A 70,269-nucleotide genomic window follows, 5' to 3' on the forward strand; every position below is an offset into this window, starting at 1 on the left:
ACCTAAGAATGACTGTACTTCCTTCAGGTTAGTTGGCATAGGTTTGAGCAAAACAGCTGCTACTTTATTCATGTCTATAGCTATACTGAGTCCTGATACTTGTCAGGATTTGGGCTTGACCCCAAATCAGAGGAAGCGCAAGAGCTCTAAACCTAACCCCAAAAAGGGCCAAGGTGAGTTGGCGCGACCTTCAGGCGCATGTATTATGCATGCTGCCCTCAGGCGTTTGGAATATGCAAAAGCTAATTCCTCCGCTCCTCTCCCCACAGCCACATCATCAATTGACAAAGAGCCCAAGCAAACCAAGCACGACAGGCAACCTATCAGGTAAGCATGCGTGCTGGGATAGCCATAGCTAGGACAAGAGTTGTTGCTGATCAGAGTGATTTTCCTCCTGCTTCAGCTCACTCGCATCCAACGCCTCACCAGACCTAATTGGTTCCAGCCTCCGCAATAGGATCACCAACCCCACAATTGGCGGTAAGTCCATTGTGGCAGAGCCCTTTCAGGAGTAGCAAGGAACTGACAGTTGTACTGTACTAAATGTTAGACAACCGCAGTTCCGGCACTCTCGTAGCTCGCATATCAGGGACCGCTGATACGCAGGCCTAACAAGTCTAACGTGAGATTTGTCTTACTCAGCTCACCGTTATGGGAGTCCAGCTACTGATTTCAACCACAGTTGCATCAGCTTCAGATCTTTGGGATTCCCAGCTGCCCTGCAGTCTAAGTTTTTATAAACCTTTTTCTCTTACTCAGTACCAGAGCGGATCTGCTCCTAGGTACATTTGTTATTTCTTATTTCTTCATCTCTGTGTCTGTCAGAGCTATCAATATGTAACACAAGTAATCTATCCTAGTCTTGTGAATTCTAACAATACTATATGTCCTCGAGCTTTCAGTTCTTGAAATCCAAATTGGCATTTACTCATTGATATTTTCATATTCATTTCACTTACTCTTTCTAAGACTATGGTCAAATTCTTGAGGTGTTCTTCCCAGTCTTGGCTGAATATGATAATGTCATCAATGTAAATTATAAGCCATCCTTCACGTAACTCTCTGTGGAATTCAGTATCCATCATTCTCTGGAAGTGAGATGGTGCATTTTTAATCCCAAAAGGCATTCTGAGATATTCATAAATACCCATATGTAATATAATGCGTAACAAATGTCTACTGTCTTCATGAATTACATTCTGATGGAATCCTTTTAGTACATCCATGCAGGTAATAAATTTTGCATTCTTGAGTTGCGTGATTGCTTCACTAATCTTGGGCATAGGATATCTGTCAGGAATAGTGTAGGTATTGAGGGCTCTAAAATCACCAACCATCCTGAACTTATCATTATGCCACACAATGATCACAGGTGTTGTAACTTCCACATTCTCATTTGCGCCAACCTTGCGCAGAACTTTCATTCTGACTAATTCATTGACATGTTGTTGTAAAGCTTCTCTGCTTCTAGGGGATGCTGGGTAAGAGGCTTTTCTTAAAGCTGGATCTGCCAAACAGTGAGACCTCACAAAATAGCATCCGCGCAAAGCACATGGATATACGACTGCATTTTGTTTGGGAACTCATTCTGTTCAACCTCATCAAGCTTTGCTACGTCAAGACCAACGCCAACGCAGCCGACTTCCTCACCAAAGCCCTTGGCCAATCAATCATTCGCCGCTCACTCAGTCAAATTGGAGTCATCCAAATCTCAGAAGTTACTTTGAATCTGGCGACTCAAAGCATGCAAGGCTGTAGGAATACAGGCCCAGACCCCAGCCCGCAGCAACCGTTAAGGAAGCTCGCGCGGTACAGTCAACAAGACCCAGCTGCTAAGAGAGGTAAGCCCCATAAGCCCCTCTCGCAGTCCAAAGCTAAACCTAAGCTGACAAAAGCATCGCCTCGGCGTTTTGCAGCAGCGGATAAGCAAGAGAGAACCTTAACGGTCAAAGCCCAGCCAAAGAGACAAACAAGATTCAAAACCTTGTATGTACCGTGGATGAAAGTCTCTTGTTCTCAAGACTAACTAGATTCCCGTTCCCTCGCAGAACGCTCATGGAACGTCTTGGTCCCCAGACACAAGAAGAACTGCTTGCAAGGACCTTGGAAGCTACAGCTACAAGTAAGTCAAGGGCAGTTCCTACCAGACAAAGAAAAGACAAACAGCTGACTTGAATCAAACAATATTCTTCAAGCAGCCCCAGACCCAGCGGAGTCGTTCTGCCAGAACAAGACAAAACTGCTTTGCTAACACACTAGCACTTAGTAAGTCCAAGAGAGAAGTGGAGAGGGCAGCCAGACTAGTAGCTGACGCTATCAATATCTTGGCAGGTTCATAGAACTACCCACAACGTGGAAACAGAGGAAATCCTCAAACAGACTCAGCCCATTTCCTTTATCATTCTCTCATAGCAGGCGCATCTCACTCTGCTTTCAGGTACAATACTCCCAGCTGTCAGCCGGGCTACCATTCTAGAATAGAGCCCCGCCTGCAGCTCCGGTAGCGCAGCCAAGAGCACAGTAAATTAGGTGCAGAGCAGACCGCAGCGCGGACCTCTGCACAGGTTAGATTAGTTTGAACAATTTTTTACAACAAATAGCTTCCTAGAGAAGCTATACACCAAAAAGACCGCCGCGCGGTCCAGAATCTCATTGTACAACAAATCATAAACAGGTACATGTAACAAAAAAGGAACTATTTAGAGAAAGACCTTCTTAGACGACCCACGTGATTCACAGCATCCAGCCACTGTTGGCATGGAGACAGGTTGCGCTGGGTAGCGGCTAAAATCAATCAGCCACGCGATACAGAGTACATACTACAGTACTTGATCGCGTAGAAGATACCGCCGCCTGTAGGCGGCTAAACAATAAATTCCGTACCTGATCGCGTGGAGCCGACAGCCGCCTGGAAGCTAGTGCCAAGGAAACGAGTTTCCAAGGGCCATAGCACCTCAGAGACGGTAACCTAAAAGTCCCAAAGGTTCCGGTGTTCTCCGCATGTATACCAACATTTATCCATCCTCTACACGAGAGCGGAGGATGGATAGAGCGTCAGGTTGAGTAGGAAGCTTCTGTAGAACCAGCAAAGAGGTCCCGTTGCCTATGACCCGTCTCCAAGAGATACGGGTCCTACGAGTATCATGAGCAGTAAAAATGCTATGCTCTCCGATGAGATGTATCGGGAGGATAGCTAGGAGTTTACCAAGCCGAAGAGCTCGCCAGAACCGCATAAAAAGACGGGCTCTGGAGGACTCTTGCTCCCCAGAATCGTCAACTGTCTTAAACCGCACATCAGCGCACACCCTCGCCAACCAATTGTTTGCCAACCTGTTCACTGTCCTGCTTGTGTTAGAACCGTTCTTGATTCACTGTTTTTCTCGCTGGACTCTCAGTAAGTCCAGCCTCTTTTCTCTTTATCACCTTGGGAATTATTCCCTATCTATCTATTTGGGAATCTGTCAAACTACCCCCGCTTGTTGGACCCCAGACAACACAGGATCCACTACCCCTGCTCGTCAGGCCCTGTAAGAACCGCCCCAGAGGGCACCATAACCATTCCGCTGCTCTTGCGGCCCCTCCGTTACATCCCATTAGGGATATAAAAACTTTAACACCATCATCCTACCGCGTCTACCGACGCGCTCACTCGCCGCAGTCACTCGTGTAGCTAGAGGACTTTGTGTCTTGGCATCACCAAGCCTGACACCAGCTCTATTGTCATGTTTATTACAATAGTGAAAGTTGTTTTCAGCATCTAACAAGAAATATAATTTCAGTTTCTCATATTCTTTTAAGTCCATCATGAGCTCAAGCACACTTAGAAAGAGTTCAAATTCACTTGGTGCTCAATTACCACTTGACATCAAACTCAATCCAGACATCACGGATGATAAAATTACAGCTTGGCACTCTCCAGAGAGTGCCACCAAATTCCCCCTGGTGAATCTGAGTTTCAGCCACAGAGTACATGTCACAGTACCTTACACTGCAAGAAAAAATCTAGAAACTGCTTGCAGTTGAGATGCAAGAGCTCAAGGCAAGCTGTGCCTCATGCAAGAATCAAGCACTGGTTGATTCCATGCACATTGTCTAATTTATGCAAGAGTGAGTCTAAGGTACAAAAAACTAAGTGCAGGAGTTGATACCTGTGTGAATTCCCCTTTAATGTGCACATACCCCTTTCATGTGCATATATCCCTTTTGTATGCATTCACCCCTTTCATAATGTGTACATAGCCCTTTATGTGCACATACCCCTTTCATGCGTGTATATCCCTTTCATGTGCATGTATCCCTTTCACAATGTGTACATACCACTTTAATCATGTGTTCATGGCCCTTTCATGCTTACATGTCCCCTTTGAGTTTTTTAGATCCCTTTTAATACCCCTTTTATCATTCAGGTTTACATACCCCTTTGATGTTTACATATCCCTTTCATGTGCAAATACCCCTTCTACACAAACCCCTTTCATGCATAAATACCCCTTTCATGCATAAATACCCCTTTCGTGCATAAATACCCCATTCATGCATAAATACCCCTTTCATGCATAAATACCCCTTTCATGCATAAATACCCCTTTCATGCATACATACCCCTTTCATCATGTGTACATATCCCTCTTATGTGTTAACACACCTCCTCACATTCCCCCTTCATGCATACATATTTTTTCATCTGTACATATCCCTTTCATGTGTACATACCCTTTTTATGTTATTCTGGCTGGATTCAATGGTGCATGGATTGTTTAATAAAAGAAAATGAAAGGGTGCTCAGGGGGATGCTCATTTTCCTCAGCCTACTGCATGAGCACTACAGCATGTTCAAAATTGAGATGCTCAACAAGGTACACACTCAAGTTGCACCAGCACGGAATTTGGGTGCTTGACCCCAGCTTGAGCTGAAGCTTGGTTGAAGCTTGCTGCATCTCAACTGCAAGCAGTTTCTAGAGTTTTTCTTGCATTGTTACACTTACCAATTACATGCAATTGTTCACATCATATATAGTACATTCCTTTTACACCTTTATTACATATGTATATCTTTAGATACAAGCTTAAGAATGTACTCTTGTTATACATTACTTTACAGATAACCACAGTTGAATACAGTTACCATAATGTAATGTTATTATAAGAGTTAATTTACGTGCAAACAGTAAGATTACAATATACTGTAACATTACTGTACACGTGAAATACCCCCAAGACAGGTATCACTCATTTATCCCCTGTTACACCTCATTCCCTACTTACATAACATATTGATTATGATATAAATTCACAAACAAATACATGATGTAATCTAATTCAAAAGAGCACTGAATGGAATCACTGATCAGCTAGTGTACACAGCTACTGATCTAGGATCAGTACTGATCATTACACTGCCCTGATCATTTCCAATGTTGATCCTCTTGAGGATCTGCTTCCTTTGAGCACTTCCAGTTCCCCCAGGTCCTGAAGCGCCTCCCAGTGCCTCAAATCCCCTCCTGCTCTTTTCCCTCTCCATAAACACACCCCCCAGGACTGTTTATCCTTCAGAATATTATTACAGCAAAGTTTAACCTATACTATAGTTAAACAGTGCTTTCATTCTCACCCATCTTTCAATTCAGGAATAACATCAACTCTTGATTAGCCTTACCTTTCTGTAGGTAAAACCACGAACCCAAGTTGAGTTATTCCTTGGATGCCTATTGACACCCTGTGTTGATCTGGATGCGCCTTCATTGAGCAAGCCTCTCAGTCAAGATTACTGATAGAGTGAAACCTTTTACAGGTCTTACCACAAACCCATTAGGGGGGTTCATGATTGAATTTCATTGAACTTTAGAGCCACATTTAAGGCCTTTGTGAACAGAATTTTGAAATTTTGGGAAAATGCACAGCAGCAGGTGATACTGATCAATTGGAGTAACTAATCAAATTTTTTTTAAAATGTTCATAAACACCTTAAAATGTGTCCCAAAGTTTTGTAAATTTCAATTGTGAACCCCCCTATTGGCCCATCCTTGGCACTTTACACCATCATCTTGCTAGTAACAACCCTCTCAGAAACAGTTAGTCACCTACAGGCTGACACTGAGAAAGGGACAGGGGAAGCCCATGATCCCAATTTCCATAAAAGTGTGGATTCAATATACTTAGATGAATTCAAGGTCCCCAAATCATAATGACTGTACTTGTTTTGTTCCACAATGAATTCTTTCAGCATACAAGCAAGCTTCAACAAACTCCCACAAAATTCACAGAGTACAATAAAAAGCCTGTATACTGATTTTTCAAAAAAAAAAAAAATTGAACAGGTTTCTTCCTTCACTTCATATATATATGTATTTGTTTTGAAAAAAGTAAAATGAGGAAGAAGCAAGTCTGGATGGTTTGTGTTGTAGGTAGACACATTTGATTTCAGCATTGGCCAAGATTCAAAAGCACTATTTAGGTCAAATTACAGCAATAAGTGTCTATTCAAAGATAAATATTACTTTTAATTTGTCCTTTATGTTCTTTTGATGAGAAGCCATGGAAAGTTTGAAATTTTGCGGAAGATGTCATGCTGAAACCGTTATGGTAATTCCATCAAGCGGTTTCTTCGGATTTGTGTCTGAGCGACTTGAATGAAAAGTGGAATTGTTTGGCTTTCTTTGTGGTTGATTTGGTGCTCTTTGAGAGCTCCCTGGAAGTCGACCAAGCTTGATACAAAATTCCCAGGTTGATAGAAACCCCATAAAACGCAAAAAGGACTCTAGTTACATGAGAGATTAGATTTCGGCTTGATTAGATCTCATGCGTTTTTCCTTTGAAATGTGTGGTGACTAACAGAAGGATACCAATGAACCGCATTCGGACCTTTCCATCCTTCAAAACGACGTCTGGAGAGATCACACCCCAAAGTGTCAAGCAAAGTGTCCCCAGAGTGACAATTGTGTAAGAAAGCGAACTGAAAATCAAGGCCCGATCTGCGGTGCATCAAATGTAACGTTTGGCGTTCAACTATTAAGATCATTTGAGGATGGCAATGAACACGTGACTTACATGAGTTATTCTTGCTAATACTTGTCTGTGATCGCTTCCTGGGCTGTTTCGAGCGTAGTTGGCCATGTTGAGCAGGGTTAGGAGAGTCGAGATGGACGACAGGATTACCACTGAGCTCTAGCGGCAGGCTGATTTGAAGGGGTGAGGGCTTATCGCTCGGCGGTTGCGGACTGAAGTAGTTTTCATCGTCCACCTGCTTTTTAAATATTTTGAGCTGAATGATAAAACATGGTACCCAGATCAAAAAATTGATGATTCCGCCTAGTGACCAGCATGCAAAGCTGATTTGCATACTGCTGGTCAGGTTTAGGGAATCGTGATGCAAGTCGAGCAAGAGTGGGAAGAGATCAGACACCGAAGAGAAGGTCGGTGTGCTTGTTGGAGGTGGGCTCTGGAAGCATTGCTGGGAGTCCGATGCGAGTATTTTCAAACTTTCCATCCGGACGAAAATTTCCCGTGCCCTAGCTTGCAATTTGTTCGCGATTGTATTCGCATAAACATCGGAGGTGATGAGAGCAGAGGAAACCAGAAAGGGCAGGCCGAGCACCAGACAGTTCCATATTCTGGATGACATCTGAATCGTTTTCACGTTTTCTAACCCGAGAGTGCTATTCCTAACCTCAGGTTGGTTGAACAAACTTAAGGCAGCAATAGCGGCCCCCTGAAGAAAATGGATAAATTTGTCAAACGGTGACTTCGAGTTTCTCTCGTCGATAAATTGATTGGTCTCGTTGCTCACCCAAACCATACTATATCGGGATTTATCGACCATCAGAATGTGATCACTCAACGCAGATGGAAGGAAAGATGCTCACCAGAAACTTCCTAGCCAGACAGGGTACCAAACCATAGTTTGTATGATTAAAGGGTTGGGTAGAACCTAATTGGCATTACGAATTAGCCCACCGAGGTCAGCACATTTTTCCAGTTGAACTGAGGAGTTTCCAAGAGGAATCCATCCCAACCTTGCCATCCCATAAGTTTATTTCATCTGCAATCCAGTGGATTTGGTTAGTTTCTGACTATGAGCTTGTTGTTTATGAAGCAGAAAGTTGGCATACAGAGGATGAGAAGTCCGATACCCAGAGCTGAAAAGATCGAAGTCAAAGCAAACATGGAGCCCACTGGAGACAAAAATTCAAGTGCTCTTGTCATCAGGATTGCTCCCGCATCCAAGAAAATCGGTGATCAAAGCTACTCACCATGTGGGGTGAAGTATGCACCGTCGCGTTTGTGAACACTTCGTACGAACCACAGCGTACCTTTGCGCCATCTGATAAGTATGCTAGCACAACAAATAAGAATTACCCTGAGGGGAAATAACCAGGCGATTAACGCGTGACTACTACCTCTTGGATCTCGAAGAATCGAACGGACAAGCTGAGCTTACTCACCAAATCATTACCACAGCGATAAAGCAAAACATCACCCGCACCGCGAAGCTGGGCGTGTGCCTTACGATGAACGCGGCAACTCGCGCTTCGATGGAAGGTGCCGTTTGATGTAGGATAATGAATCGACATATGGTATCAAACAATTCTTCCGGGCTGAAGGACGGGTCGGTAGTCATGGTGAGTTAGCTTGCGCTTGCGTACCATACGTGAACTAATTCACGGGAGAAAAAACTTGATCAGCTGACAGGCTGCGTTAAGCCTTGCGTCTTCGCATGCTGGTGAGTGAAACAATTAAAAAGTTTGAGGATATGTATCTTAATTCTTTACTGAATTGACTAATCCTAATAGAGCAGAGCTTCTGTCGTGCAGGCATCCGATGACCCGGTACAGACAGCACTCTTTGGGGTCCTGAACACCCACTAAGGGCCCCGACCACTTCATCCTTAGAGACGGTTGGGTATAGCCCCTGGTCATATTTTTCGCCTCAATTATCTCTTCAGGGAAAACGTCACGAGTGAACGGCAGTCGCTGGCATGGCATTTTTTTTTTTCTTTCAAGAGTCGATAAAATGTAAAACTGTACAAATCTCAATCCCCCCGCGACCGCACAATGAAAATCTTCAGCAAACCTTGGGCCTGTAAATGAATCCGTTGGCTGAAGGTGTATATATGCTGTATCCAGTTCTAGAAGGCTCGGGAGCATTGCTACTCGAAGTGTTCAATGTCGATCCTACATAGGCACCCTGAGTCCGGATACCGTTTCACTTTGGGAGATGACTTCCATCAGAGACAGGGTTTTAATCTGTAATTCGCGGCCCTGCCCCGCCCTGCTCAATCCTTCGACCTTTGGTTGCAAGAATTACTTTGGGGGCGCCGGACACGAGAGTAAAGAACGCGTCAAGTTGATTGAATCTTAAAAAAGCTGTCATAGAAACGCGCCTGCCGCCCAAGAGTGGGTTTCCCTCAAAGCATCTTATCCTACCTTCTAGAGTAGATGACTAGGTATTGCGGGAAACATGCAAGGTATCATTACTGCACGCAGAATCGATTTCCTTTGGGAGGCTGAAGTTTCCTTTTCGCGACACCAGGCCACGATTGGCTTCATTCAAAAGAGAAGTGCATCCAATCCATCACTAGAATTCATCGAGTTAATGAGCTTGAAAGCCTAAAACTGGGATTGCCATTAAGCATTCTGACTCCCTGGTCTATCATAATTGTGTAGCTTATGATGATTTGAATCCACTAGGGCTGTATCAAAAAGGGCCAAGTGATCATGATGCAAAAGTCTCACCCAAGTGTTGCGCCAAGCGAATTGCGATGCAGCGATGCTCAACTCGTAGCATTCTGTTCCAACAAACAGCAGTCACCGGGAAACCTCTTTTGATTACCGAGTATAAATAAATGTCTATATCGTTTTGGTCGCATATTTGTGTAGAAGCAGGAGGCATGCGTATACGTTTGGCTTAAATTTTGTGGATGTGGATTTATATTTGGTGTGGAGCTGAAAAGGAGAGCAGAAGAGGGTGATTGTCAATTTGGTGCTCTCCTGGGGTTGCTTGCTGATTACGTCATCCCACCCATCATCCTCCACTGCGACTCCGCCTCGCAGGAGAGAACAAAATTTCCTTCACCCTCAAGCACAACAGCTCTACTCACACTCAACCATGTCCATCTTCAAGGCAATCAACAACGTCCTGGGTGTGGGTCCGAAAGCCTCAAGTACCCCTCGAGTCTCATCCCCTTCGACCGATCGATCGCCCGACTCTGCCCAATCTCAACTATCCACCTTCCAAAACTCATGGCATATCATCAAGGTCAGGAAATACAGCGCCATTTTATCATTTGGATCCAGAAAACAAGAAGATGAAGATGAAGAAAATCAGCTGATATCTTCCGCAATTCCCGCTCGGGCCTTGCTTTCTACAGAACTCGCTGTCTTCGCCCAGGCAGCGCCACCAGCTCCTCGAATCAACCTCTATCAAGGAAAGACTTGAGCTCATGTGGGAGTGTTTGGCGGTCGAGAACAACATCCCGATCACGAACTTGAACCCATCACTCTCTCCTGTTGCTTCTCAAACTCCTGAATGTGTTGAATATTGTAAGTACATTTCCTGCTGTATCACTCAGACAAGCCGATACTGAACCTTGGTTCTCTCTATATTGTAAAGTTCTTGAAAATGACGTACCGGGGAACCTCGTCGCACTGTCTTTGCCCGATCAGCCGATCGGCGTCAAGGGCTTGGTCATCAAATTCTTCTTATCACTCGTCGTCTTCATGGACGAGAAATTCGTTGTTCACGCCAAAGTCCACAAGCCACTGGTCAGACTCTTGCGCAGCTGTGTCGAGCCAGAGCTGGGATCAGATGCAGGGGATGATGCCGGTTGGGGCACTGGAGGGTCGAATTATGAAGAGGCTGTCGTAGAGCTGATGTGCCGTGAGAATTATACTTATCCTCTTGTTTCGTTGAATCTCACTTGAATAGGATGTCTTCTTTTTATTGATTTTTCAGCTTCCGTTTTGGCCTTCCCCCATTTTTCTGAAAAACAGATTTATGTGCTCGAATTAAAACATATCCAGAACTTTTGCTTGTCTTTATCCACAATCGCTCTCGCTCCTCGCAGGTGCAACCCGCCGAAGCAGTTCCTGAACCGTCGACTGTTCAGCCTATGCCAATAACGACGTCCAGCTCCCAGTCTCCTGTTTCCTCCGGTCTTGCCATCCAACCAATCGCACGCAAATCAGTCCATTTCTCTCCTGTGCCCCGTCCGCCTTCGTCAATAACGTCAGAGCTCTCAGCCACCGGCAACACGGCCAACAGTCCTACTAGCCCTACTCACACCACCCTCAGCTCCTCATTCTCATCTTCAAGCCAGCATCTGTACAACGAAGCTAACAGGAAATCGGGCTCCAAGCTGGCTGCAATCGGCAATGCGCTCAAAGGAGACTCAGACATGCTGATATTCTCCTATCTCTTGCGCTTCCTTCATCGGGAGGGTCGGACCGGGGACCTTGCACGAGCTGGTTTACTGTTCCTGATGGAGTTAGCGATGGGCCGATGTTCCCACCTGCCAGGAGACGCCTTCCTCAACTCCCAGCCATCTCAAACAACTGACGATGACCAACCCACTCCCGCTGATACAATCTCCATGGCATTTGGTGAATGGGTACTCGACTCCGATTTTGCAGATGTCTTGGGCGCTAGCTTAGGAGCTGCGTATGGCTTGCTCCCAAGCAAACTGGTTATCACTCCTCGTGACCCAAGTAGTGAGGACTCGACTGGAAGAATGGTCCTGGGGGGTATGGGCATACATTTTTCGGAAGGCTCGGCGGAGAACGCCCAGGCAATTCAAGAGAAGGAGAGGGAAGAACGACGCCAGAGACTTCTGATAGGCCTGGGGGTCTCGGGATCGGCTGAGTTTAGGACACAGATTGATCTTTTCTTGAAGATGATCGAGTTTGCTCAGGACGTGATGAGGAATGTGAGTCCTAGTACGTTGGACCATTACGTATCACCAACCGAGCTACTCTTGGCCTCACAACCACCTAGGTCGGCTTCCCTTGGTTCCGCTCTTCCACCACGACTCAACCCCACTAGCCATTTACCGGAACCAGTGCGAGATGAATCTGGGCCGAGTCCGTCCGAAATCGTGGCTTCAGCTGTCTCCTCAACCGTCCTGCTCTCAATTCGGAAATCCTTCCTCTCCGGCATCATCTATCCCTCTCTTCTCGAATGCTCCGAAAATGATGGCAGCGCGGTGGCTGTGATGAGTTACCTTGAAGCAACCTTGTCACTGTTGGAAACTGACGGCGAACTGAGTGATAGCGTGCTCAGATTTTTAATGGCAGAGGCTGATGAAGATTTTGAATTAGATGCTGGCCACTGTGTTCGTCATTTTTCTTTTATTTTTGAAGACTTATTTTCAGTTTCTGATCTCTGCTCTCATTTCAGTCTGTAACCTCCAACCAGACCGAAGTCATGCAACTGGGACCTTCATCCCCGTTCATCAATCCGAACCGACGAAACTCCGGGGCGATCTCGATCATTAAGGCTGACTTCAACAAAGCCAAGCCCGGACGCCGGGTCCGCAATGAAGAGGATACGTTGATGTCTGACACGGGGATTACCTACTTCAATTCCCTGGGTCGATTCACGTTGAAAGACTTGCTAGTAAACAATATCCAATCCACCGACAGCCCAACAGCTACGGCAGCTCTGAAGTTATTACATGTGATCCTAGTCAGGCATGATCGATATGCCCTCACCTTATTAGACATTATTCCTGATCCGACTGCGACGGCATTCCCCTTTCCTCACAGCATGGATGTCAACCAGAAAGAGAACGGGGTTGATTCAGATTCACAGGAGTCCGACCAAGAAGAATTTGTCTATCCTACAGGTGGTGATAAAGTTGATTCAAATGATGAACTGGACGATGGTGATGAAGAGTTTGAATACCCCGGTAAGAGCGAACATGTCAAGTCGGCTTCCAATGAGGACGAAGAGTTCAAGTATCCAACGCCTACGAAACCCCTCTCAACAAATGCTCTATCTTCGTTTACCCCAGGTACCCAGACGCATGCCCAAAGCACGAGTACAGGCCGGTCTCATTGCTTAAAGCCCTCATTTGACTTAGTTAAAAGCATCCACTGTTCGCCATGTCCAACCTACCGAGCTCACCGAGATGAAATCGAGTTTCTATCAAACTTGGTCGAGCTGATTGACCCCTCTAGTATGGTAATGAAAGCCGACTCCGTCCCTGGATCTCTCAGTACCGCCTTTCAGCATTATCTGCTAGACGCCGAGGCTGAATTGACCGGAACAGCTACATTCCGTCGTGGATTGTTGTTCGACTATGTTTCAGCCTCAGTGATTCCAAGCTCCCAACCTGCCGCAGACAAGCGCCGAAGTATGCGCCCGAGTAACTTCACTCCTAATCAACCAACGTCGAGGTACGAATCAACACTGGACTTCATCGATCATCCAGTAATCCGGCACCGGCTTTCTGCCGAAAACCCTCTCATATCTAGCATCTTAGAATCACTAGCGAAGTTTTTTGTCCAACCACCGGCTCTGAACTTGATTCTCACGGGATGTGTTGCTACGCTGGCCTCCTGCCCAACAAGATCTTTAGAAGGATGGATGCTGCCCACTCCTAACCCAGATGATGATGAATCTTTTGACCAATCAATTCTAAGCTCATGCACTCCCCGCAATCCGATAGTTGATTATGACGAAGGAGACGACCGATCGATCGACTTTGCTGTGGACGAATACGTCAGCAGTCATCGAAAGTCGAGCTCAAGGAGGACCTTTGAATCCTCTTTTAGCCGGCCCCAGGGCGCAGGTGGGGCGGATTGTCTGTTGGAAGTCTACCGACAACTTGCTGAGCAAGTGGCGGGCTATCGGAACACGATTACCAACTTTAACAAGTACTTGAAAGAACGTCGTCAAGGTTTAATCTTTGTTGAGAACCTGGAAGACGCACTGGATACGTTGACAGGAACGATGCCCAAATCCGAAGCTGTTGTCGACAAAGAGCATCGGATGGTCAGTCCGGCCAGACCATCAGTCCAAAACTCTACTAAGGCGCCCGTCTCGCCGAATGAACCGCCCGCGAAGCCGAAAGATTCTTCGTTTTTTTCCTCCTTCTTCAAGAGCAGTAACCCTTCTAAGTCGCCCTCGCCGACGGCGTCCAGTCCACGAACACAGGCCGGCAAGCCAATGGATTCCGCTGGGGGACGAGCGCATCGGCCGGTGGCCGTGAAGCCGTTCTCGGACCATTATCAGCAAACCGGCTCGATCAAGCTGACCATCGTCCCCGTGAGCACGCCTGGCTCGACCAAGAAGCTGCAGCGGTCGCTGCTCAAGATCGACTTTTCGGACGAGGAAGAGAGCGACAGTGACTCTGAGAATCCCGGGCCGGACACCCCAACAAAAAAGACCCTCCATGGCTCCCATCTGCCCTCCATCAAACTCTCGCAACCCTCCAGAAAACTCAGAACTGAAGACGTTCAGGATCATCCTGCTCAGCGCGATCCCCCTCCTCCTGAGGATGAGAAAACTGTAATCAGCTTGTCCATGCTCCTGGATAATGTTGTCATCTTGGAGGAGTCCATTAAAGAATTGGGTGCAATCATCAGCGCTAGAAAGTCTCTGGGTATCGATCCCGTCCGGATTCTTTGACGCTCATAATCTCATCTTGTGCTTTGTTTTTTCTGGATCGTTCCTTCTCTCTCTTTTTCACTGTACCTTCGTCCCTCTCACGTCAACATTTTTGTTCGTTTGTTGGTTTGGTCGGTTGCTGCCGCTGAGGCTAATGGACTCTTATGACACGTGCGCATACTAGTTGGTTTCGACTCTTTTTTACTTTGCATACATTTCTTCACTCAATTATTTGTTGCATTTTGTTGTTTATTAAGAAAAGAAACGCTCAGATTCTACTAGCTCTTTCTCCATGTTCATGTCCAAACATCCTTCCTTTTCTTTTTCTTGCTGCCCCCCTATCTCCCTTATTTTCCTTGGAGTGACAACGTTCTTTTTGTTCTTGTTTTCCGGACATTAGAGACTGAAGGATTACATTCACACATAAATCAAAACTAAAATTTCCACTGGTCATTGCAGATTAAATCAATCAATTTTTTACAGGGCTGAAACAGATTTGTTGTACATGGTTTGGGACAAAGTAGCTATCAGAGCTATGTGCTGTACATATAACGTTTCCAGTTGCCAGTACCTGAAACAGATCCGTATCATCATGGCTCTCAATTGGTCACAGACAACACTTCAGAGCTGATTCACGGATCTTGGATCATCTTGAGACTTCATGTTGCAGATTCAACATCAGTATGAGAAGGTATGAGAGTCGTCGAGTTGACCATGCTGTATTTACCCCATGTTGAATTGAGGAAGCTCCCATTGCACAAATCCTGAGGCCCAGGGAAATTGCACACTTGCCCCCCACTTTAGACTTGAACACCCTCTGAAGTATCAACGCAAAGAATTCAGACCGGCTGCACCCAGGGAGCTCCCTACTGATTGTAAGCACTCCTTTGTTTCTACATCTCCACAGTCATCTCATTTTGCATCACCGCAAACTGGACCTGAGGAATTGGCCTTTTTGAGAAGATTTAATTCAACAGTCATAACTTACATCTCAAAGTTTATGGTTCTCTTCTGTTCTCTTATCCAGTTTTTTTTCTCTTGCCAAGAGCAGACTGAGTGAGACGCACATAATTTTCGACTCGGCCAGTAATTCTAATGACAAATCCCTCTGATAACACATCTGGCACGTGTACATTATTTACATGCAACACCTCAATTGTATTTGGCAGATTTTTCAACCTAGTGCTGTGATAGATCATGGTCTTCCTGTTGTAGCCTGTTACGTAATGTACCATTACGTTACATTCCACACTGTCATGGTAAGTCATACTGTCATGACTTACCATAGACATGGGACTTTCCCATGTTTTCCTCGACTTGACAGCGCTCATCCATTGCATACATACTACATATTAGCATGTATATATATAGCCTATGTTTCAGCTTTTGTTGTATTTTTCTCATTCATCCTGTTTGTTCTCTTCTCTTGAAATACATTCTCCCGCTGTCAGACTCTATTAGGTTATGAGCATTTTATCTCGCAATTTTTCATTTACACAGTTATAAAGAGTCTTTATCAGTCTATCCTCCGAGAAAACCTTATTGAAAGTTTACTTTAGAGTTTTTTGTGTTGTGTCGTGTTGACAAGTGTGCAGTGAAAGAGTGTAGTGTGAATATTCTTTAGTGTAATTTGTGCCCGTTGTTAGCCTTAGTATATAGTTGTTTCCGCCTTCCTACCTCGATACCCCAGAAATTTTTTAGCTCGTCATCCTTCATCTATTCTTTCCGCCATGGCTCCAGTAAACCGATCCCCTAGCTCTATTGCTACTAGATCCACCAACGCTGCGGCGGCCACTTCCAGCAGCAACGCGGCCGGCAAACGAGTCGCACGTAGTCCACCGCCAACGTCAGACGACGAAATCGACACTGTCAGAGCACCACGGGAAGAACCGCCGCATCAACCTGCTCCCAGAGTCAATTTACCGGACAACGATGCCCCCCTGCCTCCCGATTTCTCATATGCATTGGACTCCAAGAATAAGGACCAGATCATAAAGCACGCACATCATTTGTTCCCCGAGTCTAAGAAGCTTCTACCGTCCGGCTCGAACTTCCGAACCTGGCTGATGAAGATGGAGGAACTGGCTGATTTCCCCCTTGACTATCATAATTTTTACTTTGAGGATTTCTCTCGTCACCCGGTCGACCACATCGCCCGAGTGATCTTTTGCATTGCCCTATCTGACGAAATTAAGGAGGACATCAACCATTGGGATTCCTGCTACGCAATTATGATCTCCATTCGGCGGTGTTTCACCACATTTAGCCGTGCAGCCCAAATCAATCGATGGGCAGCTCTGAAGTCTATCAAATGTGACCAAGGGGTCCCTGCCACGACGATTTTGGCTACCTATTGACGTTGTTTGTTGGATCTCAAAGAATCGGGTGCTTCCTTGACCCAGGACTCGATTTTCGGGATGATGCTTCAAGATTCAATCGCTCAGGGTTCAGCCTTGCGGCAAGAATTTGACTATTGAGTCGACCAAGAGCTAGCAGCACGGCGGCAAATCCCGCTCCTATTTGTCGAAATGATTGACTTGTTAAACGATTGTCAAGAGAAGGTCCGCGGTCGGGAAGCAGCCCATTGCGGTTCGGTGCCACCTTCTATTTTTCAAGCCAAACCTCAGCCCACGCCGGTCCGGGGGAATTCCATTGAAAGTCACCCAGACAACGTGTACACATTGGCCGCTTGCCCTACAAAGTTCAAGAACTCTCCCTCTCAAACCAGACATTGTTTCCGTTGTGGATCCAGCGCGCATTTAATCAGTAACTGCCCTGTCCCCCCGGAAACTGCCCAAAAGAGCTCGCCGGCCAATCACCCAACTCAGAACCGTCTGCAAACCCCTCAATACCAGGCTTACTACCCGATCCTTGCTCCACCGGTCCCGGGTTATGGCTTCCAGCAATTCTATCAACCAATCGTACACACAGGTAACAGTCCAGCAAATACCGGTCGACCTGCCGATAATTATCAACCGGTCTACCCGCAAAGTCACCAACCACGACCCGCGGCGCGCGAAGCATTGGCTGAGGTTCCACCGGATGGCCCGCAAATGTTTGTTATGCAGCCGACACCCCAAATGTTTATGCCCCAGGAGGCTCCTCCAATGTTCGGCATACATCCCGCACCACAGATGATGTATACAATGCCTCAGGGCACACCTTCGACAACCAACTTGCAACCATCGGCTCAGATGTTTGAGATGGATTGAGATGTTGGTTTGACCAAACCTTCTTTCGGAGCTTTGTCCTTCTCCGCCGCATCTCCTGCTCCTTATGCAGATTTGCCGGCTATTTTCGATACCGGCGCTACTCATCACCTGACTGGTGACAGGTTAGCCCTGACCAACTTCACTCCGCTAAGTAAACCCATACCGCTTTGGGTAGCCACTAATGGCCCTCCCCGTTTCATTACAGCAAAGGGAACGCTGACTTTTCCGGGGTCAACTTCAACCCCTACACTGATCAATGATGTATTGTTCTGCCCTGAGGCGGCGCACACGCTCATCTCCCCGGCAGCATTGCGACTCGCTGGCTTTTCCCTTTCCTTCCAAGCTGATTCTTTCTTCATATCTCACGGACGACACTTCTGGACACGGTCGTCTCTCAATCCGGTTTCCAGGAAATGGGAGCTCCCCTCACCTATTCACTTGTTTACTTGTTCTTCTGGTCGTCCATTGATGTCTCATCCTGTTGTTACCCGGTCCTTTCCTGCTGCTCCTCTTGTTCCTCCTGTCTCAACATACAATGTTGGTGCTGTCCCACCCGTTTTGTCTCCATCATCCACTCCTCAGCCCACTGTTTCTCCACGTTGTTATCCTACCGTTTCACATGTACCGCCAGTTGATGTATCAACAGTGATTGTAAATAAGGAATACATTCCTTTTGAGTACTCTGTCCCCGTCGCAACCAATCGACCGTTTGAAATGCCTCACCTCACCGCCGATGAGGCATTGCTGCTCCATGTCCACAGACGTTTTGGACACGTTAGCCTTTGCACCATACGCCGTATAATGTCTCTAGGCGTGGCGTTAGGTCTACCCAAGACGCTACCTAGAGGGGAAATTCAATGCCCTTCTTGCGTGATTTCCAAGAGTGTGAACCGGAATACCCTGACGTCGGATCGTCGGGATTTCCAGCCTGTGGACGCCTGGAATGTTGATCTAGTTGGACCTTTTGAACTTGCCGCTCTCAGGGGTGGACTTTATGTGTTAACTATTCGGGATATCGGCTCCGGATACGCTGAGGCTAAGGTATTAGTAAAAAAAAGTGAGGCGTGTACGGTCCTCCAAGACACTATTTTAAAACTAGAACGCCGTACTGGCCGTTGTCTGAAGATCCTATGTTCCGATAATGGGGGTGAATTTAACAGCAAGATACTTGGTGACTTCCTTACAAAAAAGGGTATTACCACTGAGCGTTCTGTTGCTTATCACCATTATCAGAACAGCACTATCGAACGTTTTGATTGCACACTTCAAGACATGGGTCGTACCATCCTATTGGACAGCACCCTTCCGAAAGAATTCTGGGGCCTCACTTTTGTATGGGCCTGTTACACTCTTAATCACATTCCCAACGCGGCGAGTGGCGATGTAACCCCTTTTGAACGTTTATTTGGGATCAAGCCAAACGTGGACCGTCTTTGACCTTTTGGCTCGTTGGCTTTTGTACATGTACCCGCCAAGAAATGACGGAAACTAGATGAACGTGCTCTAAAAGGTTACGCGGTGTTTTATCTCCCCGACTCGAAAGGGTGGGGATTTTGGATTCCGGAGATTGGATCCTACTGCCATTCAGCTGTGGCCACCTTTCCGGATTTCCCCAGTTCTATTTCTACCTCACCGTCTTTCTCTTTCGCCTAATCTCTTGTTCTACAACTCGGTAGTTTCGAAGACGAAGTTTTGGTTCAATCTCAGGATAACATGGTTGATATTATTTGTAATACTATTCCGGAAATCTTGGACGCCTTGGTCCCTACAACTTACAAACAAGCGACGAGGGATGCTGATAGTGCCAAATGGCTTGAAGCCATTAAAGAAGAACTGTCAAATCTACGGCGTCTTGGCGTATGGTCAGTAAAACCAATACCGAAGGGAACGAAAATCCTCCAAGCTAAATGGGTATTCAACAGGAAACTATCTGCCTTAGGAGTGGTGGTCAGGTTCAAAGCTCGCTACGTGGCAAAGGGATTTGCTCAGATTGAAGGGGAACATTTCAACGGCACTTTTGCCCCTACGGCTACATTCGTGTCCATGCGGCTGGTGTTATCTATAGCGGCCATGAACGGCTGGCCTGTCCATACTTTCGATTTCGTCGCTGCATATCTGAACTCGCCTATCAATGAAGAGGTCTGGGTGGCCCCCCCTGAGGGTCTAGATGTACCGGCGGGACATGCCTGTCTGCTCCATAAAGCGCTTTATGGCACTTGGCAGGCAGCCCGATGCTGGTGGCAACACCTATTGGCGACTCTTGGACGGCTCGGGTATGAGAGCTCCCAATTCGATAGCAGCGTGTATGTACTCCGCAGACGTGACGGCCCCTCCGTTATCTGGATACACGTCGACGACGGTATCGTTACCGGGTCATCTACCCAAATCCTGCATGAGCTGGAATCAGCTTTATTGGACAGTTTGGAGATCAAGTGGTCATCTTCTCTGTCTGACATTGTTGGTCTTCAAGTGTCTTGGGACCAACAAGGCTTCAGTCTTGGGCAGCCAAAACTAGTATCAAAACTGCTTTTGTTGCACTGGGATGGGGCCAGCCATGCTAAAACCCCTCTACCAATCGGAAATCTGCCGCTTTCATGTGATATGGACAAAGTTTTGGAATTGTCTAAATACTTCTCCATTCTTGGGTTTCTCAGTTAACTCTCCGCCGGATCTCGGCCTGATATCACGTTCGGCGTGAATTTCTTGTCCCGGTTTTCAAAAAATCCCAGCACTGAACATTGGAAATGTCTTCGCCACCTTATCAACTACGTGGCGGCAACTAGGGACCAACAATCAGTCCTGAAACCGAACCCCGCCAGTCCTCGCCTTGTATGTTTTGCGGACGCTAACTGGGGGGGCGAATTTTTGCGGTCTAACTACGGCATCCTCGTCTTATTTCATGGTAGTCCCATACACTGGGTAGCCCGCCGACTGGCCACCATTGCGTCATCCACAGCACACGCCGAATATATGGCGCTAGGCCATGGCACGAAGCAGCTGCTATGGATTCGTCATCTGATTACAGATATGACTGGTTCCGAAACAACCGGTCATTTGTTCTGCAATAATCAAGCAGCAGTGAAGATCTGCTCCGATGAAGCATCCAACAAACGGACCCGTCACACCGACCAAGAATTCTGCATTACAAACCAAGCCCTCTTTCGAAAACAAATATCATTATCCTGGGTTGATACCAAGAACCAATTCGCGGACATATTTACAAAGAACCTCCCAACCCTCACTCATCAGTATCAGGTACGGGTAGCGTCGAGTGGGGGGGTGTTGTAGCCTGTTACGTAATGTACCATTACGTTACATTCCACACTGTCATGGTAAGTCATACTGTCATGACTTACCATAGACATGGGACTTTCCCATGTTTTCCTTGACTTGACAGCGCTCATCCATTACATACATACTACATATTAGCATGTATATATATAGCCTATGTTTCAGCTTTTGTTGTATTTTTCTCATTCATCCTGTTTGTTCTCTTCTCTCAAAATACATTCTCCCGCTGTCAGACTCTATTACTTCCGACTCTTGGCCGTTGCCTTGGCTTGCAGCATCACCCGCGCCTGGGGAACGTTTCCACACATGTCGCTCAAACCCTCAAGTGACAATAAATGCCTCGCTGTGTATTATTCGATGAATCCGCCAATTGGCAAAATGGACGTAAGATACAGAACTTTGGACCTGGAGCAAGTACGTCTCGCCTTGGAGAAGGAAACATGGGGCTGGGTCGCTATCTCACACCTCAAAAGCCTATCGCAACAGCCGGACGTTCATCAGCTCGTGGTGGATTGGCCTGTAAATGAGGACATATATTGGGCCAAGTGGCACAGATACAATGCAATCCACATGGCAGAGTCATCAATTGCGTTTATGCTCAACATGGTGTGTACTCAGCAACTCGAAGCCCAACAATCCATCATCCTCCAATTACCATACATGATGGTCAAACCTTCAAGGGACAATCAATCTCTCACCGTGTTTTATTCAATGACACCGCCATATCGCAACAATCTGGAGATAAGAGAGAGGCGTTTGAATCTGTGTGATGTACTTCTTGCCTTGATGGAAGAATCAGACAGAGAAGACGCTATTGCAAAAATTAACAGCCGCCCTGAAGACGTCCAGCTGGGTAATCATCAGTTGGTGGTAGATGAGAGTCAAAAGGAGCGCGGATCTTGGGATGTATGGAGCAACATCCGACGGTGCGACCATCAAGGAACCTACTGGGCAAATGCAAAAATAGCGGATGTGATCAATAAGGTCTGTACCCAGCAAATCGACGGCCAACCATCCATCATCCTCGTTCCCAACGCAAAAGATGTACACATCCAATATCCGGTGATCACCTTGGGTCAGAAAACAGAAAGCTACATAATAGGCCCAATCCAAAAGTCGCAGAGTTATCCTGTGCCTTGGGGCGCGTTCCAGGTACTGAGGAGGTTGTTCAAAAGTTTTTCAAGGCCGTCTGTTGGAACTCAAGACATCTTTTACGTTCAATTGCACATCTACCAGGCGACGAAATAATACAGATGACCGAAAGGTACTGGTCACATCAAGACACAAAAATGGAGTATTTTGAGATGGATAATCAATTGGCACAAGTAATCCGTGAGGTATGGTCTTTGCAAGTGGGAATTCTGCCTGATATCCCTGTGTACATAGGGACCACACCTGACCCAGAATCTTGATCTGAATGCCTATTAAACTTAAATCACCAAATTAAATGAATATTATCTCATTCTCTGCCTTACTCCATGTTACAACATTGAAGCCACTCTGTTTTGCTGCAGAAATGGCACTTTCTGCAGCAAGCCCCCCTTCATTTGAGTGGCTTAGTTAGGCAGCTAGATGCCAAAATGTGTGGGTCCCCAAGCTCTGGGGTACATTGTTGGGTAAGCTTAGCACACGAGGTGTGCCACAATGTGCAAGCCCTGTTGGGGGCCCCTTTAGGAGGTTTTCTTTAGACAAATGGTCCACACCACAAGTTTCCGCTTGGGGCAAGCTTCTCTGCAAGACAGAGACCCAGTGGGGCTCTTCTCCAGAGAAGCTAGCTTACCTCCTACTCCCCTTCCAGTAGGCCTCATTTGGCCAACTGGTTGTGCTGAACTGCACGGACCCCCGGCCCCAAGCTACGGGCTGCAGATTCCTGTGCACATTGTTGGATAGCCCCACATGAGGTGTGCCACAACAAGCAAGACCTGTTGGGGGTGTGCACCCCTTTGAAGCCCCTTTGGAAGATTTTCTTTAGACAAACTGCTGTGTTCATCTAACCAGCCTCTGAGGTAGCCTGGCATGAAGGTTGTGTTATGTTTCCTGAGAAAAGAGCTTGCAATGGTACTGCCCAGATTCTGTCAATTTTGAGCAAACTCTGAAAAACTAACAGAAGTGGACATTTTTTTTTCTTTCCGGGGGGGGGGGGGGGGGGGGGGGGGTTATTGTCCCAGCAAGGGTATCGGGGGGGGGGGGGGGGGGGTTATTGTCCCAGCAAGGGTATCCTGGGCCACCTTAAACTTAGACCCCAATGGAACCATCCAATTCTGTCTGATCAAGGATGGTGAGGCCAGATCACATATTGACTTTGCCCTGGTTATGTGAGCTTAAGCCAATACTGTACACAGTCCACCAATCTCTGAGATTGTTCAGGTTACAAATTTTTATGCTGATTGATCAAGAGAAACCTACCAAATACACCCAGATGGATCATTGGAGGAGATTGCTGAAGAAACCGTACACATACTGAAAAATTTTAGTTTATATTCAGAGGCATGGCAAGTGTTGCAATAATAGTATTATTAGTAATATGGCTACTGTATGATTTTTTTGTTGATCATAAGCTGCATTTCAGCCTGAAAGGTTTTTCTAGCGTATGTAGGACTGCTTCATGACCCAATTCCTTGTGGAAACATACACTTTTTTAAAATCCTTTGAATAATCTTAGCATTCTTATCAAGCCTTCTGGCGCCTTTTCCAATCATCATATACAATGTTTTTCACAGAATCCAAGAATCATAGGATCAACTTTGCCAAATGGCATCTGGGATTTTTCCTTCTTGCTTGGGTTTTTGTAGCTTCCCTCAAATCTTCTCCAGCGGGTTTATCTGGTGGTGGACCGGGTGTAGTCACAGATGGCAGGGGCTATGGACTTGGCGGAGGTTTTCAACTTCATCAACAAAATGAAATAAGTATGAGTCATCCAGTGACAAAATGTTGGTTTAATTAAGCTAGAAATTGATTATTGGGGTTAAGTTGACATATATAATCAATTTGAACCAAAGCTAGCAGCCACTCAAATCTAGGAAATGTGCAAACAAGCAGTGATACCAGCTCACATACAACAATGATTCCTCAGCCCCACCCTTGGGAGTTGGGATATGTGGGTACTGGTGGAGCTTGTGGAACAGCTTATTGCTTAGACTCATCTAGGACAACTAGAAGATCACGATTTACAACACGCTTTTCAACAATCCAAATCCGGGGAAGAAAGAATCAAATGAGACCAAAGAATGAAAATATTGCAAGCGAACCAAGTCCTTTATCAAAGAATTCCAGGCAGTTAGCTGACATGAAAACCCTTGGTGGTGAAGAAAAATTACCAACAAGACCTGAAGTGATTATGATCCAGAAACCACCTTTAGTCTGCGGTCTATCTGAAATTCCTGAAAAGTCAGAGCAGAAAGGTGCAAAGCAACAAAATCTGGAGGAGGAGTGTCAAATGAAAGATTCCAAGCAATGGATGGATTTTTTGGGAGAACTTGAAGGACTAGCTGATCAGGAGGAAGTCGTTCCTGTTCTAGGGGAAGATGCTGTTCAAGTGCCTGAATTCTGGAGCAAAAAGTGAACAATTTTGAAAATATCATCATCATCATCACTTGAGATACAATTGTGAATAAATACTAATATTTGGTTGGTGGAGATTTTTTGCATGTAGCATCATCAAAGAATCCAACTTGCGTCAGTGGTTTAGTCGTGGAAAACGGGCAGGAACGGCAGTGGTAACCACCAATTCATACCAATAATTCTCTCATTGGCCTCCAATAATGTTACTAGGTGGAGTATAATTCTGTGTTGATTCTGACTGAAGAATTTGTTCCTTGTGGTGAACTGTATATTCAGTTATATGATCTCCAGCTTTTTATAGCATCAGTCCCTGTATTGAGATCATTTATTCAGATTCACTCTCCTTTTTTATTGCTCAAAAATCTGACTCTCCTCTTATAATCTCATGATTAATGGCTCTATCTTCTACTAATTTTCAGAATTGAGATGGTATAGTTCAAGGTGTCTCTCCATCATATTTTATCACAATATTGGGACTTTTATCTATCAAATAATATACAATTGTCTATCAAAAGTACCCAGGGAGGAATAGATTCAAAATCTCATGAGTAAAGGGCAACCTGAAGTCAAGACAAGGTTAAACCTAAATTTTAAAAAAGATATAGGATAAATGAGTTGAAAATAAATGATAAAGGCAGGATTTTGGCAAGCTGCACTGGTTCTAAGGCTGATATTGGGCCATAAACATCTATTTTTGAAAGCACAGGAAGGACTGTCATCTTTGGTCAGGCTGTAGCTTCTATACTGGTTTCAGCCTGCCAAAAATGGTGTGTGCATATTGACTGCCTTTGAAACAGGCACATGATTGTTTTTTGGGTGGCACAACTGGTTTTGGTCCAGGCCCACTGTATCCTTCATCTCTGGTAACCCAGATCCACACATATGGTGTTGCAAGCCCGCCTGGGCATGCAACAACGTTTGGCCAAAAAAAGGCCAAGCCCACATGGCCAACCTTAAAGCCCGCTTGTGTGGCACAATACCAACTCCACTTGGCACAGCCCAAAGTTGGCAAGTTTGCGACAAATCCTGGGCCAAGTTCAAGTGAGGGAGCCACACCACCAGAAGCTGTGCTGGCCATCAAGGAGAGAAGTTTCCCTCCTTGATGGTTGTTCTACAAACCAGACATCAAGAAGGGAAGACTCCCTTCTTGATGATTGCTCAAAAGAGAAGATATTGGCCCTACGCTGGGAAAGTATAACTATGATGATGATACAAACAAAGAGAGAATCCCTATGCTGGGCAGTGAGAATTGATTGATAGAAGACTAGTATATTTTGAGAAAAGGGCTTATGACCTGAAGTGGATTGCATCATGACAAACTCACACACTCTAGTGTCTAGTGAGCCTCAGGGTGTAAATGGGTCAGGCAAACCCAAATTTTGGGTTGGGGCACATTCTTAAAGAAATGACATGACCCAAACCCAACCCAACCCAACTTGTAAAGTTGTTGGGTTGGGTTTGGGTAAGCCTGCAACCAAACTATGAGGCCTCAAACAGTCAATTTGGGGTATAAATACATAACCTGTAGTAAGATAGCACATGAAATATAATACAAAAGTGATGTGTCACAAGCTAAACTAGCCGCCCCGGTGGTGGTAAGGATGCTCTACTGGTCTATACTGATAAACCTGGATAGACAGCAGCATACCATTAAGCACACTCTTCTCATTTTTGCCAGGTGCTAAACAACAAATATAACATATGGAGGATTTGAGGATAAAACAAATAGCCAGCAACCCAAAAAAAAAAAAAACAGAAAGAGCTGGATGTGTGTGTGTGAGGGGAGGAGAGAAGAGACCGGAAGCGTAATTACGCCGATAGCCATATCAAGGTCTAATAAAGAGAAACTTGGAATAAATTTATACGTAATGAGGCAGATAGACAAAAATAATTACATAATGGCTTCTTAAACTTTTGAAGCCAATCTCTGTTTTGTTTTTAACAGAACCAAGAGCAAATGGAAGCAGGCCCGAGCAAGCCAATAAAAAAAGCAGACAAAAATGAGTAACAATGGTGATTGAAAGACAGTTAATTAGTATTCCTTGTTGCATTGAACTAAGAACAAGGTAATTGGGGGGAAGGGGGTAAAACAGAGCTGAGAGATAAGAAGGAGGCACTACTGACTTGAATTTCTTGAAGAGTTAAGTGCAAGATGACGCCCAAGACTTTCACCAAATGGGGCTACGATCGCCACCGCCGTCGAAAAAAAAGTCAGGATCCCTTTCCAAAAGACGGCATCTGTGGAGAGAGAGGGAGAGGATGTCCGCGCGTTTCTTTGTGTTCGAGGAACTGGAGGAGTGTGTTTCGGAGATACTCGAAGTTGAGTTGCGCTTCGTCGTCGAGCGCCGGGTTGTCCAGACTGACAGACGAGGAGGCGGGGTTAGGGATGTAAATGGGTCGGGTCGACCCGCAAAGACCCGAGACCCGATGGGTTTTGGGTCGGGTTTGGGCAGCCTTCAGGCCTCTGTTAGAAAATCCAACCCGACCCATTGAGACCCAATTAGATTTTTGGGTTGGGCTTGGGCAGGGTTTTTCCCATTCGGGTTGGCCCATGAACCCGATTGCGACCCGACTAACCACGCTTTGGGTGGGACTAAAGATCAGTCCCACCACCAAGTACCTTCTCAACCACCGATGGCGCGCTCGAAAAGAAACAGAATTGTTCAATCATCGGCATCCTCGGAAGCTGCCGATATCGAAGTGGCTGAATCTGCCCCCATCAGTCAGAAAGAAGTAGCTACTCCAGCAGAATCCCAGAAAACCCCAACGGAAAATCAAGTTCTTGATCTCACTACCAATTCCGATCAAGCCAAGAAGAAGCGCAAGGCCACCAGCGATATCTGGGCCCATTTCCAGAAGAAGGTGCAGGGTCTGTTAAATTTTTCTGTTTTTTTTTCGGCCTGGTCTCCTGGAATACTAATTTCATTGAATTATTATTACCCCAGCAAATGGCGTGAAGGCAGCCTGTGTTTATTGTCAAGCTCAGTTGGATGGGAAAAGCTCGAACGGAACCAAACACCTTTGGCGCCACCTAGAGCAATGTACCTCCTTTGCAACATCGAGCAAGCAATCTTTGCTGAAACTTGCGGACGGGTCGTTGTCGTCATCAACTTGGAACTTTTCCCCGGAGAAATCTCGAGAAATATTGATGCAAATGATTATCGCGCATGAACATCCTTTCACTCTAGTCGAGCAGCCCCTCTTCCAAGCATTTGTTAACTCGTTGCAACCAAGATTCAAACTCCTTAGCCGTGGTACCGCCAAAACCGAGATCATCAATCTCTATAATTCAATGAAAACCCAACTCATGATCAATATTCAAGACGTTGATCGTATGGCCTTGACGACTGATGTCTGGACATCATCCAACCAGACACCTTTCATGGTGATCACTTCTCATTTCATCGACTCCAACTGGAACCTCAACAAAAGAATACTTTCATTTAAGCATTTTCCGACTCCTCATACTGGTCTAGCCATTGCTGAGCAGTTGCTTACCACTATCGCCGAATGGAAGATATTCAATAAGGTTGGCTTTATAACCGTGGACAATGCGCTTGCAAATGATGTCAGCCTAGCTCGAGTCTGCTCTGTTCTGAAAGATCGAAGCAGTGATCCACCCGATATGAATGGACAATTTTTCCATGTCCGTTGTGCTGCTCATGTAATCAATCTGATTGTGAAGGACGGCCTCAAGCACGTCTCCTATTCCATCAACAAGATTCGGGATGCCGTTTGATATGCTAGAAGTACTCCTTCTCGCAAGCAGCTCTTCAGGGAGGCCATCGAGCTAGCTAGCATAGAAGGAGTACAAGCCCTCCCCTCGCTCAATGTTCCGACCCGCTGGAACTCGACTTATCTGATGTTGAAATCAGCTATTCCTTACAAAGATGCATTTGATACCTTGGCCTTGCAAGATGCCAACTTCACCGACTGCCCGACCCCCACCGAGTGGCAGGAAATATTGACTATGAAGGACTTTTTGGCCATATTTAATTCTGGTGAGGATTATTTTCCAGTTAGATTTTATTTCAATGACTTTCCGAATCATATTCTAAAAGGTCCTTCTGTTTTACTACCCACTTTGTAGCCACAAATAAACTCGCTATGACCAAATATCCAACGGCTCCTGCGGTTTATAAATACATGAAAAAGATCGATGCGCAGCTCAAATCAAGTTTGAACAACGGCCAAGCAGACCTTATCGACCTAATCAATCCAATGAGAGAGAAATTTGACAAGTACTGGGAAAAAATGAAGGATTTTGCCGCAATCAACCTTGTTTTCGATCCCCGCTGTAAACTGGCTATGATAGAATTCCTTCTCGCTGATGAGCTCGGTACCGATGAAGCAGAAAGTAGTATCAATTCTATCAAAAAGACCCTCTTGACCTGGTTTAGCAAAATCTTATCAAAGAAAACAAAGCCACATGGGGACGGACAATCCGCAGATACGAATCAAGCCCGAGTTGATAAGCTAACTTTGACTCAAGATGACGACGATGTTGACTTGCGTTTCAAAAAATATGTTTCTGCAATGCACTCTGCCCAAGTGGTATCAACAACCGCCGAGCTTGACCTCTACCTTCAAGAACCCCCGGTCGTGAACGATTCTCGGAATTTCTTGATTCTTGCCTGGTGGAGCACCCACTCTGGCAGATTTCCAAATCTTGCCAAGCTTGCTAGATTGTTATTAATGGTCCCAATGACATCAATCGCTTCCGAGTCTGCATTCTCAACCGGCGGGAGAGTACTCTGCGACTATCGAACCAGGTTGAAGCCAGAAACACTCGAGGCCCTCATTTGTGCGCAAGATTGGATCCGCTGCAAGGAGGGTCTATACCCTGACCCTGATACCGAGGTGGAGGAAATTGATTAATAACTAAATACTTCCTTGATTTCATCTCTTTAAATTCTACAAAAATAAACCCAGCTACTATACACAATACTAGTCTATTGTTTTTCTTTCTCTATGAAAATTTACAGTCTAATTCTCATTTGTGAGATCGGGTCAGCAAAAAAGTCGGGTCGGCCCGAGACCCGACCCGGACCCGACCCGGACCCGACTCTTCATTAATGGGTTCGGGTTTGGGCAGTACATTTGCAGTTTTGTCCCGACCCGACCCGACCCGGTGCTCACGTCGGGTCGGGTTTGGGCACCATTTTCCGACCCGAACCCGACCCGTTTACATCCCTAGGCGGGGTCGACAAGCGCCGAGGACTGGGGAAGAGGCGGCGTGATGGGAGGGATGTGGGAGGCGTGGGGGGAGGGAGAGCAGGATGGGGCGGGGGCGGGGTGTTGCTGATGGGTCGAGAGATCGGGCTGGGCAGCATCGAATCCAAGGGCCGGGTTCCTCGTCGTTGTGGGTGTGGCCGGTAGTTGAGACGAGTCGGTGGGCGGTTTCGGTGAGAAATTGGCAAAGTAGCCGACGCCTTCTTTGCGCACGTTCTACTCGATGTTCCCGCGCATGAACAGGCCCTTTACCTCGTCCACCTCCCGGATCTCGTTCTCCCGCAGCGATTTGTTCTCTGCTCTCGTTCTGAACTCTCTTCCATCTCCACTCTCGTTTGTGCGAGCTGTTCCGTTGCTGTTTTCAGCTCGGTTTGCACCTCTTCCTGTCGTCGATTAAGACATCGTCCGGGGGATTTTTTTTAGGTTTCAGAAATGTGTTAGGGGAAGAAAGAGTGGGAGAAAGACACGAACCAGTGGTTGTTTTAAGCTGGCGATGGAGTCCGTCTGCGAGTCCCGAGCCAGAAGGGCGGCTTTGAGCTGAGTTTTCAGGGGATCGATTTGGGCGTCACTCTGCAAGATTTCCTGATTTCGTTTGAGACTATCGTGATATTCGATGGATGTAAGCCGGGCCTGGTTGCGCAGATGTTCGATCTGTTCGGGCCGTTCTTTCGAGCTTTCGCTGAGCTTTTTCTCGACATCGATCCGCTCCTTTTCGAGCTGCGCGATCCGGATCTCAATGAATTGACTGGGTTGCTTGCATCACAGACCTTCAATCGGTCCAAATGATCATGTCGTTCTGAAATCGGACAATCGTCAACAACATTCGCTCTTTGTTGGAGAGCAGACAGGGTGCAAGCTGACCGACTGGGGAGTTGAGCAGTTGGCTGGTGGGGTCGGTCAGGGGGGTATCCGCTTTCTGCGCGAGTTCGCTGAGGGTCTGGTAGAGTGCCAGCAAGGTATTCTGGCCAGATATGTAGGATGGGTAGCAGGGCCTGGATGATCGCACCCAGCGTTGATGGTTCTGCTTCGATGTGCTGGTTGTTTTCGGCTGGGTTGTGTGCTGATGATGATGGTGGGATATTCCCGGCCATCGTGGTTGGTGGTCGCCTGCCAACCTCGGCCCACCCAGGCCCACCCCCAAGAATCCCTTCTTTCTCCAAACCGGACACGACGCTGCTCGACGGCCGATATGGAACACACCTCGAGCCTACCCAGTGGTATGTAGGTCTGCATTCTTGGCAGGGTTCCACGCATCAACTGGATGAACAGCTCATTTCTTTCTTTTTCCCACAGATTCGGCCCTACAGGCGCTGGAGGATCGGCTGCCAAAATACGACACCGGCCCCCCATCGGTCAAGCTAAAAGATGTGCTGACGCAGGATGAGCTGGACGAGAAAAACAAACTGTTGGATGAACTGGAGTCTCGCCTTCTACCTTCCATCCAAGAGCAACTCGGGCCTCTTGTGGCTTCATTGGGCCTACGATCCGATTCAAAACGAAACTTCGAATTGACTTATAACATCCTATCGACTCTTGAAGAAACTTGCTGGAACACTATACTGTGCATTGAGTCGATTTCAGGCGACATGAATATGACCAGCACCCACGACTATCACTTTAAACGATGCAAATTTTACAGATGTTGCGAGCTAATGCTTATCCCCTCGACTCTTTCAGACCATCTCCATCCGCTGTTCATGCGCTCTATTGAACTGATCAAAGCATCAAAAGTCTCAAGTAACTACGCAGTAACCCCTGAGTGTCAAAACCTGGAGAGGCGTCTTCTCCGGGATGCAGCTGAGTTCAGTGATTTCACCCGGCAAACCATCAAGTGGCTTCAAGGATCCGATCTTTATATTATTCAAGAAGAGTGGCGAGAGAAAGAGGACCAGCTCGATGTCCTACTCCAAGTTTTCACCGACTTGACTCATCCTACGTCGGTCAGGCAGCCCAACAAGACAAGCGCTCTCAGGAAACATGTTAATAAGCTAGCCGACCTCACCATTCCTCTGGTCAAATTGACAAGAATATTCTCCAAAAAAGTATCGAATACGGCAACCACCAAGCTGCCGTTCACGTTGGATACCAATCTCAACTCCCGGACACTTTCCACTCTGCACGAACTTCCTGAGTCCATAGAACGATATTTTTATCAAGTCGTGAAGGCGTTCAGGGAGGCTTATACCACCAGCGAACTGGTTGATCTTCGAATTGTGATAGGGCACCCGCTCCGCCATATCTCACATATTCTTGAAACCACTTTGGTTCTGCTAGCCCTGTATCTCATCCCTCTGCCGACGACCGACACCAGTCGTGATTCGCCTGAAAGTATCTACAAGGCTTGGTTTTCTGCGTGGCAAGAGGCGTGGCACGGCGCCTTTAACAATATCTCCTGTGCCCTTCAAACATTTGAAGGTTAACATCAACAACTACCTGGACCGCAGCAATAAGAAGAAACATGTGCGGTCAATCGCGAGGATCCTTGATATCAGAAACATGAGTCGCGATTCACATAGCGCATTGGTCACGAATCAATTATCCTTTTATCATCTTATGCTCACATTTCTATTACTTGTCTTTATTTCATATTTATACTATTTTCTTTTTCAGGTGTGTGAGAATCAGAGTTGCCGTCTATTTCTGTTGTGATAAGTTTTTTCATTAGAGTTGTTATTGACATTTCATCTTCAAATTTAAGGTTAGCTATTGCTAACAAAATTTATGCGTTTACATTTCAATTGTGAAGAAGAGACTAATGAAAATCTCTCTGTGCGCGTCCTTCACCCAGAATCTTCATCCTCACTTTCACTGCGTTTACGCAGGTGTGTGAGAATCAGAGTTCCTGTTTGTTGCTGTCTTCATAAAAGTTGTCACAAACATTTCATCCTCATCTTTAAGGTGTTGTTCTCATTTGGTTCCTGGTCAAATTATATCCAAAATTTACAAGGATGGCTTGTAAAACTCCCCATAGGTAATCACATTGTTACTTTTAAAATGCTATTTTCACATGGCCCCCCTTTGCAAGGGGACAATTCAGGCGGCATCAGTGTAAAACTACACATAGCCCCCTCAAATGTACACTTTTACCAAGTCCTGACTTTACGGGGCCTTGTACCCTGTAAAAAGGACTTGGTAAAAATCATCTGCCCCCTATTTCCGTGGCACAATGGTCAAAAAAAAATATATGCCTATTTGGTTGTTAATCAATTGTTAGCTTGGCAGGTATATGTAACCCCCAACCAATGTTGTAAATAAATGTGAATGGAGTGAACTGTTTGCAGAGCAAAAATTGGATAGGAAAAGGGAATGTGAAGGTTCCAGATTATGGGAAAATCAAAGCTGTTTGGAGACCCTAAGGCAGCATTTTGGTGATGTGAACAAAAGAAATAATGCATACCTGCGTAAAAGCAGTGAAAGTGAGGATGAATATTTTGGTTTTGGTTTTTTGGGTGAAGGCAAACTAAATCAGTCCCTTGAGACTTTGTAACCCCAGGAGGTAGGCTGGACTCACAAAGCAAGCCTCTGTCAGGAGGGACTTACACTGTACCTCCCCAAACTGTCACAGCAAGAATCTGACTTTAACTATTTTTTCAATGATCAATGCTCACATCTGGTGAGCAAGTGTTATCTTGTAGGGCTTGCGCCCTACTCTGAGGGAAGGCTACACAAAATGGGCACGCTAGTTAATCAGTGCCACTTTCAAATTACCCCCTTCATGGAAATACAGTGGTTTAGGGATTTTTGGTGAATTTCTGGGGGTGGCAGTATTCATATGAAACACCTCAAATTCTATAGGCTGGAAGAGAAAACTCATGCCTACAAACTAAGATATTTCATTTCAACCCATGATAAGAGGGAAAGTAATTGTATAGCTTCAAAAATTCCTCCCACCAAAACTGAGAATCTTGGCCCCGCAAAACGGGGTGATAGCACCCAAGTCCCTACTGCCAAGGGCTATTGGAGGCTTGGTTTGAAAGACACACACCCCCATCAGAGGGAATTTTTTAAGTTTGGGGTGAAGGAAGCGCACAGAGAGATTTTGATCTACAGAATTTTAATGTGGAAAAATAGGAAAAAGAATCTGATTGTTAGTTATTGGTCTTGATGTTGTTTGTGTTGTTGTTGGTGATGATGAGTGAGGAAGAATTATTACTAGTCTCTTCTTCATGATTGTAAAAACATGGAGATGAAACTAGTACATGGGGGTGAAACACATTGGAGTGAAGACAATCAAATGGAAGGCTTTGAGGTTATTGTGAGGCAATCCGTATGAACAAGGTTATGGAAGATAAGAAACAGAATTTGGGACACTGAGATAAAGAGAGATTTCAAGTGGTTTGATGATAAAGGTAAGGCTCAAGGGTTGTTTGCTTGATCAGTAGAAGTTTTCAGGGTATCTTGAGAATTTGGCTGCTGGATGAAAATGATGGAGCCAACAAGCCAGAATAACCCTTGGGCATGAATCTCAGCTTTTTATAGACTCTTGGAAGGGCCAGGACTCATTTCAGATTGTGAATGGCTAGGTCATGGCTCCAGCACAGTGTCTGTGGTTCTATACAGGGTTTAAATCAGGTTTAAAAGTCCAGGTTAGCTATGTAACCTTCTAACAACAAAGGGTACTGGCAAGGTTTTATATCCGGTTCACACTTCAGCAGGGACATGGAATTTGACAAGTTTGTGGTGAATGCTGGGTGTTGGATCTCTTTGAAATCCCAGACCAACTTCTCCCAATTTAGCCCTAGGTAGCCTGATTTGGCTGTACTTCAACCAGAACTTTCCATTGGTTATGCCCAGCCAGCCTTTCTTCTAATGTATAGCGCTCAGTCTTGGTGGCCCCAGGCACCCTTGCAAACATTCCAGAGTTTTTCACACAAGATTTACTGGAATGTTGTGATCAAGAAGTCACATCAGTCCTTATTCTTGACCGCGTGTTTTCTGTCCTGGAAATTTGTGCAAGAAGATTGTGGACATGTTTTTCCCAGAGGCTGTCAAATTGGATGTACACCCAAAGGCATTCATTGCAAGAATATATTTAGGCCAGCAATATATTCATGGAAGGTATGTTCCAGCTCATGTCCCTCTGCAGAATTCAGATTGAGGTGTAGGAGCAGACTGAATCTGACCTTCATGCTTTTTGTAGGACCACACCTCACAGATTCTTCAGTACTTACATTTTTGCCTCAACTGAAACAAAAGCACGGAGGCTTGACTTGCCAGTAGAACAGGACTCATGATGTCAAATTTTTACCCCAAAACATTCAATCAACCAGCCTCCTCAGCATGTACACTCACAAAATTGGCTAGAGGCGGGTCAACTAATCTGACTTCAGAGCCTGCAAATTTTACTTCATCTTGGTTGCTGTGGTGTTGAGAACCAAGTTTTCACATTAATTACCATATTTAAGGGACACAGATTCTTGGCCTAACGGTGCTCCTCTCGCCGGCCCGGGGCGTGCTGTGATCTGGCTTCTTTATGTGTGATGGCTTTTGGGGTTGGCAGTCAGGGGTTTAGTGTGATGGGCACCAAGGTTTGTTGTGTGTGTAATTAGCACCCTCTAATATCAGCCGGGTTGGGTGTTTTGTGTTATGTAACCTGTCCAGCAGAGAGGTAACAACCCCACATGGGCTGTATTTAGCGGGAGCGGTGGCCGGCGACCGCTGGTGAGGGTTCCCCGCCCGCCATGATGTAGTACGGCTTGAGTGAGAAGAGATAGAGCGGTTAGCTATGAGGGGAGGAAGTCGAGGGAGTATCGTCTGTTTTCTTATGCCAAGGTGTAGATAATCTGGAAACCTTCCTCAGGCACGCAGCTGATGTTCTCCAAACATCGTCTGTGGGCCCTACGATCTATAAGAGGCACGGAAACTGCACGGTACAGTCCGGCGGCGGTCAGCTCTCCACGTGTCAATCCCGGGTGTCCAATCTTGGTCTACATTGCTGAATAAAGTTTACTAACCTGCACGGTACAGTCCAGCGGCGGTCAGCTCTCCACGTGTTGATCCCGGGTGTCCAATCTTGGTGAGGAAAGAGAAAGGATCCCGGGCACGGGAGAACCAGAACTGTAGGTGCGCGTCGGTGACAGTTAAGGTTGGTACCTGTCACCGACTAGGTTAGATACTATGTACATATGAGGTAAGTACATAGATAAATACACTAAAGATTGCATAAGTGTATATCAGCTCTAAGGCCCCAATTATAAATGGAATTTTGAGATTATTTTGAGATTATTTTGAAATCGTTTTGAAATCAAAACCAACTTTGTTTTGAGTTCTTTTCATTTCAAAATAATCCCAAATCTCTTCAAACACACCCGGGAGGGGTGTTCAAGATTCCAGAATCTCAAAATCCAAGGAATCAAAATTTTGAACAGGCAGTATGCCTGTATGGTTTCCAGGCCACTGGTGCCTCAGACCCCCCCCCATTTAATGGCTGTATTGGGTCGGCGGAGTTCACCAGGCGGGGGTCGGCTGGCACATGAAAAAAAACTGCTGCTGCAATTGTGCAATATACCAGATTGCATGATTGCACTCACTGAGAAAAAAACAGATGGCCTACCCTTACAAACACCTCCAGGCAGCCCGGGACCACCAGGGGCAATATGATCCTGCCCTTGGCGGCGGGACCACGGGACAAAACGTACGTCAATACGGCTACGATCTCGCCGCAGATGATCCGAACGCGTTATTCTGCTTGTTCCAAAGCCAAGTGGCGAGGAGCTGATTTGTTGAGTCGATCATTGGGAGGGGGATCATTGTGTGCGTGTTGGCCTGGCGAGGTGTGGCGAGGTGTGCGGGTCCTTTTTTGGTTCAGACAGCCAAGGCTGAACAGGCAAGCTGTATTCTATCCAGCTTGCCCGTGTCACAGACATATCGCCCCTGCCTGCCCACTCCGGCAGGCTACTTGCTCAGGGATGCACAATTGTTTATATGTGCACCCTATTGTTTGAAGTTTTTCCGAGAGGATTTTGAAATCAAAAATCTTTCATTTTGATTTCATTTCCGTTTCAAAATTCTCTTCGAATACTTTCAAAATATAACTCAAAATTTTGTTTATAATTGGGGCCTAACACGATCCGCTGGGAGCCAAGATCAGGAACCGCCACTACACGCGCGAAATCGTCCTCCAGAGAGCACATTTCGGCGTAGCCTGAGTCGTCCATGGATTACAAAATCAGGCCAAACTTACCTCCTGGTCACTCTCATCATCATCCATCCAGCAGTACTTCCTTGTATCCAATCAAATCCCTCTAACTCGACATTGCCCACTCCACAACACCATCAACACCAAGCCATCACCATGCACTTTGTGCTCGCCAGCTTGCTTGCTCTCGCCCTCTTCCAGGGCAGCCTTGCCGTTCCAGCCACCACTAGTAGTCCGGCGACGCTGCCCTCACTGGAAAAAACCGAGCAACCGAATATGTTCCTGCACAAACGCCAGGTTCTCAATAACGCGCTCAGCGGCTACGGCGGCTACGGCGGCTATGGCTTCCCCCGTGGCGTCGCTTCCGGAAGCTCGACCGGATACAATGCGCAAAACTACCGCAACACCGCCACCAGCTACTCGCCCTTCGGCGTGTCTAACAGCTTCAATGCTGGGAGTAGCGCTGCTGGCTATTCTAACAGTTATATTGGCTATTACGCTAAAGACGCCGACGCCAAAAAACCTACCAATGTCATGTCTTTTCTCTTCGCCAAAATCCTTCTCATTCGCAATGCTACCCCTATTGACTGATCGACCCTTGATGCTTCACAGGATTCATAACCGCGATTCTTGTCTCAAGTGTCCTCCTGCTCTGATCTGTATCTCCCTTCTGTTATCCCTCACATCTCAATCAGTTTTTAATGCCTTGGTTCGCGTGTATATATTGTCCAGAAAGCCTAGCCACCTTCCTCCTCCTTCAACACAACCTATGCGACAACTTATGTATCACGCCTCTTATCTCCTATAGATCTCAAGCTGTATCCTATCAATACTTAATTTATGACCAAAAGTTTCAACCTCGTCAATCTAAACATAAAATGATACTTCGCGCGTGTAATTTGGTCATCCGGACATTGCGAGCCTCGTGTACGTATCTCTCAAAACACCTGAGAATGGCCTGCCACACGGTGATTTCCAGGCCAGTTTTTTGTATTGCTTCTTCTCGAAATGCAAACAGGGCTCACAAAAGCCCACGAGAATTACGGAACTCAGGGAGGGTCACCACGGCAGGTTGCTTAAAACAAGGCGTGTTGCTTTATCAATTGTATCAATTTTCCCCCCACCGTGAAAAGGAAGGGACAAAGGGGGAGCACGAATGCCTACCGGTGTTCATGATTATGTTGTTTACGAACTATTCTAGGTTCAAGTCTCAGTCATGCTCAGGCTGATGCTCAAATGTAGCACATGCAAGTAATGAGATTCAAAGGATTGAATTATGAAAAGTGGCTGCATTCTTTGTGCCCTATACACAACAAGAAAAACCTTTCACATGTGTATTTATCTTGATCAAAAAAAAAACAGCCGGGCGGCGGTCTTGCTAGGAAGGATCTAGGCAGTAGCTGGCTACCCAACGATTGGCTTTTCCACAGTCGGGCTGAGCGAGAGATAAACGCAGGGATCCATAAATAAAAGCGACGACGGGGAGTTACTAGAGAATGTGTGCTACTGACATCAGTGGTGGGCATCCCAGTTCCTCGGACGTGACAGCAATGTGGGCTGGCCTTGGAATTGCAGGTACCCGGAGTGTCGGGGTCGTAGACTTTAGGATATGAGCGGGAGAGGAATTGGGAATTTTGTTGATGTCAACTGACGCCTGTTCACTTCCGCAAACACAAAACTCCCCCGGCAGACTCACTGTAGCATCTGTTGACTCTGGTATCGAGCCAGAGACATTTTTCAGTAGGATGGCTTCCCCCTCCATTGCATTGAAACGATGCGATGGGGGCGATCAGCCAGCTGCACGATAGCATAGCCACCACCGCAATCGCGTGGATGAAGCGGTGCATTTCGGACAGAGACACGCCTAAGCTCTGTGAAGCCGCCGGCTTACACTTCCTCTTAAGGTAATACTCCCTCTCCTCTCTTGACCGCTCTCGGTCATTCTTCTTCCCTTATATGCCGGCTTCGGCACTATCCCTTTCTTGCTTATGTGTTGAACTATAACTCTCTTACTGCCGCTCTCGGCTAAGACTCTGTATGTAGCCGTTCGCGGCATGCTCACATTATCATCTCCACATAGTTATATCCTAAACCGTGTATATCAGTTGTCTATCGCGACCGGACTTCTCCAAGTCCGGCCACTCCTTTTGTATCCTCTTAAGACCTTATATAGCTCATCCGATGAGCCTCTCTTGTATTCTCTTTTGTCTCCTCTCGTCGAGCCGTTCCATCCCTCGGTCTATAAATAGACCCTTCCTCCCTGCAATGGAACACCAACTAAGTTCGCTCGCATATTTCCCGCTCTTGAAACCGGCGAGCATCACAGCTCGGCGGTTTTCAATAGCTTCAAGGGTGTGGTGTAGGCTTGGGCAGCACTGAGAAGAGCCAGAAAGATAGCAGGACGAGATGCATCAGTATAGCCTCGATGAGGAAGTGAATATGTGCTGGTGTGGGCGCCTTGCAGGGAATCCGAGAAAGCAGACTATGTAAGCTTACAGAGTTGAGGCCTATTCGAGATGTATTCCAACCAAGTGCTGAGGAAATGCGGCACACTATGCAGAAGATGTGGGGAGCAGGAGAAGCAGGGAACAAAGAATGGATACTGATGGATGCCGATGTTCCTATTTAACGTTGTATTTATGTATCCGGACTCCAGTTGATTGATCAGCACATTATCTCCAAGAGAGATCTTCCAGATGAGCGGACGTGCGACAAGCACCCCTGAATAAAACTTCTTTATTTGCTAAAAAAATGGCCTGAGAACCTACACATTGCTGATCTTGCAATGATTGTCCCACCCAGCCTCACTCTTTCAAAGAAGCTTGCAAAAGGTGTTCAAAGTCCACATTTTGCCTGCCCGGCACAAGAATGCCTCTTCGGGTTTCAGGAACCCCTCTTGATGGCCGCCGATGTAAGCGGTCATGAAGTGGAGAAGGGAGTATGTACTCCATTTGATGGCCAGTTTCCTTGGCAGGCATGTACAAGCGTCGAGAATTCTGTCCGGTGGGAAGGAATCATCCTCGGCAAGCGTGCATGTGCAGGTGGTTGCTGGGGAGCAACCTCCCCCGGGCCCGGCGAGCCAAGACACCTTCTGTTGTCCGGCCAGCCAATACACTTCCCTGCCGTCCGCCAAAAGCAGCCTTTCTCGGCTAGCTGGTACGGACTTCTCCATAGTGAAATCCCTCCTGGTGGGCAGGTGCTCACCGAAGAACACACATCCCAGTGTTGATGAGGTGTACCCGCTGGCCAAGCCGCGAATTCAGAAGGTGCAAGAACCCAATATGCTCTACAACGTAGTTAAGTTTTTTTACGCTGTTGTGGTCCTGGTGGATGATCAACCGTTGCTGATTGTATCATCGTGTTAGGAGTTGAGGGTGCCACGATTACAAACTTGGCAAATCTAACCTAAATCTACATTATCTAAACCATAATCATCTTGTAGTTTAGAGTTCGCCACGTGTCTACTAGTCACTGCGTATGCGCAGCAGTTGTATGTACATAGTCAGTCAGGCCGCGCGGTACCGGTTCAACTCTTTTCCTCACCGAGTTGGACCGATACCGAGCGGACCTGAGCTAATCAGTGACGTGGATCTTTTCGTCAGGTTAGTAATCAATCCTTACCGAGTTGGACCGATACCGAGCGGACCTGAGCTAATCAGTGACGTGGATCTTTTCGTCAGACCACATTGTGCCCCAGCTTCTAATACATCGCAACTGCCTCTCTTTTCGGAATTAAAGAAGTTTTATTCAATTCCTCGTGCGACAATTGTAAAGAGCCCCCAGACTCAAAGGAAGGGGCACGGGATACCGGAGGAGGGACGTGTTATGACACATGATTTCATGTGTCATTTATTTCAGACACTTTTATGGGGTTTGGTTTCTCACCAACCCAATCATGTACATATTTTTGGCCCATAAATAGTGATGCCTATCAAATACATTTCCCCTTGGGGGAGTTTTCATCTCATTCTTGCCATATCCTGATATCTCAGCTCTTCAGGATGCGCCCAGGAGGGGCCGAAGTTGGCCACTCAGCCGGCGGCGGCTGGGCACTCGGGATGGGCGCTCCCAACTGGGTCGGCGAGCGATCTCCTCCAGCAGGTACAAGCAGGGCGAACAAAGGGCCACCCGTGCGTATGGGCGGAGATCCCCGAATAACACTTGCATCTTCTCCAACAAACGAGCGGTGTACACCTGCACTTCCTCGCCAGAGATTCATGTATACCCGACATACTACTGACGACGGGCGGGCATCGGCGTCCATGGACCAGTGCAAGGCCACTCTCCCTGAAGCTTATCTCTCTGTGTGTACCAGCTCGAGGGCGTCTCAAGAAAGTCCCGGGATCGGTTGCGAAAGACTATTTTGTTTGACAAAGAGAAAAAAAAAGCGTGCTTGTATTATGCTCGTACTCATTTACAAAGTGTTTGGTCATCAGGGGGAAGTTGATCCGGGTACACAAAGAAAAGAGGAAGGTCAAGAGAAGGAGCGGATACCGTCGAGAGTAGTGATGGCTTGTTTGATAGCTTTCGTGTCATGCGCGCGGATGATGTGAGCGCCGTTACGGACGGCGATAGTAGAAGCGACGATGGTCGGGACCAAGCGTTGGTCGGGAGGGGGGAGGGAGGAGTTGGAGGGCCGTGCGAGGAGTTGGGCGAGGAAACGTTTGCGGGAGAGGCCGACGAGGAGCGGGAATCCGTGCAAGATGTTGTGGTGGTCTTCGGCGGAGGAGGGGCGTTGGAGGGCGTGGAGGGAGTGGAGCAGCTGGCAGTTGGCGGCAAGGTCCTTGGCGAAGCCGAAGCCGGGGTCGATGATCAGGTTCCAGCGCTTGATACCCGCATCGAGGGCTCGCTGGACCTTGGCGGCAAGCTCGGCACGGACGTCTTCGACGACGTGGTGGTAGCTGGTCAGCTGGCCCATCGTCCGGGGGTTTCCGCGCATGTGCATGAGCACGTAGGGCACGTCCAAGCGGGCGACGGTGGGGAGCATGGCGGGGTCGGCGTCTCCGCCGGAGACGTCGTTGACGATGGTTGCGCCAGCCGCGACGGCGGCCTCGGCTGTCTGGGCACGGAAGGTGTCGATGCTGATGTGGCAGTCGAGACGGTGGTGGTGACGGAGGGCGCGGATGGCGGGCAGGGTGCGCTGGATCTCGGTCTCCAGGGAGACCTCGGGCGCCCCGGGCCGGGTGGACATGCCGCCGATGTCGAGGATATCCGCGCCCGCGGCCGCGTGCTCCAGCGCCCTGTCCACCGCATCCTCGGCCGCCAGACACTCCCCCCCATCGGAGAAGGAGTCCGGCGTGCAGTTCACAATCGCCATCAGATGCGTCCGCTCGCTCAGGTCCAGCGTCCGGCAGCCCGCGCCGCCCACCAGATGCGTCTTCCGCACCATCCCCGCCGCGCCGCTCTTCAGCTCGAGGTCGGCCAGGAGCGATTCGATCGACGTCTGGGTCTCTGGATGGATCGTCCGCCGCGCCACACTGCCCAACACCCAAAACAAAACGCAGTTTTTTTTTTACCGCCTGAGTGGACCGGGTCATGGATCAGTGAGCAGGGGAGGGCGGTACTCAGCAAGCGGGGCCAGGACGAACTGGCGCTCGACGATGCCGATGTGGGGGATGGTGAGGTCCGGGTGGCGGACGATGTCGGAGTTGTAGAGCAGGATGTCGATGTCGATGGGCCGGGGGCCGTTGCGGGGCTGGCCGTGGAGGATCCTGCCCTGGGCGGCCTCGACCGTCTTGACGAGTTTCAAGAGTTGGAGGGGCTCGAGGGGGGTCGAGATCTGCGGACGCGAGAGAGGGGATGAGCGGGATGGCGGATGATTGGGCAGCAGAGGTGGAAGGACGGGCCTTGCAGGCGGCGTTGAGGAACGGGGGCTGGTCGAGGAGGTACATGGGCTTGGACTGGTAGAGGAAGCTGGCGTCGAGGACGCGGGTGGCGGGGTGGAGGGCGGCGAGGTGGCGGAGGGCATCGCGGATGTGGGTGCGCCGGTCGCCGGTGTTGGAGCCCAGGCCGAGATAGACGGTGTTGGTCGCGTAGCCTCGGGCGATGGTCCGGGCGAACCTGCTGGACTGGCGCGGCCCGGCTGGGCGTGGTCAGCGTGGTGTGGTGGGGTGGATGGGGGATGGGACTGACCATCTCGGCGCCGGCTGAGGATCGCCGTCGATCGCGACGGTCTCCGGAGTGGGCCTTGGAGGCAACGGGGGTCGGCCGGCGGGCCCCGTCGGAGGACCCCGGCGACCCCCCGTGGAGGCTGAAAAATGTGGCAAAAACCCAAACTTGATCCTGCAAGTGCACTGTGAATGTTGGCACACAAAGAACTTGCCAAATTCCCAAATTTTTCAGTATGTAATGTGCCAGTTCCTCCCTCACTTGAGCAAATTCTTTCCTTTTTGACCAAATGAAAGATCTCCATGTTGCGGAGAGGCCCACATTTTAATAATAATCTAATTTCTTCAACCAGTAAACAGAGCCGTAAATCATCCAACTCCCTTCTTATAAGGGGGAGGGTTGAGTAAATCTATAGAGTGCCCTTGGATCCTTTTTTTGACCTTCAAGGTTAGGTTATAGACCTGCTTCTTGCCACCCAACCTATGAATTTGGGGTGGTTCTTGAAAATCCTGCCACCCACAGAAATCTCACCAAAGTCCACAAACAGCTGGATTTACAAGCAGTGGCTAACTTGACAGCTGCACTTTCCAGCGTGTTGGTGGCTGGCTTTTTGTGTAGCTTTCTCTCTGAGGATGCTACAAGCCCCAAAACACCACGCTTGTTCACCAGCTGTGAACATAACTGGAGGAAAAAATAGTCAAAGTGGTATTCTTGCTGTGCCAATGTGGGGATGTAGGCTTGCTTTGCAAGTTCAGCCTACTCCCCAGGGGCCCAAGTTCTTGAGGGACTTTGCTAATTTCTTACAATACATGGAGCATATATGTTAATTTTTTTTTTGATTGAAGATGTATACCTACATGTCCAATTTTTTGTTTTTAGTCATTATCATACAGATAGTAGCTAAATACAAAAAATTGGACATGTAGGTAGGCCTCTTCAATGATAAATGTTTACCATATACACTTCAGGTATTGTATTTTTTTCAGTATTTGTTTCTGGCAAGAGTCAGGTCCAATGTTTTGGTGGGAGCTGCCTTGTTTCCATCACAACACCTCCAACACCTTGCAGAACATTTCTAGGCTTGAAAATGCAATACATCTACATATTCTTGATTTTTCAGTATTTTTTTTTTGCTACAAAATCTCGATTGCATCCAGTGAAAATAATTTACTGAAGTTCAAGATTTTGAACTTTGATTTGGCTTGGACCTGGTATATTGACAAGGACCATGCGCAGTCATACTGCTTCTTGTTGTCAAGTTTCAAATATGATACATCCCACAATGTGATGAAAATTGCTGAGATGGACAGGGAGTTTGACATTAATCAGAGTGATGGAAAAGATGAATAAGCATGTGAGCAGAGAGGAGGTCCGGAATCCTGACAATCCAACTCCAACAGTGAAATAGGGGGTATCAAATATAGGAAATCTACAATTGGAAAGCACTCAATTAGCCAAAAAAATAAAATTCATCCCCAGTGGATCTTAAAACTGGGCAGATGAAGGAAAAACATGTTTTAACAATGGTGGGTTTTTTCAAACCTTTTAATTACATAATGGTGTCATATTTGATACCCCCTCTAAGGCTCCAGTGGGGAGGAAGTTATCCCTCTGGGAGGCACTTAGAGTATCTCCAATGGTCCTACTGATGTGTGACCTGCACTCAACTCCAGCAGGCCACAAGGTGTTTTTGATCAGTAGCAGGGCTGGGATGGGAGCTGCCACACAGTGGATCAATGATGCTCTTGGCCGCTACATACTTTTGGCATCTTTGGATGTGATTGATCAACCGCTGCTGACATTTACGGTGAGTGATCTGGAGTAGTGTGGCAGATCATTGATCTATGTAGGCCACACACTTCTATCTTTGTGTTATAAGCTCCCTCTACATTGAGAATTAGGATGATTGGCTATCTTCTGCCATCTTCTTGTGTCTGCCCAATCAAATAATGTGATGAATGTGTGTGTGTGGCTTTTGAAATTCATTATTGAAGCAGATGAGACTTGTGATAATCCAAGGGAATCACCAATCAGCAAAGTAGTTGCTGATGTAAGATGGCTGCGCAGTCAGTCGAGCCCACCTTCCCGGCGGTCTTCTCTCGCCTCGCCGGCTGCCCAGCCAGACCGACACCCACCAACGACCACCACGAACGACGATGAACACTGTCTACCACCGTTCAGCACCCCGGCCGAGCATCCAGCCCAGGGAAGACGCCCAGCCGAACGAGCAGGGCTGGCTGCCCCCACGCCTCCGCCGCCCCGCACAGCCGCCAGTCATCCGGCCAGCAGCAGCCCACCACCAGCAACAACACGCCTACAGCCAGTACCACTACCACAGACAGCCCCAGGACCACAGATACCCAACCGCAGACTGCTACCGCCCACCAACCCACGCCCAGCCACCCTATCGGAGGCACTCTGCATACGGTATGAAGCAGACCCCTTCAACTAAAAAAAAGAAAAAAAAGAAAAAGAGAGAAAAACCCTAACCCATTTTTCTGACTGCCTCAACAGAAAACTGCCAGCTGCCCATCTTCCCCAGCCACTCCTTCAACTTCACCCCAGACTTAGGCTATGCCCGTCAGTCCCTCAAAAATTAAATACTACTGTACACACAGCCAAGCACTAACTTAATCTTAACCCAAACCGAAACTCTGAAACAGACGCCTCTTCTTCTGCCGTTTCAAGCCACCGGCCCATCGAACAACACTACCCCCTGCCCATGCCCATGCCCATGCCCATGTCCATGCCTATGCCCATGCCCATGCCCATGCCCGAGCGAGCCCCCATGGAGCCCATCTCAACCAGGTTCAAGCGCACCTTCCGCGCCTACAGCCAAGAACCAGCCTCGCCCTCCACCTCCACCATCCCCGCCCCCGACTCCAACCCACAACACACCAGCCATCCTGCATCGACACCGAGCACTACCCAACAGCAGCAGCAGCAGCAGGCCCCAACAGATCGGGGGGACCATCAGCAGAGCCAGCCCCCGGCCAAGAAACCCAGACTCAACAACTCCTCCAGACAGCCTCCCCCAGCCCAGCAGCAGCAGCAGCAGCAGCGCCAGGACACCGACAACTCATCCCCTGAACCCCCATCCGACCCGCCCCTCATCCCGCCCGACTTCATCAAACACTACCAGCTCGGCTCAACCCCATTCCACCAAGTTTTTGCCTGCAGCGTCATCAACAAGGCCGCCAACAGGGCCGATCTCGTCGCCCTCACCTCGTCCATCCTCGCCCACCTCGGTACCATGTCCGTCGCTCCCGATCCCTCTCCCTCTCATCCCCCACTCATTTTTGTTTTTTTGTTTTTTGGGTAGAACGGCGGTGGAGATCGTGTACTTCAGCACGGGCAAGAAAGCCGCAGAGATCGTCATGGCCGTCAGCTTCCTCGACCCCGCCGTCGCCAAGACCGCCTGCGCCAGACGGCAGTTCATGGTCCCCTCCCAGTTCAGACACAAGGGCAACAAGCTGATTGTTTATCCCAAGCTGTCTGAGGCCGAGCACCCCGCCTCCGAGGATGGCTGCCCCAAGGCCTCGTCTGGTAAGTCTGCTTCTCTCAGTCACCCGCGCGGATCCACTGGACCCCGCCACGCAGCCTCTGACTCGTTTTCTGTTGTTTGTATTCAGATAAAGCATCCGCTAGCTCGGCCTCGGGAGGCCCCACTCAGGACCAGCCAAGCTCCCAGCCAAGCTCCCAGCCGCACCAAGACAGCGACCACAAGGTGGGTCTACTCTCTCTCACCGAGAGAGGGCCACTCAGCAGCTGACTTGATGGGCTTTTGCAGATCGACCCGAGTCCGTCCAAGCCCGACGAAGCCGCCGACACAAGCATCGAGTCCTGTGCACAAGCGTCTAGCAAAGCTTCCGGGAGCCGATCCGCTTCCGACCACGCCGCCCAGCCGGCAGATCAACACTCCATCCACCAGGCCTCCTTGCCGCCGCCTAGGAAAGCCAGGAAACTGAAGTCTTCCTCGCCCGTTGCTTCGCCCAAGAGAGAGTCCCGCCGCCGGCCGTCGTCGAGTTCATCACGCTCCCGCCACGTCATCGCCGTCGCTACCATCCATTGCTCTACGACGCGCAGCGACACGGTGGACATGGCCCACGAGATCCTCGGTGCTGTAGGTCACATGTGAGTCCCCCACCCTCTTTCCTCTCGAAGCTTCCCCTGCTGATCACGGCCGTCTGGTTGCAGATCGGAGCTGGAGGTGCTCGCCTTCGAGCGGCGCAAATCCATCGACGTCGTCCTCCGCGTCTCCTTCGATCGCGCAAGCGCCGCCAGAGAAGCCTGTGCGAGACGCAGGTTTAGGGTGCCCTCGGCCTATCACTACCATTGCTACGACCTGCTCGTCTTCGAGGGCTCTTCCAGGAGACCGGAGATCACCCCCACCCCGCCCGACTCTCCGAGACCTTCCTCTGAGAGGGATGGCCGGTCGAGGGTTAGCCGGCGGGATGCTCGACCCCCCCACGACGAGGAGACCGTCCGCAGTCGGCCGGCCACCCCCGCCCAGGAAATCGACCAGCTCAGCTCGAGCCCCGACCGCAAACCCATCGACATGCTGTCCTCCGATCCGATCGCCCCAGAACCGTCTGCTCCTCAGCCTTCAGCCTCCTCGGACCCGGGCCAGTCGGGCCTCGATCAACTTGACGACCCTCAGGAGCCGCCGCTCAAGAAGATCAAGACTCGGCGGCTCGACGCTGACAAGAGCCCCGCAGAGGCTCCCCCTCAACAGGCCCCCTCACCCATCCAATCCCCGCCAGCTGCTAGCTCCTCGCTGCCTGGCTCCGTCGACCAGGTCTTTGCCACAGGCCTGATCCACCAATCCTGTACGCGTGAGAAGATACCGCAAATGGTGCGCGACATCCTCGGCTTTCTCGGCCCCATGTGAGTCCTTATGTCTTTCCCTCCCTCCTCTACCGTGTAAGAGCAAGAGAGAGAGAGACTGATTGAGGGTGTGTTCAGCTCGGAGGTCGAGGTGCTGAGCTTTGTCGGCCGCAGGATCAGCCGTGAGGTCCTCCTCGCCATCACCTTCGTGCAAATAAGCGCCGCCCGAGAAGCTTTCTTCCGCCGCACCTTCGACATCCCCTCGCCCTACAGCTTCCACAACACCCCTCTCACCGTCCACCGCACCAATCCGGCGGTGCGCGTCCAGAACCCGCCGGCGAGGCCCCAGCCCCCGCCGGAATCCCCGCGCCAGACGTCCCCCCAATCGTCCTCGATCGAGCTCGACCGGCCTCTGGTCGCTCCGAATCCTGCATCCGAGGACTCCCAACCGGCCGTCGACGAAGACCTGCCTCACGATGGCGTGAGTGTTTTGCATACCCTCCAAAACCAAACGGGCCCGCCTCAACTCATCAGTGCTCTCTACAGACGAGGCCCAAAAGCTCGGCCGAGGCCTCGGTCGAGCAGCCTCCTTGTGACTCGAGGAGCGACTCGGCTCAGATGCAAGAGTCGTCGGTTGAGATGCAAGAAGAATCTGGCTCTGAAGACGTCCGTGTACTTTTAGATTTCTCATGATAATCAGAGATAGGAGGAACTGAATCTCTTTTGGATGCAGGAACCTCTCTGGCAGCGTGTGGTGAAGGACGGGCCGCCGGCCGATAGCGCCGCGCCCCCGACGCAGCGCTCTGCGAGCCCTCTGACCGTCAATTCCGATCATCCTAACATACACATCGAGCCGCCTGACGAGCCGCCTGTCGCTCAAAAGGATTATCACAGCACGGGTATCGAGATCATCAAGCGGCCCGTCCCTCGGAAAAGAGTGCGCCATAAGACTGTCTGGATCAAAGGATCCTTCCCTCGGAAGATCAACAATCAGAAGGTCGAGAGGTTTATCCGAGAACTCTTTGAGCCTCTTGGCAAGATGTGAGAGTCTCTCTATACAAGATCTTGGTCGGGTACAGAAGCTCACGTTTGTTTTGTGCTGATTGATGGCCAGTTTTTCTCTCAATGTTCACGCTCGTCAAGGAGGTCTGATCGACCTCAAAGTGACCGTCGATGAGCCTGTGGCCGAACAAGCCGAGAAAGAGTTGCATGGTCGTGTGTTTCCCCAGTGTAATTCATGGCCGCTCTTCCTCAACTCTCGCTATGTTCAAGGGGTCCGAGTCTTGAAGTCGCTCCGGGCCAAGCTCAAGCAGGAAGCTACCGACAAGAAAAATCAGGAACAGGCCGCTCGAAAGGAACGTCTTCTGCAATGCAAGAGCCGCGAGTCGCCCGACGCGCCCTGCCCATCCGATGCTTCCGGATCTCCCCCGCCGCCAGAGCCCGACTCGTCTTCTCAAGTCGACCCACAGGTTCAAGCGTCATCATCTCGTCAGAGTAGCCCATCCAGAACCCAATCTCGCTCATCATCGTCCTCGTCGTCTCACAACAACCAGGACGATCAGCCGATCCCCCCTCAAGAAGAAGAAGAAGAAGAAGAAGAAGTTGGCCTGCCCCTCCGCACCATCCAATTCCCGATCCCCGACAATTGCAAGTCCGATCATCCCTCCTGCTCGGTCAATCGTCTCCACTACAAGCTGGAGAAGATCCGGCTGACAACGAGCAAGAACCAGACTGTGATCGACTCTTCGTGGGAGGGAGAATGCTTGACGCTCCATGTAGTCCCCAATTCGGACGAGCATTCTCAGCTCCCTGAAGAAACCGAGCCAGACAACATCACAACAGCCGCGTCTGAATCGCGCCCCGTCGCCTCTACCTCGAGCTCCGCAACGCGTCATCGCAGTCGGTCGAGTGAAGCACCGCCGAAGCGATCGCCGAAAACTCACCGGTCGTGGCCCTTTGCGCCCGCGCCCATGTACCTCGATGAATCCACTTCATCGGACTTCCCCCGGACACTCAACGACTTCTTGACGACCTTCTTCCGGCTCTGGGAGGAGTCGCGCGAGGACCTTCGGTACCTTTACGACGACTCGGCCGTCTTCTCCAACATCCTTGCCAAGCAGGGTCGCAAGGCCTCGGCGATCACCAAGAGCACCGGCTGGACGAGCATCCTCAGCAGCATCAGCCGGCTCCCTGCGCTCTCTAATGATCCGATGTCCGACCTCATCATCGATGCCAGTCCGATCTCGCTCCTCCCTCTCCGCGTCATCTGCAGCATCCACGGCTCGTTCTCCGAATTCCCCAACAAGGTCCGCAGAGCTTTCGACCGCTCGCTCATCCTCCGCCCCGTCGACGTCCATCTGCACCCCTCTGAAGGCTGTCTCGGACTCTTGAAGTGGATCATCCTCAGCGATACCCTGACGATCCGCAAACAAACCTCCCGGGCTACCGCCGTCACCGAGGGCTTCCGCGATATCCAAAAGAGCCGCGCCTGTCGCGAGATGGGCTCCGATTACCACCAGGCTCGCGAGGTCTTCCAGCAGAGCCTGCGTTCCTCGCGTCGCCAATCGTCCCCAGCCGGGGAGCCGTCGAGGGCCCGACGGAGCTCGTCGATCCACTCGATCCGCGACTCGCCCCGTCCCCCTATCGTCCCATCCTCCTCCGTGCTCGACTGCCCCCCGGGAACCAGTCTGCGCTCGGGCTCCGAAGCGGTGGCCGGCCCGGACCTGGCGCTGCTCCAGTCGCAAGTGAAGGTCTTGCAGGCGGAGATCGAGAGTCTGAAGACGCAGACACGCATGCCCGCGATGATTCCCGGCGGGGACGACTCGCTGGTGTCGGGCAAGAAAGCGCAGCGGGCGAAGGGCGACGAGTGGGCCAGCGGGACGGGGCGGCCTCGGAAGACGCACGTCTCGCTGGTCGCCAGCCGGACCACCAGCCATCTCGGCTTCGGCGTCGCCAAGAAGCGCCTCCTCTTGCCCACCGACGACGGCCGCTACCTCGTCCTCTCCATCCGCGGCGACATCCTCGCCTGGGACCCCGCCCCCGCCCCCGGCCTCCACCCTCTCCAGCTCGTCCTCCCCGGCGCTTCCCCCACCGACATCGTCGACTCCGCCGTCTTCGATCTGCCCTCCAACGCCCTCGTCGTCGGCGCGAGGACGTCCAAGGCCGCGAGGAATACCCCCACGTCCAACGTCTCCCTCGTCAAGATCTTCAAAACTAAAGTTTGTCCCTTTTTTTCTTGTTCATTTTTTGACGGGGGGTGGGGTGTTCATGGTTGTGAGTGTTTTGTATAGAAAGGGACGACGATGTATGACCGGCTCTTGCTGGACGACCCGATCCACGAGCACGGCGTGCTGGCCACCTGTCTAGCCCCGCCACCGGGGCCGGCCACGCTGGCCGTCGACGAGCCGCCCAGCCGGACGCACACCCGCTTCCTCACCGCCGGGCACGACAAGTTCTTGGGCCTCTGGAAGATCTCGCATTCCGTGCACAAGAAGAAGGCCCTCCTCGCCGCCAAAGACCTCGTCAAGATCCCCGCCTTCCATGCCGGCGTCATCCAGTCCTTGTGTCTCTTCGACAAACGTAATTGGGTGCTCTCCGGCGGCCATGATGGAAAGGTCTCCCCCCCCCCCCCCCCTTCTCTTCCTCGTTTCGCGGAGAGCAGTCGCTCATCTGTTTTCTTTGGTGCAGGTCTTCGCTACCGATCTGGGCCAGGCGTTCCACCATACCCTGTGTCTCGAAGAAAACTCGCGGATCTTCGATATCCAGACCAAGTATGCTCTCGTCCTCTCTCACCACTGAAGAAATGACAGGCTGATGCTTTCGGCGCTCTTCGCAGTCCGGTCGGGAGTGACACGGTCATGGTCACTACGGGGAACAAGGCTCCCGGGAGTCAAGTAAGCCCAACCCGCCCTCCCGAGCCCGCCTGCGGTCCGCTAACCCTGTGTTTATATTTTGGTAGTTCCGGTATTGTGATCTGAGGACGCCAGCGCGACCGGTGCTCAGCTTCGGCTTCGGAAGCAGCTCGGCCATGGTCGGCGGGGGGATTGCAGGCGGAGCAGGGGGCGAGAAAGGCACGCGCAACCACCGCAGAGGCGGCCTGCACGACTACCTCTTCTGCTACCCCAACCCCGAGCCCGCCGCCGAGGTCCTGCTCTGGGACCTCCGCTTCCCCGCCTCCGCTTTCTCCCCCCATCCCTCCTCCTCGTCTTCCTTTCCTGCCGCCTTCGACGGCCCCCTCCCCCAGCCCTTCGGCTTCGGAGCCGGCCAGGGCGCACTCGCTTCCCAGGTCTGTACCCCCCCCCTCTCTCTGCCCAACTGAGACCGCCACTGACGCTTCTCTTGGCCTCGCTTCGGTGCAGACTTATCTCGAAAACCTCCACTCCCTCGCCGTCTTGCACAAGGAAGTGCTCGCCAAAATCGACTTCGATCTCATCGTCCGATAGCCCCCCCCCCGCCTCCGGCCTCGCCTACACGCTTCTTTCTGCTCGATTTATCTGCCGCGTAGTGTTGTGCTCTTGTCCCATCCATGCTCTCGCCTCGTTCCCTCCTCTTCCAGTCTGCACGTCTGTTTTTTTTTTTTTAGTTTATATCAGCATGTCTTGTTGTTTTTGGTGGGCGTGGGGCATGCAGTTTTCGTTCATGGCCCATCATTCTTCTCCGCCGGGTATATGCTCTTGTCCCCGTGTGGTTGTTGAGGCAAGGTTGAGCCCGGGCTTTTGCAGGTTTTTGCCCCCTTAAAAAAGCCGCGCCCTGGGCCCTATGGTCTGCCCCTGGTCCCGCACGCTGACCAAGAGCCTCTCGAGTGCTACATATTTGTTGTGCTTGCGGCTGTAGGGCTTCTGCACGTGTGCATGTATGCTTTTCCGGCTCTGCGCGTCTGAAACGTCGCGTCCCGCCCCGTCGAGCGACTCTGCAGCCTCGTCTCCGCCGGCGTCCGCCAAACTCATCCCATCCTCCTCCGGTGGAGGCGTGTTGAAGCCCTGGGTTAAGTTTCGGCCATATTACATGGGCTGGGGCACCGATGGACAAACTGTACACACGCACACCCTTATCCTCCCTTATCACCTCCGCCATCACAACCTTGGATGTGTCATATGCTATTCGTATTACATAACCCATCCGACAAGTTTGGTCTTCGATCCCCAGGGCTCTACGTAGAAAGTTTGACAGAACTCGTGTCGGGGGTTGCAGGCTCTGGATGGTGAATAATAGAGGCCGAGAGACAGGCAATGTTTTATGCAGGTGTAAGCCTGTACAAAGTCGGTCGACACTGGACAGGATGTCATGAGAGGTATTTGAGAAACACTTGGCAGCTCTCCTCGCACACCTTGTTGGAAATCCCTCCTAAACTTAAAAAGTCTTCACAACCATCTGAACAATCATTGGCTTTTTGCCAAAGCTTCTTACAGTGCCTAATTCTGTAGCCCTACTTATTTACATGCAATGTTTTTTCCAAACTTCAGTACAACCCCTAGCAACCTACCGATGAGTCAATTCTTGCATGTTCTCCTCCTCACCCTCAGCTTCATCACTGTGCTCAATGGGCTTCCAATGAATTGCTTCAAATACCAGGCCTGTGGAGGGATTGAAGCCGATGTGCCAGATGTCAAATTTTTGACCAGCAATTCGGGGCCGTTGATATGTGAGGATATAAGACTTGTATTTCCTCCTGGTAGAAATGCTGAGAATCAAAAGTAAATTAACCTGATGTCCGCGTTTCTATTTGACTCGCAGCTTCCCGGTCCACTTCTTCAAGGGGTTCGTTTAGAGATCTTTCTTCTCCATTTCCGAATTTTGCCATTACCCAGGTGCCAGTGGTCGGCGCTCAGGACACAGGATGCGGGCTGTTTATGGGATTGAAGAGGAAAGGCTCCAAGCGAGAGCCGAAAGTTGGGAGTGTGCGAGCCAACCAAAGCGGGCGCCGCTCGTTCAGAAGCCCAAAACCCATCACCCCCGACCTAAAAGAACATCCGGAAAAATATGGCCCCGGACCAACTGGTCCTGCTCTTTTGCATCAAAAATCGTCTCATGATGAATATGCTCCAGACGGAAAGATTCCTTCAAAGGAGGATCTGGAGGGATCTGGCCCTGGACCAACTCCTGCGCTCTTGCATCAAGAATCGTCTCATGATGAACATGGCCCAGACGGAAAAATTTCATCAAAAGAGGACCTGGAGGAATCAGGCCCGGGAGCAAGTCCTCCTATTTCTCTTAAAGATTGGTCTGGTGATCATGATTCGGATGACGAACCTGAAGTGATGTCATTCGAGGAGCGAGGAACAAATCTCAACGCGGATACACCGCACCCAGGCGATCCACACGAGTTCTGTTTCCGGACAGGACCATCACATGAGACGCAGCCGCAAGCTGTTGAAGCTTAGATACTCCACTACAGACACAGAGGTGAGCCCTTTGGAATCTACTAGCTGGAATGGGATGCTCTTGGATGCTGATTAAGAGTGCGGCAAACATTAGCGCAGGATTCTGCACCACAATTATGTTCCGGCGGCATTCATTGCTCCTTGGTTTAATAATCACTACCATCAAGAGGGCTTGTAGTCTTTCCCCAATTTCATGTGCTTTGTCGTCTTTGCAATCACCATCTTCTGGTCTCATAGCTCAACATCGAGCCTAAACTTCCACTAGCATCTCCTCATCCAGCGGCTTGGTTGCCAAAGAGCGTTTCCTCCCAAATTGCATTCTTCTCTCTTTTATGGCTTCGTAAAGCAATGCCCGACGTGACGGGACATTGGGAGACCCGCTTGGGGCCTGTCTGGGGACTGCTCTGGGACCAAAACATTGGTCCGGGATGTGTATTTTGGGAGGGGTCCTGGAAGGAGCCCAGCAAGCCCCCCACGAGGGGGGTGTTGAAAAATACAGGGTTTGCCCAAAACTAATACCCTTGGATGGGGCAACTAACACCTTTATTCAAGAGTACGGTAGGGTGTCTTTTGAGAAATCCATACCTTTTGAATGAGTACCATCAACACCGCAAGAGCTACGCTACGCAAAGCGGTAAGCGTAGCGAAAGCGTAGCGATTTGGGTCCCACTTCGCTGCGCTTTTAGTAGCGGACTGGGCGCTACGCTTTTCGCTTTTTTTTTCAAGCAGAAAAGATCCGCAAAAATAGCGAGCTATTTTCAGCGGTGAACAGCGGAATTCCGCTACGCTTATTGCTACAGTAGCGGAAAAAACGCTACTTTAGCGATTTTGCTGCGCTACTGTAGCAACATTCCAATATCAATCCCCAGCATCATAATTGATGGAGGATTGATGATTAATTTTCATCTAAGGCAGTCTCCACAGAAAGGCGGACTGGCCCGCTACACTTTTTCAAGAAAAGCTGCCCCATTCGCTACGCTTTGGGCGCTACAAGGCGCTAATAGCGCCAAAAAGCGCCGATTTCGCCGCTACGCTCAGCTTTAGCAAAAGCGGAAAAAAATTCGCTGCGCTATGGACTAATCATATTTAAAGTAGTGGTACTGGCGCTTCGCTACCGCTTTAAGTAGCGGCCTTCCGCTCGTGCTATCGCTAATTGTCATTTGAAAAAGCGGTACCCCCGCTTCGCTACACAAAAGCACCGCTTTTTGTAGCAAAGCGTAGCTCTTGCGGTGTTGGTACCATTGCTGGCAGGGGGGAGGGGGGGTGCGGGAGGCAGGAGGGTATGTATCTGGAGAGTCAACCTGGTGCAGCCTTTTCCTTTGAGCCCAAGAAGTCCTGTCACAATTTTCAAAGCAAGCCATTGGAACTCTCAGCAAACTGTCCCACCCCGCCCCGCCCCCCTGCAGAAGATGGTCCTTGTTTCTCATGAGAAGGCAGTCTGATACCAGTGTGTCAACCAACCCAAATGACTGAGCCAACACAAATCACATACCTACTACATAACTACCCCCCAAGGTCTGACCAAAGATGCACACATTTTCTATGACCACCCTAAAAGGCACTTTGGTGCTTTCATAACTTTTTCAAGAGTACCTTCCAGAGATTTTGTCCAATTTGCCATACCTTTTTCAACACCTCCCTCTTGGGGGGCTTGCCAGGGTTGTGTCCTTCCACATCCACTGCCGGGGAAGGGTGGAGACTGACATGTTTGGCCTGCTTTTTGTGGAAGGAATTGTCTGCTTGTTTGGGAGTCAGCCAACCAAATTGCCCTGCAGGCGGCTCCTCCCCAGCTGGGAGGTATAGACTGTGCCTACCGGCCAAGGGTGGATTATCCTGCCCATGTGGACACAGCCTGTGCCCACTCACCTAGGAAAAATTCTCCCCAGCAGCTCAATACATCAGGCTCATCTTCTTGAAGTGTGGCTTGCATTCACTTTTGCAACTCAGCGTTCAAGAACAAACTTGAACACCAACTTGTAAAAGTGCATGCAAGTTGCATCTGGCCAACTTTGAAACCCCCTATTATGTACTCTACATTTTGTGAGTCAAATTTACCATTGACATGTAAGCAAAGTTGGAGCTTACTTGGTACCAGAAGGTCTGGCTCCAAAGTGTCTGGCAATGGAATTTGGTGCACCTCCTTTGGCCTGGCAGATAATGGTTGTATTCCAGAAACAAAATCCAAGGTCAATGTTTTCAGTCAGCTGATGCATAGTCAATTGTGAAAGCCCACAAAAAATTCTTGTCATTGGGAGATCTGTCCATTTCATTATGAAAGCTGACCAGCAAATTTGACACTGCCAGACCAGACCTGTGACAGGTGATGCAGTCAAGTGCTCTACACATGTCAAAATAAACTGCATCCAGTGAGAAAATCTAGTTCTCACTAGTATTTTTGGCCTGGATATTTTTTTGGAAAATCATCTCCTTCAAGCTAGAATAGAAAATATCAGAGAATAAAAAATAGGTTGGTTTTTTTCTCCTCCAGTCTACTATATATAGCACTAAAATAAAAGAAAGCCACTTTCCCCCCCCCCCCCCCCCCTCCAAAAAACAGAGAAACAGAAAAACAGTGCTATATAATAACCTCGGGCGCTTCCTATGGCATCAGTGGATTGTTTCTGCGGTATGTCATGGCTATGATAGCTCCAAAGAAGCAAAAGCTGCGTGCTCCGGCCAAATAGTGTAATTGTTGACTCAAAAAGCGTGCAGCGCAGCTGGGCCAAAAAGTGCTGCGCTGCGCTTCACGTTGCCTGGAACACCAATATTTTTGGCATGCCCAAGACTTGCATACCAAACCCAGCGCGCTGGCACAATTCTAGCTTGCCAATACATACCTCTTGACAAACTGGATTTGTACCAGCTCGGCGGCAGATATAACTCTCAACGAGCTGGTCAAAGCCTAGCGCGCCGTGATCAGGTATGCAATTTTCCCGGCGAGCTGGTACAAATCCAGCTCGCCAAGGGGTATGCGTTACTCCCGGCGTAAAATATTGGTGTGCATTTAGCACGGCCCTATTCTTACACCCTCCCTCAGTTTTATTGGAGATTTCAATGCCTTGATACACCAGGAAAATTTAGAAATACATGAGCAGCCCCCCCTGCTGGTGCGCGGTGGAGTTTGCGTCCCCAGTCCCGTACGCCAAGTATGCAGGCGTACGGGACTGGGGCTTCCGTTTTTCTTGGCGTTCACGTCCCTGCAAGGCAACAAAGGATGGTGTACACGCCTGTGCATGCCTTTTTTGGCTGCACCTAGTCAACATTTGGCGTGCATTTAGCCACACCCTAAGAATAACCCCTCTGCTGTCTGACTGAGAAACAAATTTACAACTTGTGTTTGCTTAATCCGCAGTGCTCAATTTATCTTCCAGAACCACGTACTGGGGTTGCAACGTTGGGTTGCCCACCCGCGGTGCACAAACAAAGCGCTTTTTGCAGTGCACAAAGGAAGTCTGTTTTTCTTTTGTGCTCACAAGACAAATTGAAATGAATTGACGAAGAGAGAATTTGAGTAACATAAAGTTGATAAAATCAAGAAATATTGGAGCGAGATTTCACATAATTGGTCCAAACATCTGTGACTTGGCTGAGTATAAAGAAATTTGTATGTTATTTGGTCGTCCACGGAAAATGATGGGAGCAAGAGCTAGCGACCAATAACATTTTGAGGTGATGGTGTTATGAAATCACCGCAGTACGCCACTGATCACAGGATTGAAAGGTGCTGGATGAATTGTTGACACCTGATCGTCTACAATTAGATAGGAAGTGCTTGGATGTAGTGTGTAGCGAGGAGTGAGGGATCAGGTGTGCCGTGGAGATGACCGATGATGCGTGCGGTGAGCGATGAGACAGGAGGAATGAGGACAATGTGCAAGATTCTTGCTGATGGTTTTTTTGACTTGATAAATCCTTGCATATGAATTGTATGTATTTATTCATTTTGAAGAGGCCTATGGTTGTATGTCGCATATACCTCACGAAGGACTGCATATGTTAACTGAAATTCCTCAAAACCCTGATAAACTTATTCGCCATGCCAGGTTTGATCAGCGCATTTCTGGCCACCTTCCACAATGGGGGAGATTTTGTTTTCACTTGCTCATTGCACTTCGGGCAATACCTGCGTTTGAGGCAGTGGTGATGGTAGTGTGTAGAGCATTTGTCGCAATTATAAATCCAATTCCATCGCACTCCTCCTTGGCCGTTCGTGGTGGGGTTTCGGTAGCCTTCAAGACACACTGGGCATGTTGCACCCGCCTCGAGTATCCTAACCTGCTCGTAGGATGGCTCAGATGCTTGGGTTTGTTCAATTTCGGATTTTGAAGGCGTTGGAGTAGCCGAGCCTTGACGCCTATCCTCGATGAACGAATCCTTGTCCTTACTGAACGGCTGGTCAGCAGACTTTCCACTATCTGGTCCGCGTGAACCCCCACGTTCGCCCTCCTCGACTATACGAACCGGTCGAAGTCTACCCGACTGATAACCGTAACGATACATTGCCTCAAGGTACTGCTTGACTTTGTCGGTACAAGTTGAACTAGTTGGGTTAGGATATTCGTGTCCCATGAAGGGTTGATCGCAGACTGGTTCCTTCCCCTTCCTCAGATATTCTACGGCACGCTTTGTAGCATCAGCTATCTTCATAAAAGTAGGCTGGCCATCGACTATTTCCTTTCCGCTGATTTTTTCTGACATATATCCTGTGAGATAAATACCAGGTCCTGATTCGACTCCTCGTCGGAATATTTGATGAGACGCTGACGCAAACCAAGGTGCACCTGGCGGTGGGTAGCTAGAAAGAATCACAACGGTACCGAGCTGTTCAGTTTTGGCAAACAACGAGAATATATCAGTTAATGTCACATCACCACTCGGAATATGAGAAAAAAAAGCGGATAATTGAACCCAACTAGGACGGGGATCAATGAGAAAAACATTGCTGGCCAGATGTGGGAACCGAAGAGGAGATCGGAAGCCGGTATGCAATGGAATGATTTACCCAGCCAGGGATCAGCACGTGAAGGGACTGGTTGCTTCTCTACCCCAAAGCACTACAGACACCGTGAATGAACGGGCATTTTATCTTCCCCGCATGAGCCTTGCGTTACAGAATCCCTTCTGGTTAATTCTATAAGTACCAGGATTTCATTTGTATTTGATGAAGGTTATATACACATTTTAGGTCAGCCGCACCATGCGATTCTCCTCCGCGTCTTCTCGTGCAGTCAGTGTGAGGGCCAAAAATGTATATGTATCAAGTAAAACTTCCAGGATGTTCATTTGCAACACGTTAGAATTTGAAAGAGCTACATATCATTGCAAACAACACTGAATTGCTCTGACTTGTCACATTCTTCTCCCTCTCAGAGTCTCACCTTTTTGACCAGAAGTGCGCTTGTAGATTCATAGATGTTACAGGAGTGCATCAGATGGGGGCCAGGTCCATGGAACAACGTCAAATGAACCCACTCACGCGCCAGCAGCCGCTGCGCAGCTTAGCCCCGGCCCGTAGGGGGCGGGGACAACGTGGAAGAAGGAATGCGGCTGCGTCAAGCAGACCCGCGGTCCACAGAGGTACCGACTAGATAACCTAATCTGCCAAAGTTTGTACGCCGGAAACCTGCTGATTTGCTGTCGAAAATCCTTCACCGCCGGACCAACCAGCTGGAAGGAATTTGATGCCCCACCTGACCACCCGCCTGCGGGTTCCGGCCTGTTGGAGATGTTTCAGAGAACAGAAAACCTACCCTATTTGAGAGTTTAAGTTTCCAGGAGAGAGGTGACCAACCCTCTGCCCCAAACCCTAACTTAATTTCCACTCTCCTCGTAGATTAGAGTGTAAAAAAACTTGTTGCATTGCGCCACCCGGAGGGAGGGACTTCTAGGCTGATAGCTCTATCAGTCTTGCCTTCACCCATTCCTTTATTTGCGTGCCAACGGCAGCAAATAAAGTTTCATCTTAAGAACCATCCCACCCACCCATTGTTTTTAGGGTCTTGGTTAATCGACTACCCTATTTTCGACTTCCAACTACCAAACGCGGTTTCAGTCGGGAGGACCGCTACCCGACGTTGTGCCCGGGTCGCGCAGACCAAAAATTGACCCGGGCACAATTTGGTAGTTGGAAGTCAAAAATGGAAATACAAACGGTAGTCGGATTTACAATTTTTGAAAAATGGCAAAAAAAAGTCACAACTCCTCACGGCGGGGCCCAAGCCCCACCAAGACTTTAAAGAGGTCAGAAAACCCTCTCAAGAGCATAAGGTGAGCTGCACGGCATTAGCACACCTCAGGAATGGGGTGTGCTACTGTGCGCGCATTTTGGCTGGTGTCCTACTAAGGAATACCACCAAAACCTTAGCCAAACCCATCCCTGGAGTTTTCTAATGGAATGAAGCTCATAATATTTTTTCCAGAGCTTAATATGTGCACTGTAAAGCTTTGGGACCCTTTGGGGCACCATGGCTATGGACACCAGCCAAAATGCGTGCACAGTAGCACACCCCATTCCTGAGGTGTACTGATGCCATACAGCTCATCATATTGTTTTCAGAGCTTAATCTGGGCACTGTAAAATTTTGGGACCCTTTGGGGCACTGTGGCTATGGTTTTGGTGGTGTTCCTTAGTAGGACACCAGCCAAAATGCACGCACAGTAGCACACTCCATTCCTGAGGTGTGCTAATGCCGTGCAGCTCAAGATATGCTCTTGAGAGGGGTTTCTGCCCTCTGTAAAGTTTTGGCGGGGCTTGGGCCCCAATGTGAGGAGTTGTGATTTTTTTTGCCATTTTTGCAAAAATTATAAATCCGACTACTGTTTTGTTTTTCCATTTTTGACTTCCTACTACCAAATTGCGCCCGGGTCAATTTTTGGTCCGCGTGACCCAGGCGTAACGTTGGGTAGCGGTCCTCCCAACTTAAACCGCGTTTGCTAGTTGGAAGTCAATTAACCAAGACCCTGTTTTTATTCACCTTGAATTTAACCAAGGAAACGGGGGAGGGGGAAGGGGAGATTAACGTGACATACAGAGGGGTTGGTTTTGCCTTGCTTACCCTCCTCACTTATGTTCACAAAAAAAGCAATCTGCAGATACTCCTCTAGCCTGATTGAGTGCAAAATTACAAACTCAATCTTTTCCCTAGACTCGGGTGATTGTGAAAATTACCTGATTTTCCTATACATCCTAGAGGAAATAGTGAATAGAATGTATTGATCTATGATCAATTCAGTTCTACACACTTCCTTGACACAATTACTAGAAGTTTAGCACCGCGCGCAGAATGGACTCATGGTCTAAAGGGAATGCATGTGGCCCTTTGAGAATAGGGTCAAAATTGAAACAGCACAAAATCCCCTGCAAAAGTTCATATATTGGAAGATCTGAATCTCTTAGTTCAGTTGGGGGACATTAGTCCCAAGTCCCTCCTTTGGGGGCTCGTGCTTTGCGCGAGGGGCGCTTGGGCCCTCCGAAGCGAGGGACTTGTGTTAAGTTAGGGTTGCACCAGGGTCCTCCGAAGCGAGGGTTAAGTTAGGGCAGGCCAGTGGTGAGCTCGGGCGGCAAAGTTCGTAGCGCGGGCACCCCGCCCGCACTTTTCGAGGGACCCAACCACAACTCGGGTGTCCTGAGTTAAACAGCTGCGTTTGGAAAAAAATATCCAAAATTGTAGCCAAGAATTCCCCAGTCGGACGAAAGCGAAAGAGCAAGCAAGATGAAGTGGCAGACGTTGCTCCAACCCAACCATCCCAGCTGTCAGCCAGTCATCTCAGACGACTCAAAGTAAGTCTACCCTTACAAAAAAGGAAACGGACATTGGCTAACACCAGCGTATTTTATTTGTTTTTAGACTGTGTTTCCTCGCTGGACTACCGCTCTCCATCCACGTCTATTCCACTCAATCAAACCTGCTAATCTCAAGCCTCAGCATACCCGATCCTTCCCAAAAATCTAAACTGATCAAGATTCTCCGACACCCTATCTCACCCCAACGACTTCTCATCCTAGTATCATCTTCGGGCCAGATTTACCTCTACGATTTCATCGAGAACGCCATTAAAGCCACCTATCAAACTAGCCTTTCAATCACCCATGCCGTCATCCGAAACTCGCTCCGGCCTTCCTGTCCATCGTCCACCGATCAATCAACTACCACATCATTAACCCTGCTGCTGGTCACTAGAAAGGCACCCCAAGAGCCCAAAAATCCCAAGTCTAAACGTCCGCCTCCAGGCACGAGAAGCAAGAATCGTGAACAGGCAGTCCTCTATGCTGTCAAGCTCCCCGATCCATCATCTCCCGATCCAACGAACCAACAGATCCAGAAGATTCATCTCCTCAAAATCAATCCTATCTCTGCTTTCTCTTCAAGCCCTTGTGGAAATTGGCTGGGTCTTGTTACTGGCCTGAACATATGGATCATCAGGTTAAAGCCGATCGATTTGTTTGACAAAGTCAAAGATCAAGAACTATCCAAGAAAGTGAAATTCGAAACGCTTCATTTGTCAGCCCCCGAGCCGATCACTTGCATTGCCTTCCCAACCAAAACCCATGCCGACCACTTCGATTCCTCGCAACCTCCATCGATCGACGTGTCCTGTGTGCCGTGCGATTTCTTTGCAACGGGTTCGAGTTCAGGAAAGATCGCACTGTGGCATGCCTTATCCGAAGCCCAATGGAAGACTCTTGCCGAATTAGCTACTCAGAAGCCAGGTGTCGCTCTTCCCTGTCCTACATCGCTCTCCCACTGGCATTCTCACGCTGTGGCTGATCTCACGTTTACTCGCAATGGATCCCACCTACTGAGTGGAGGAGAAGAGGCCGTGCTCGTCCTATGGAGACTGGAAGACTTCAGCGGGATCGGATTGGATTCAAAGACCTTCTTGCCCCGATTAGGCACACCCATCTCGAGTATCTCTCTAATCGAGAAAGTGGACGTCAACGAGCCCGGGGCATTGGTCACTGGTCTAGATGGAACCCTGATGATCGTCAACATTGCAACCATGAGTCTCTCGAAAACTTTGAAACTACCCAAGATGTATCAATTGCCCAGCGTTTACAAACAAGCCACCCAACAAGCTATTATATCACCTATTTGCTCGCCAGAATCCTCTCAAGGTCACAACAAGCCATATGGTAACGTGCTCGTCCAGTCCTCTTATCCATGTGGGCTACAGGTCTTGGATGGTTGCTCGGGAAGGGTGTTGAGTGAGATCTTTGTGAGACCGAAGAATACCGTCAGTCGACGAAGCGACCGGCCCATCGTTGAGCCCAAGCTACTGTTTGCCGAGTTGGGTGGGATCAAGGATCAGTACTTGGCTACCATCGATAGCTGGGTCGATGAAGAGCGTGGATTTTCGCTTGAAATCACTCTGAAGCTTTGGCAAAGAGTTCAAGAGCGGAATTCGGATGGGTAAGTCACAATCGCGCTTCAGCTATCCAACAGTTACAGGACTTAGCAAGACTGAGATGGTTAATCCGGCCTTTCTTTATGCGGGCAAATATATTTAGATTCCATGTGATAGCACGAGTAGACAATCCACACGATGACTCTCAAATCACTTCGCTAAAACTATCGACGGACCGGGTCCCGAAAATAATCACGACTTCGCTCGATGGGACGATCAAGATATGGACCTCTTCCTCAATCAGTCCGCATCTGATAACCGTTCCAACCGCGGTCACGCCTATGACGACTTCGCTACCCAAAAGTACAAAAATTCACTCATCATTTGGAAAAGAATTCGAAAACCTGAAATCGATCAAACTGAAGCTCAAAAATTATGGCGTTTCCAAGACGGTGATCGCCAAGGATAACTCGATCTTTGTCGTATTACATAATAGCTCCGGGCGGAACATCATATCGATTTGGGACTTGAAACACTTCACGTTTTTGAAGAGCTTTAATCTGAACTCTTTCGGTTCTCTTAGTCATCGTCTACCGCAGAAGTTCTTCATCAAAGATCTGGAATTCATGGGCGATAAACATCAGTTCATCTTTTTGCTCGGTAACTTTGGTTGTGGGTTATTGGATTTATTAACCGGCTCTGGTACGTCCTGCTCGAAAATTCTCTCTTCGTGAGGTGACGTCCTTTGCTGACTTGATCATCTTGTTACATGCACTGCGATCGCTCTAATCGACAGAAATCGGATTTTGGTCTTGTGCGCCTCAGTTTATGGTTAAGACGCCCGACAATAACAAAGTGGTGCTCATACATCGAAAGCCCTCTGGCGATGACGATGCGAAAGGGGAAAAATCCGGCAAGAAAGATGTAGACGCAGAGGCAGAGAAAGAGGTAGACGAAGGGACAGAAAAGGGGGGAAAGAAAGAGGAAACGAAATCGAAGCACAAAGAAAGATCAAATGTTAACAGGTTGGCGATCATTGATGTCGTCTCGAAGAAGACGATTCTGAACAATAAAATCAATCACGCGCCTTATTCGGGTCGATTCATCGCCACCAAAGCCGCAGCAGAGCAGAAGGAATCGTTGAGGAAAGATGAAATCTTGGACGGCTTGGTTTTGATCACTGCTAGCTCAGGCCTGATCCGGGGAGGAGAGGCGGTTGATGATCACGCTTCTTCGAGTATGGATCAGGCGCTACGGATCGAGCAAGAGCTTGGGATCTCGACCCAATTGCCTTTCCAAGACCTTTTCCAGACCAAGATAGATCTTCACCGATCTCTCCTGGAACCTATCGAGCCCAATCGCGGCCAGACCAACGACCGCGAACTGGACTTCGAGTTCAATCGATTAATCGACATCTCGCCCCACCTCGTCCCGCCCAGTCGACTACTCTGGTCCTCCCTCATTCGTCCATATAAGCGACCCACCGATACCTTAAATCAACCCGCTCAATCTAATGGGGTGCTTGTTTGATATCTCAACATTTTAGCTTCATTCATCCTTATCCCTTTTTGTCTTTTTCTTGACATGTTCACTTGCCAGAGGATTTTTTTTTTTTTGGACTGCAGCTTGATTTGACTTTGCACGCTATGTAATGACAAGCTTAATCTAACACTACTCAGTACGTCGTGAACCGTTCTGATATCTGCTTAGGCGTCAAGGTTTACAACCAATATTTCAATGGTGGAATGAGAAGAAAAAAAAATGAATAGGTACAGCCAGGACAAGAAAAGAGAAGTGAGGAAGAGATGTCCAACTGTAATTTAAAGCACTGCAAAAAAAACTTGGTCAACTGCTTGCAGATGACATGCAGGATACTCAAGCCAAGCTACCATTGTAACTCCACCTGAATGCACAAGTGCCTTTGTTGGCACAGTCACTGTGCAAGAAGCACAGTGACTGTGCATTGAAGCTTGGGTTGAGTCAAACCTTGAGTAAGGCTGGTGTAACACCACAAACTTCAGAGTTACTGCATGTCAACTGCTCACACTTCACACATTTTTCTTTTGCAGTGAAGGATGAAGATCTTTGGTTCTCACTTAATTAGTGGTCTTGGTACGCATGTATGAGTTCCAATGAAATCTTGAGTGTTGGATATTTAGATTGGCATTTAAACATTCTTCACTCTCAGAAAATTATCTTTAAATATGCTTTATAAGCTCTCCTCTTATCTTTGACAGGTACATTTATGTCAGGGGTAGTCTCTTTGGTGACTACCACTGAATAAGATTCTTGGGCGTGCTGTAGTATTGGAGGGTTTAAAGAGTACACTACAAGAGCTTGAGGACTAAGAATAATGAGTAAAATAGATAAGAATGGATGAAATGTTGAAGAGATATGGTTGATAAGGCAAAAAGAGAATAGGGATGAAGGAATATAGAGAAAAGGAGAACTATATAAAAGCCCAAATCACAGCCTGTGTTGTAATCACTTGGGCTTGGTAGGTATGAGACAATCTAACTTCTTAATCTTCAGTTAGGTATAATCTGGGGGATCCTCCTCAAGGCGAGGTCCCCTAGCTTTTAAGCGCTCACTCTTGTATTTGCTACACTTGAGCCTTCATTTCAGTAAGGACAGGTGTTTGTCCTTCAGGGAATAATTATTCCCTTTAAGAATGTATACTAGTCTCAATAGAGCTAGTATCCATGTTGCGCTCCTTCTGGCGCAGGGAGGTCTTCCCTTGCTGGGCCAGGTGGTCTATAGTTGCCTTATGGCGCATGGGTGTTGTAGTCTCATGCGCTCAAGGCTGACAATTTAAGAACAGGCTGTTTAAAGTTGAAATCATAAAATTCTCAATACATAAAATCATGAAATCATAAAAATTTATGTGATGATTTTTTATGTACCATTTTGGAAATATTGCTCTACTATGAGTGTTTGAGTTGTACATATTTTTTTCAGCTTGAAATTTTATGATTTTATGCAACTCAACCTTGAACACATCTAGAAAAGAAAAACAATTGAAAGAGTGTAAAGTGCCTTGGATGGTCCAATGGGTTTGTCACTGGTATAAAATTTTTCACTCTAACAGTATTGTTCAATTTCTGTCTCTACCCGCTCATCCCTAAGAGCATCTCTACCGCGGGAGCCAAATTGAGGGACTAAACCAAATTTAGCTCCCCAGATCCAATTTAGCTCCTCCACCGGAGGCGGTAAAGGCTAATCTAAAGTAGGAAAGCCCATCTGGGGAGCTAAACCAAGACCAGATTTAGGACACTATAGCTCCCCACATAGCTCCTCTGGCTCACATATCACACTGCCGGAGGCCTGTGATACTCCACTCCTTCCCGCATACAACCCTCAATATCCCCAACCCTAGACATCCATGGACATACATATGTATGTATATATATTGATGGCCGTCCTGGCCAAACCAACTATTGTACACAAAAACATTACAAACATAAATGTGTATCAATGGCCAGTACCAGAAATTGAGGGGACTCAGCAGTACAGTACCCTCCTCTTGATGACCGGTCTGTGCCAGTCATTGAGGGGACTTGCAGCTCTCAATGACTGGTCACTGGTCATTGAGGGGACTCACCACCTCTTGATGACCCGCACAGACTGGTCATTGGGAGGATGCACAGCTCTCAATGACCAGTATATACCGGTCATTGAGGGGACTCCCGTCTCCTCTTGATGACCTGCTTGACCGGTCATTGAGGGGACTCCTGTTTCCTCTTGATGACCGGATTGACCGGTCATTGAGGGGAGTCAACACCTCTTGATGACCACATTGACCAGTCATTGAGGGGAGTCACCACCTCTTGATGACCGGCACAGACCGGTCCTCAGGAGGACGCACTGGGCTTTACCAGTCATCAAGAGGACTCACATCTCTTGATGACTGGATTGACCTGTGTGGTAGACGGAAAAGTGAAAAATCAAAAGTTTTTTCTATAACTTATATTTAATCGCCCTAGGCCTCAAGTTACCATCAAACAGACCTCAGATTTGGATTCTCAGGCCAATTTCACCACTAGTCACCACTGGAAGCGTCACTGGAACCCCTCTGAATGGAAAGGTAACTCTCTTGGACCCTCATGAACACGGCCAGCCCCAGTCATTGACCTGTCACACCCCTCAAGTCACCTTTCCCAGGTATATGCATACTCAGCCCCAGCCAAACACATACTATTTTCTATCCCTCTTATCTCCACTGCATATGCAGGGGACCAACCCCATTTATTCTGTATTTGACATGTTCCCGCCTCATTTATGCACCCCTTGCAGCTGCATGCAGTCTTCTGACCCCATTTCTGCATTTCTTGCATTAGTCTGACATCTTTCATGCACCCCTTGCATGAGGTACCCCTGTATTTGACATTTCCCCCTTTGTTTATGCACTCCTTGCATTAGTATGACATCATCTTTCATTTCTCACCCCACTTTTTGCCTATATGTAGTATCTTCTGACACCACTTGTATGCAGCCGCCAGCTAAAATCCCTCATCCAGGGTCCTCCTTGTAGCTAAAATGCCTCACGCTTGTCTATGTAAGGAGCTCTCTCCTCCAGTTGTTTTTCCCTCAGTTCAGTACCCACCAGTTATACAGATACCACCCATAGCCATCATCATCCTTACACTTGATAACAACCCTTATTACATACCATATCTTCCCTCATATCTGCAATAACCACTGAGCTCACTCTCATATCTCTTGATTGACATATCACATACCTGTCACGAGTTACCCAGTTCCTGGTTCAACTCCTAACTGAGACATATACCCTTCTCAGCCTAGGCACTCTTCTCAACTCTATATATCACCCTCTTGATGACCTCTTTTGATTCCCCACCAAAACATCAAGTCAACCTTCACCCTTCCCACTCCTCATAAACTCTCTCATCTTTCACATACCTGTCATTGAACAACTTCATCTGGAACTTGTAGGAATACAGACCAAAGCCTGCAGCAACCGTCCAGGAAGCTCGCGCGGCCAGACAAAGGCGCAAGCCTAAGCCCAGCCGCAAAGAAAGGTTAGCCCTCCTTTGCGGTCCAGACATAAGCCCTAACCACGGCCAAAAGCTAATGCAAAGTATCGCCTTGCCAATTACAGAAGCGCAGACAGCGAGAACCTTGAAGGTCGAAGCACAAAGACAAGAACAGACAAGCTCAAGAACCTTGTACGTCCCAAGACTAAACGAGAAGTAGACTTAGCAATAAGACTGACCTGATCGTGTTCTTTCCACAGAACTCTTGCGGAATGACTCGGTCTCAAGAACCAAACAGACCTCCTAGCCAGACTATCGGAAGCTCCCGCTACCCGTAAGTAAAGATCAGCTCTTATAGAGTCCAAACCAAGACAAGCTAACTGGGATGAACTTTGTTCAATCAGTGCAAGACACGTCAGAACTCTTCAGAAAAGAGAACACAAAGTTGATACGTTGACACGTTTCATACTTGTGAGTAGAAAGACAAAACTAAAGACAAGAAACAGAGAGCACAGCCACTGAAGCCAAGACTACGGTCGACTGGCCAAATGAAGCTCGTACCGTAGATCGCACGGCTAGCAAAGCCGTCGTAAGAGCCTTACATCCCCGCAATACTCACACTCACTCAGAACAGACCCAGGGCATTTCCAGCCCTGCTTTCAGGTTCATCTCACTGCTATTGCTTGAACCCTTAAAACTTGTAATTAGGACTATAATCTGATCTTAGCAATAAACTTTCAGTTGTCCAAATTCTTTTAGAACTAGACCAGACCTATCACTTGATTAAAACTTGCCAAGCTTAGCTTGGTGGGTCTTGTTATCTGATATTATAGAAGGGCAGAGTTTGCACCTCCATCATCCCCATCTCCATTCAGCAAAAGGATTTCACAATCACTTTTGAGTCTTACACCAGTCATCGAGTGACTCACACAGCTACATGTTGATGGCCGGTACTGACCAGCCATTGAGAGGACTGTATATTGTTGCTATGTATTGACCGGTGCACCTCTTGTGCTGACCGGCCATTGAGGAGTTGGGGGTATCCGGTTTCACAACCTGGAGGTGCTACTTTGGGAACCTTGCGGTGTGAAAGAGACCTCGGTCGGGAAGATAAAAGTGTTAAGTTTGTGCAATGAAAGAACTGTTGAATTCTATTACTAAGTCTGTTGATCTAGGGCTACCAGACTAGTGCAATGATTGTATATACAAATGATGATAATGTAATGATAAGATGATGATCATGAGATGCAAAACATGACTTGATACCATGGTCTATTTATACTAACGCCCACCACTGGTGGGTGTGCACAAGTTTGTGAGGACCTCCTCTCCTATTGAAGCATTTAAGGATGCTTGATTTCTTGGTGCGACTCACTTGTTGCAACCTATACTTTCCAGGAGTTACTCGGTGTCTCTTGCGCATTGTGAGCTCATCCCAGCGGGTTTTCCTCTTACGTGCATTCAATCTTAATGCAACCTTTACTTTTCCTGTGATGGCTGTGGCATTTTCATTTATGAGATGAGCAAGCTGTTCACTGGTGCTTTCACCACACTGGTTGGCTTTCTGTTGGTTATAC

At 48.4% G+C, this 70,269-nt stretch overlaps 11 protein-coding genes across 11 annotated transcripts; 6 read left to right on the forward strand and 5 right to left on the reverse strand.

The window, feature by feature from the left end:
* Positions 1-6,591: 6,591 nt before the first annotated feature.
* Positions 6,592-8,617, reverse strand: PtA15_3A435 (uncharacterized protein; the record flags this gene model as incomplete). Its single annotated transcript, XM_053167403.1, has 9 exons — positions 6,592-6,757; positions 6,833-6,971; positions 7,048-7,708; positions 7,787-7,796; positions 7,863-7,927; positions 8,013-8,038; positions 8,109-8,171; positions 8,250-8,356; positions 8,442-8,617. 9 exons carry the CDS (start codon positions 8,615-8,617, stop codon positions 6,592-6,594), a joined length of 1,413 nt encoding a protein of 470 aa, XP_053018623.1.
* A 1,487-nt stretch (positions 8,618-10,104) lies between these two features.
* Positions 10,105-14,625, forward strand: PtA15_3A436 (uncharacterized protein; the record flags this gene model as incomplete). Its single annotated transcript, XM_053167404.1, has 5 exons — positions 10,105-10,254; positions 10,367-10,538; positions 10,609-10,875; positions 10,989-12,325; positions 12,391-14,625. The coding sequence occupies 5 exons, from the start codon at positions 10,105-10,107 to the stop codon at positions 14,623-14,625; spliced, it is 4,161 nt and encodes a 1,386-aa protein (XP_053018624.1).
* A 12,254-nt stretch (positions 14,626-26,879) lies between these two features.
* Positions 26,880-30,991, reverse strand: PtA15_3A437 (uncharacterized protein; the record flags this gene model as incomplete). The annotated part of the gene is made up of 4 exons (XM_053167405.1): positions 26,880-27,027; positions 29,971-30,116; positions 30,372-30,617; positions 30,668-30,991. The coding sequence occupies 4 exons, from the start codon at positions 30,989-30,991 to the stop codon at positions 26,880-26,882; spliced, it is 864 nt and encodes a 287-aa protein (XP_053018625.1).
* Positions 30,992-31,089: 98 nt separating this feature from the next.
* Positions 31,090-32,320, forward strand: PtA15_3A438 (uncharacterized protein; the record flags this gene model as incomplete). Its single annotated transcript, XM_053167406.1, has 2 exons — positions 31,090-31,117; positions 31,194-32,320. 2 exons carry the CDS (start codon positions 31,090-31,092, stop codon positions 32,318-32,320), a joined length of 1,155 nt encoding a protein of 384 aa, XP_053018626.1.
* A 4,874-nt stretch (positions 32,321-37,194) lies between these two features.
* Positions 37,195-37,629, forward strand: PtA15_3A439 (uncharacterized protein; the record flags this gene model as incomplete). Its single annotated transcript, XM_053167407.1, has 1 exon — positions 37,195-37,629. The coding sequence occupies one exon, from the start codon at positions 37,195-37,197 to the stop codon at positions 37,627-37,629; it is 435 nt and encodes a 144-aa protein (XP_053018627.1).
* Positions 37,630-38,416: 787 nt separating this feature from the next.
* On the reverse strand, positions 38,417-38,885 carry PtA15_3A440 (uncharacterized protein; the record flags this gene model as incomplete). Its single annotated transcript, XM_053167409.1, has 3 exons — positions 38,417-38,473; positions 38,550-38,638; positions 38,735-38,885. The coding sequence occupies 3 exons, from the start codon at positions 38,883-38,885 to the stop codon at positions 38,417-38,419; spliced, it is 297 nt and encodes a 98-aa protein (XP_053018628.1).
* A 2,627-nt stretch (positions 38,886-41,512) lies between these two features.
* Positions 41,513-43,173, reverse strand: PtA15_3A441 (uncharacterized protein; the record flags this gene model as incomplete). Its single annotated transcript, XM_053167410.1, has 4 exons — positions 41,513-42,515; positions 42,603-42,817; positions 42,885-43,106; positions 43,171-43,173. The coding sequence occupies 4 exons, from the start codon at positions 43,171-43,173 to the stop codon at positions 41,513-41,515; spliced, it is 1,443 nt and encodes a 480-aa protein (XP_053018629.1).
* Positions 43,174-45,302: 2,129 nt separating this feature from the next.
* PtA15_3A442 (uncharacterized protein) lies at positions 45,303-52,415 on the forward strand (the record flags this gene model as incomplete). Its single annotated transcript, XM_053167411.1, has 16 exons — positions 45,303-45,573; positions 45,661-45,726; positions 45,810-46,401; positions 46,469-46,692; positions 46,779-46,873; positions 46,937-47,280; positions 47,344-48,033; positions 48,112-48,454; positions 48,520-48,639; positions 48,707-49,014; positions 49,088-51,191; positions 51,264-51,587; positions 51,661-51,743; positions 51,809-51,866; positions 51,932-52,258; positions 52,332-52,415. The coding sequence occupies 16 exons, from the start codon at positions 45,303-45,305 to the stop codon at positions 52,413-52,415; spliced, it is 6,033 nt and encodes a 2,010-aa protein (XP_053018630.1).
* Positions 52,416-53,457: 1,042 nt separating this feature from the next.
* Positions 53,458-54,353, forward strand: PtA15_3A443 (uncharacterized protein; the record flags this gene model as incomplete). The annotated part of the gene is made up of 2 exons (XM_053167412.1): positions 53,458-53,614; positions 53,707-54,353. The coding sequence occupies 2 exons, from the start codon at positions 53,458-53,460 to the stop codon at positions 54,351-54,353; spliced, it is 804 nt and encodes a 267-aa protein (XP_053018631.1).
* Positions 54,354-58,349: 3,996 nt separating this feature from the next.
* PtA15_3A444 (uncharacterized protein) lies at positions 58,350-59,293 on the reverse strand (the record flags this gene model as incomplete). The annotated part of the gene is made up of 2 exons (XM_053167413.1): positions 58,350-59,174; positions 59,267-59,293. 2 exons carry the CDS (start codon positions 59,291-59,293, stop codon positions 58,350-58,352), a joined length of 852 nt encoding a protein of 283 aa, XP_053018632.1.
* A 2,772-nt stretch (positions 59,294-62,065) lies between these two features.
* Positions 62,066-65,228, forward strand: PtA15_3A445 (uncharacterized protein; the record flags this gene model as incomplete). Its single annotated transcript, XM_053167414.1, has 5 exons — positions 62,066-62,133; positions 62,201-63,763; positions 63,862-64,400; positions 64,495-64,529; positions 64,698-65,228. The coding sequence occupies 5 exons, from the start codon at positions 62,066-62,068 to the stop codon at positions 65,226-65,228; spliced, it is 2,736 nt and encodes a 911-aa protein (XP_053018633.1).
* Between the last annotated feature and the right edge of the window lie 5,041 nt (positions 65,229-70,269).

Source organism: Puccinia triticina, chromosome 3A, assembly GCF_026914185.1.
Source record: "Puccinia triticina chromosome 3A, complete sequence".
NCBI lineage: Eukaryota > Fungi > Basidiomycota > Pucciniomycetes > Pucciniales > Pucciniaceae > Puccinia > Puccinia triticina.